The 72,089-nt window shown below is 37.3% G+C and overlaps 1 long non-coding RNA gene across 1 annotated transcript; it reads left to right on the forward strand.

The window, feature by feature from the left end:
* The first annotated feature begins 22,016 nt into the window (after positions 1-22,016).
* On the forward strand, positions 22,017-37,422 carry LOC123385536. The gene is made up of 3 exons (XR_006598246.1): positions 22,017-22,072; positions 35,857-35,903; positions 36,870-37,422. It is a non-coding gene; the product is annotated as an uncharacterized LOC123385536 (long non-coding RNA).
* Positions 37,423-72,089: the final 34,667 nt, after the last annotated feature.

The following is a 72,089-nucleotide window of genomic DNA, read 5'->3' on the forward strand; positions in this document are numbered from 1 at the left end:
GGATACAGGAGTACTGATGCATAGGGCCACTTGTACCCCAATGTTCATAGCAGCACTCTCAACAATAGCCAAATTATGGAAAGAGCCAAAATGTCCATCAACTGATGAATGGATAAAGAAATTGTGGTTTATATACACAATGGAGTACTACGTGGCAATGAGAAAAAATGAAATATGGCCCTTTGTAGCAACATGGATGGAACTGGAGAGTGTGATGCTAAGTGAAATAAGCCATACAGAGAAAGACAGATACCATGTTTTCACTCTTATGTGGATCCTGAGAAACTTAACAGAAACCCATGGGGGAGGGGAAGAAAAAAAAAAAAAGGAGGTTAGAGTGGGAGAGAGCCAAAGCATAAGAGAGTCTTAAAAACTGAGAACAAACTGAGGGTTGATGGGGGGTGGGAGGGCGGGGAGGGTGGGTGATGGGTATTGAGGAGGGCACCTTTTGGGATGAGCACTGGGTGTCGTATGGAAACCAATTTGACAATAAACTTCATAAAAAAAAAGATTAGTATAATACTATAAGATATTTTGAGAGTCAGAGAGATCACATTCATGTATCTTTTATTATAGTAGATTGTTATAATTGTTCTAACTTATTAGTTATTGTTGTTAATCTCTTACCATGTCTAATTTATAAATTAAGCTTTATCATAGATATACATATATACAAAAATAGTATATAGAGAGTTTGGTACTATTTGTAGCTTCAGATATCCACCGGGGGGATCTTGGAACACATCCCTCATAGATAAATACTACTGTGTTTAGAAGGTATATCAGTCAGTGTTTTCCAAAGGAAAAACAAGAAGAACACATATATATGTATATATAAAGAGATATTTCAAGGAATTGGTTCATGCTGTGGTGGGGGTTAGCAAGTTTAACCTCTGTAAGACAGGTCTATAATCTGGAAACATCAAGAGATGATGGTGCAGTCTTTAGGTAGAATTTCTTCTCAGAGAAGCCTCAGTGTTTGCTTTTAAAGCCTTTCAACTGATTGGGCTGGCCCACCTTCTTTATGGGGAATAATCTTACTTAAAGTTAGCTGACTGTAAATGCTAACCATGTGTACAAAATACCTTCACAGCAATACCTAAATTAGTGTTTCATTGAATAATTGGTTACTACAGCCTAGCCAAGGTGACACATAAAACCAGCCATCATAGAAATTAGACTTACATGGGGCACCTGGGTGGCTCAGTCAGTTAAGCTTCTGACTCGTGATCTCAGCTCAGGTCTTGATCTCAGGGTCATCAGTTCAAGCCTTGTGTTGGGTTTGGTGCTGGGCATGAATCCTATTTAAAATAAATGAAATGAAATGAAACAAAAAAAAATAAAATAAATAAAATAAAATAAGATAAGATAAGATAAGATAAAATAGAATTAGACATACAGTTCCCATAGAGTAGGAATTATAAATTTCCCAAATAGGATTATCATAGTAAATGCTCCTACAAATAATGAAAGAGGTCAACTAGACATTGATACTTTTTTGTTGTTGAAGAATTGAAATATTTTTAATTAGTAAATTAGTTTAAATATTAGCAGTGTATCTGAAAAAAATGTAATGTGTCTTCAAAAGTTTTCAACTTTTAACATGAAACTCCTATTTATCAAAATAAAATGATCAAGGGTATCCAGCATATAATCTGGAGTGAAAAGAAGAAAGTTGAAGCTTGCACAGTCCCAATAACACCCATGATTTTTGCTTTATATCTGCTGCAGATTCTCCACTGGCAAAAGCTTTGGTTTAATTTTAATCAGAAACAGCTGTTTCAGACAGATGCTCAGAGTTCAAAGACATTATGTACACAATTATAAAAACTTTCATTTTCAGACAACAGGAATAAACCAATCTAAGTGTAGCATGCCTAGGGATTCAAGTTATGCCCTTGTGTTTTATTTAAGAATGTACCTAACATAATGCTTACTAGCAGCTAAGGAAACAAGTCTGTCTCTTCTCAAGGCCTGGAAAAGCCAGTGTCATGCACTTGGGGAGGCTCCCTTTTGTCATCTCTCCAGATATGGAAGTTATCTCAGAGCAGAGATGTTTACCTTACCTCCAAACAAATGCTGCTTATGTTTACCATTAGCAACATTAGTAACAAAAATCATCCATAGTTACTGACTCAATTAGATTTTTCGAAGTAAAATTCTTGGTGACCTGTCCTTCCAAAAGATAATAGAGATTCTAACTGTTGCTAACATTTACAAACCACTTAAAATCCAGCTGAGAACTCTAAGCACTTGCCCCCCTGGGATGTGAATGTTTGTCACCTGCTGGGCTGTTACACTGTCACTTAGCTTCTACCATTTATTGGGACAGAAGTGCCCTATGGATTAAGGTATTTCCAAAAATGTGAATCAACACTAAAGCAAACACCAATGGAAAGGCAATATTTTTATATTAGACTCTGCAGAGATATAAATAAATTTAGATATGCATAATTAAGTTTGGATAAGCCAACACACACTGGAACTTCTTTCTAGTTTAGAAAAAAAAATCAAAATCTTGAATAAAATTGAGGCTATTTTTATTCTTCAAAAAATTATATTAACAGCCATTGATAAAAGACTAAAAATGACTGGGTTCCAGGCTTGATGCTGCCACCGAACTGGTTAGGATATCTTGCGAAGAGTGTCTTTACCTCTCTGGGCCCCCATGTCTTCTCCTGCAGTATGGAGAAACGGTACTACAGCAGCAGTTCCCATCCTTGTGGGATTCTTGGGTCAGTAAAATTAAAAACAAAAGAAGTTGACAAGGGGCTGCCAACATCTTTCTTTCTTTCTTTCTTTCTTTCTTTCTTTCTTTCTTTCTTTCTTTCTTTCTTTCTTTCTTTCTTTCAGACCTGCCTAAGGATGGGGGCTGGTTGTCAGGGGAACCAACTATGTGATTGGACGGTTGGAATTTTGAGTTCCACCTCCCTGACCTCTGGAGGGGAGAGAGGGGCTGGAGCTTGAATTGATCTTTGATGGCTAATGATTTTACTAATTATGTCTGTATAATGAAGCCTCCAAAAAACCCCATAAGGACTGGGTTCAGTGAGCTTCCAGGTTGGTGAACATATGTAGATGCAAGGAAAGCTGGGAAGAGCATGCTCTTTCCCCATACATTGCCTTAGGCATCTCTTCCATCCAGCTGTTACTGAGTTATAATAAACTTGTGGTCAACTAAGTAAAATGTTTCTCTAAATTCTATGAGCCCTCTATCTAGTTAATTGAATCCAAGGAGAGCTTGTTGGGACCTTCAGTCTACATCTGGTTCCTCAGAAGCACAGGTGATGGAGTGGACAGTCTTGTGGGACTGAGTCCTTAACCTGTGGAATCTGATGCCATCTCCAGGTAGACAGTTTCAGAATTGAGTTGAATTATAGGACACCCAGCTGATGTCAGAGAACTTTTTAGTGGTGTGGAGACAAAACTACATGTGGGAATTGGAGTCAAAATCATTAGTAACTCAAAGTTAAACTATATGTCCTAAGTTAACTTTAGTTTAATAATTGCACAGGCCAGGTTCTCTTAGAAACAGATTCTTGGATGCAAATTGTCCTGCAGGTGGTCTATTGGTGAGTCTTCATTGTAGCAGCACTTTGAAAGTAAGAGAGGTTGGATTGGGTTCAGAGAGAAGCTCTGGAGAACTGCAGTACAATTGCAAAAGAGGCCTCAGCCAACCCCACAGAGAGCTCTGAGAAGTGGGACTGCACTTTGGAAACGTTCCAAATTGAGGTGGAGGGTTAAGCCTTTCTACCTCTTCACCATTTGTCACTGGATGTAGGCTCTCCTTGGAAGAAGCATAACATTGAAGAGGTGGTTCCATTCAGCAGAGAGTGATCCCTGAGAGGACTCAGCTGAGAGCCATCAGCATGCAATGATCCTGGAAGCTAAGGGATTGAGTACTTTGGCCTGGAATGAGAGTCTATACTTACTGACTGAATCACATCTTTCAAAGAAAATTCTTGGCTACAGGCCTTTTGCATAGACTGCCAAAAGATATTAGAGTTTCTAACTTCTGTTACCACAATATCCATTACAAATAAATTTTGATTTGTAGCCTAGAAATTCTTACATCTATTACCTTCTTCCAGACTCATTCATTAATTTATCTCGCATTCAGCAAATACCTAAAAGATAACTAATGAGTACTCATCAAGCAGTAGGCTGCATGATGGGAACAGAGCAGTGTACATGACAGGCAAGTTCCTGCCCTCATGGAAGTTATGTTTTTTGTGAGGAAGACAGGAAATAAGCCACTTATTAATTAATTTAGCTAATATTTGAATTAAGCATCTACTATTTTGATAGATCCTACTGTAAGTACTGAGGAAACCACAATGGATAAGGCAAAAAATATGTCCCTGCTTTCATAGATCTAACATATTAATGGAAGAGATGGAAAATTTTTAAGTGAGAAAATAAAAGAATAAGATTATTTCACATAGTGTTTGGTGTTGTGGAGAAAAGAACACATAGTGAAATGACAGAAATTGACAAAGAATGAAGAAAGGTCAAGACAGATACCTGTCTAAGCAGGTGGCATTTGAGATAAGAGTTGAATGGTGAGAGGAAACCATCATGTGAAGGCCAGGATGACAAGTGTTCAAGCACAGATAATAAGTGAATGCCCTGAGGGAACAAGAAGAAGGCCAACTGAAGTATGGCTGATCAGAGTGAGGAGAGAAGGTAGATGGTGAGATTAGAGAAGTGGTTAGGCCTTACAGGTTATGGTAAAAAGTTTGAATCTCCTACATTTGGGAAACTGCTGGAGGATTTTAAGTAGGTGCATGAGGAATGTGACTTAAGTTTTTGAAAAAAGATCATTATGACTATCATGAAAAAATTGTATATGTGGGATAGATGCATAAGCAGGTTCTCCAATTAGAGAGATATTGCAGTAATCTAAAGTAGTGATGTTGGGAACTTGATAGCAAAATAACAGTAGAGATGGAGATCAATAGACATTTACTGAATACATTTTGGGGATAGAGGTGACTGGCTGATAGGCTGGGCATTGGAGTGAGGAAAAGAGAGAATTAAAGGATGATTCCATTTTCATCCAGTCAAATACTGGACAAAAAAATGAATGAGATAAATAAAAGTGGTAAGTGCTGTGAGAATGATGTGATAGGGAGTAACGGGAGAGACTTTGTTCTATGGGAATAGCACGGTCATGGAAGTTTCCTTCCATGTGAAGGAATGTGAAGGTAATGTTTAAGTAGAGATCTGAGGCATGAGAATGGGTTGGCCAGGTGAAGTTATGGGGCAAGGGTGAATAGTCCAAAGGGAAAAGTCCCGACACCATGACAAAGGCTTGGTATAAACAGGAGCCCATTATGGCTGGAACAGGGAGGGAGGGGAAATGTTGAGAGATACAGTTGGACGGAACCATGAAATAACTACTCATTATGTTGTCCTAGACCTATATTTAAATCACCAAGTTCATTGATTAGATTAAAAGTTGTAAGTTGGAACTGGAGGAAGACTAGTGTGGCTGGGGACAGAGTAAATTTTTATAATTCCCCGTATTTAGTAAAGCTGGGTTGTTTTATGACTTACTTCCTAGAGCCACTTAGAGATCTTTTAATTGTGTTTCAAGGTTCCACATGACTGAGTAAATGAAAAATTCATTTGTGACTTTTGGTTTTAAATTTAGAAATAATTTTTGGCAGATTTACTAACAATAATAATCTAGAACACATGGAATGTTCAAAATTCTCTTCATTTTCAACATTTTTGTAGGACAACACAGACATTATTATACTCATTTTATCAATGAGTTAAAATGAGTCATGGAGCAGTTTTGTGGACTTGGCCAAAATGAATTCCCAACTAATGGAGAAATTAAGATTAGAATTCAGGTCCTTTCTTTCTCAGTACAGAACTTTTTTCTAGTAAACCTTTCATTTTTGGTAAATGATGAATCATCACAGAGAACCATGTTTAGCAGAACAAAATTCTGAGCTTAGTATGAACAAGACCACAGAGAGAAGCTGCAGAGAACATCATCCTGTGCAGTAAGAAATGCCTAAAGGCAAGCCTTTCTTCTCCCATTTCTAGTCTTTTCCCTTTTCTGGAAAATTCTGACTTTTCTAAGATCAAGAAAAAAAATTTAACTCCTGGTGTCTCACTCACACCTGCTTTATAACTGAGGAGGTTGGTCCTAATATTACTTTTTTTTCTTTCTATACTTCTTTCCACTTAAAAAAAATTCATTTATTTTGAGAGAGCGAGAGCAGGGAAGGGGCAGAAAGAGAGGGAGAGAGAGAATCTCAAGCAGGCTGTCAGCACAGAGCCTGATGCAGAGCTCAACCTCATGAACTGTAAGATCATGACCTGAACTGAAATCAAGAGCAGGACGTTTAACTGAGTGAGCTGCCCAGGAGCCCCAGTATTTCTTTCAATTTTAACCATGTTGACTGATTTGGGATTTTTTTTAATGTTTCGATCTTAATCATCTGGAAAGCAGGCACAGCATCTGTACAGTGTACCGTATATTGTGTGAATATGTGACAAATGTTTTCACAAGGTGATTTAGTTTAGTTTTTTTTTTCTAATGCAAGCAATTAGAAAAGGACAGTGGCTACGTATTGTTGGTTTATTAGCTAATAAATGCCTGTCCAAAGCATATAGGCATCACATCTGAAGTTCAGTTTCAACATGTTCAAGCATGTGCATGTGGGTTTGGAAACTCACACTCATCATAAATTGTGCTTGTCTTGATAAAAAAATGTAGATGTAGGCCAAAGTATGTGTCAACAATGAAACTTCTACTTCTCTTGAAATAAATCTTTGAAAAATATTAACCTAAAATTCAAGTGAATAATTCTGCACATTTCTGGAGTAACAGCATTAGATCTTTTTGTGTATTAATTGGTCCTTATGGCAATGAAGGTGTTGACACTCTTACTTCAAAGTAATCTAATGCCTTGAAAAAGCATGATTTGTTCTTATATTAGAAAAGCAACTAAACTCTTCTCAATAGTCTATTTAGGTATATGTAGTTTCTTCTGCAGTCTAAACTTTGGGGACATGAGTGGATAATTGTGAGATTCCCTTCAAGTTCTTCAATCTTTTCACCTCGAACAAAAGGCTATATTCCTTCTTCATCATGATAATCAATTAACTGTTACTATTAGATGGAAGAATCTCAGATTAATAATAACAAAAAAGAGATTAATCAGATTTAGTTCTGAAACAGAATTTTAATAGCATAGGTAGACAAGCTAGGTGTGTGTTTAAAATATTTTGATTCTAATAATCTGAAATAATAATAATGACATAATTATTATTATTAAGGAGTATATGGTCATATATTTCCAATATCTATTTGATGTGGTTGAAACAAACTCTAAGATGAGAGCTGACAATGTTCCATTTCTTTGTTCTCCTCCCAAAACCTTCTTCATTGACCACAGTTACTCATCTGACACTCATCTACCCTGGGTGTCCTGAAGAGACATGTTTGAAAATGTCTTTTACTTGAGGGACACAAAATTTCACGAGCTATATGTCTTACACCCCTCTCCCTCTCTCTGCTTTATGAGTGGTAAAATTACACTGCATGCATTGTTATCCCAAGACTGTGAAAAATACTTGTCTGTTAAAATAAACATTTTTTCTACACAGGTTTTTACTAAAGAGAAATAACCTTTTATTTCCAAGCTGGCTTGTTTTTTTGGGGGGGAGGAGAGAATCTAAATATGATACAGATACAAATACAGATATGCTGAGTAACAATAAAGAAGCAATTCTCTTTTTGCTCACATTTTTCTGTTGCATCATATATGTATTATACATGCATTTGTACTTCTTTACCATTCACTGCTTTGAAGACTGAAATGCTTGGCATAATTCATTTTTTTTCAAATATCTATCCCAAAATATACTTTATAAAAAATACAAATGAGCTTTTAACACACTGCAGACATTCTAAGAAATAGTCTGGAACCTCACTAAGAATAGTGTCAGAATTTGAGAGGGATTTGTTCTAGGCGTGACATGAAATGTAAAAATTGAATTTCTTGCACAAACTTAAAACCAAAACATCGTATAACCTCTCTGTGTTTTGGACCCAACACGTCTCTGTCTATTTGGATAAAAGCTATTGGATGCACATTTTTTGGTGAACTGTCAACAGCAAAGCATGAAAACAGATGTGTTTCTGCTATTTTCATTATTAGGGAAATAAAAGCAGCTGTGCTGGACTTGTGTGCGAGGGAAGCGCTCAGTGAGGCCTCCACACTCTGGGGGTTGGAAAATCTGGCAGTGTAGACCAGGATTTACATCAAGACTATCTTCAAACAATGCCAATGGAGATGATTCCTGGGCATTGTTCAGGGCTTCACTCCTTTCTGGACACATTAGTTCAGTTTTTCTGGGATCAAAGTTCTGTGTGGGAACATTTGCTAAAGGTAGGTAAAATTATGATGGCCTTCATTTGCATAAAACCAGTAAGAAAGGTTATGTCAGAACTGGACTTTCTCAGCACTTGAGATTCTATCATTTAAAATAGTGAAGGTAGCACATCACATTCAGGGGTGGCAAGTTCAAACCAATGATAGTGCTTCAGTAGAGTTCTGCTAAGACTATCTGGTCAAGGAGCACCAAATAGGCCTTTTTTAGACACAACACACACAGTGGGAAAGAAACCTAGCATGTTTGGCGAAAGAAAAATAAAGTATAAAAACAGAGTCTTCTTTTATGCACTAGCAGACCTGACAGTAACCAGATGGTAGTTTTTTTTTGCACTGGTGGTTTAGTGCAGAAGGGCTATTTTTGGTCCACTTTGGAAAATTTGTCACAAAAGTTCATTTGTCTCAAACTTTCTCTTCTTTCTGTAGGAGTCTGGTGTTTGTGTTTGTATGTGTGTGTCTGTGCATGTGTGCATGTGCGTGTGTATGTGTGTGTGTGTGTGTGTGTGTGGTGAGGGGGACTTATTTATGCAGTTATGTACTATTTTGCCTTTATAGAGAGAAGTTATTCCTTGGCAAAGAGAAAGAGACAAAATGTGAGAAAGATAAAATTGGGTTTCTCTGCGTTGATCTGAAGTTTGAACTGATGCTATATTGGTGATCATGGGAAGAAAAGAATAGAAGACACTGATAAAAAAGAATAATGATATTTAACTCTATAAGTTTTCTAAGCACTGTGCTCACTGATAGTATCATGAGAAATTTTCTCAAGGACAGGAATCAAATCAAGAATGGAAATGACTTAAAGGGGCATAGATACTAAGACAAATCACTAAATTCAAGAAAGGATACCCTGTGCCTTAACATAAAATATTAGGGTTTTTTTTTAGGTAACCATATGGGAGCAGTTCAGTGCTGTAGCCTTAGACTCTCCAAATTATAGAAGTAGGTGCAGGCATTTCTAATAAGAAATGAAATTCCATAGCATCTTAGCATTCATTGTCACAGCCCGCCTGAATGCCACATTCCCCAGAACTTCTTGATTTCTCCCCTATCTCGTTATAGATCTCAAAAGACTCAAATTTTGCAATACTTAAAAAAAAAGAATGGGGAAGAAGAATATTTAGGTATGGGTTCTAAAAAGCTTTGGCGTAAACTCAGACTCCTGCCCACACAGCAATTGTGGAGGGTTACGCAGAGTCTTTCTTTCCCAGGTGAAATATTTTTGATTCTGCAAGTTCAGCTCACATGTTTATTTTTATTCTCATAACATTCTCTCTCTTTCTCTCTTTTGTTCCCTATCTTTTCCCTTTTATTTCTGGCTTTCAAATAGTATTACTACTGGCTTATAATTGACTAAGTTCAGATAAATTCAGTGAGAAAATGGGTTAAGCTAGGGCATCTGAATGGCTCAGTTGGTTAAGTGTCGGACTCTTGATTTTGGCTCAAGTCATGATCTCAGGTTTGTGAGTTCGAGCTGAGCAGGGAGCCTGCTTGAAATTCTCTCTCTGCCCCTGCCCCACTCATGCTTGCTCACTTTCGCGTTCTCTCTCTCTCTCTCTCTTTCCCTCAAAATAAATAAATGTTAAAAAAAAAAAAAAGAAAATGGGCTAAGCATTACAATCACGAAATGGTTATGAGGAATGCCAGTTTAAATGTGCTGGACGCTTGATCAATTATCAAAGAAGTGTTATTTGAAAATTAGCACAACTTTGGTCAAATTCTATTGATTTTTAAAGCCCAGTTTTCAAATATAACTATGTCCAGGTTGCCCTACTGAGTATTCTGGACTGATCATAGATTAAATGGAAACTCAGGGACCTCCACTCTATAAGAGCAGGAGGTAATGGCAGATGCCAAGGGAGGAAAAGTGGGTTCTGCTTCCTCCAAGTAGCACCTCCTAGAGATGTAAGTGACAGCACCCTGACACTCATAGTAGGGCCTGCTGGGATCAACTTGTAAGTTTTTGTCTTGCTCACTCTCTTACATTCCTGTGTGTTACAGGATGTTTAAACCCCATGTCTTTGGGCTTGATCCAAATGGTGTGTAAGTTCAGAGACTGTGAAGAGGGCAGCAGACCCCAAGCCATGTCCACTCACAACTCATACTCGGCAGCAAGACTGAGCCCATAAGTGTGAATTCCTTCACTTTCCTTTTCCCCCCAATTCTGGTATATTGACTTGATGCATGCCTGCCAGTCTCAGGGGATGAGACCTCCCTCACAGCCAAGGTCAGTTTATCCCCCATGCTCATGATTCCCGATTCCCTCTCTTCTTGGAATGAGATCTTACTCCATCAGTTATCCTTGCCTCTCCAACACCTTCAACCCCCTTCTCTTTACCTTGCCTTTGGCCTATGTTATAGACAAATCTCTTACCCTCAAAAAAAAGTCCCATCTTGACCCTGTTTCCTCTTCTCATTATTACACTGCTTTCCTTCTTTCCTCCCCATAGATGTCATAGTAGTGTTTATTTCCATGTTCACTCTTCATCCTACTGCCATTGGGCCTCCCCCTACCCCTCAGCAATTCTCTTCCACCTCTCCTGTGATTCTCATCTTACTCTTCCAACTCATTCTTTTTTTTTATATATGAAATTTATTGACAAATTGGTTTCCATACAACACCCAGTGCTCATCCCAAAAGGTGCCCTCCTCAATACCCATCACCCACCCTCTCCTCCCTCCCACCCCCATGAACCCTCAGTTTGTTCTCAGTTTTTAACAGTCTCTTATGCTTTGGCTCTCTCCCACTCTAACCTCTTTTTTTTTTTCCTTCCCCTCCCCCATGGGTTTCTGTTAAGTTTCTCAGGATCCACATAAGAGTGAAACCATATGGTATCTGTCGTTCTCTGTATGGCTTATTTCACTTACCATCACACTCTCCAGTTCCATCCACGTTGCTACAAAAGGCCATATTTCATTTTTTCTCATTGCCACATAGTACTCCATTGTGTATATAAACCACAATTTCTTTATCCATTCATCAGTTGATGGACATTTCGGCTCTTTCCATAATTTGGCTATTGTTGAGAGTGCTGCTATGAACATTGGGGTACAAGTGGCCCTATGCATCAGTACTCCTGTATCCCTTGGGTAAATTCCTAGCAGTGCTATTGCTGGGTCATAGGGTAGGTCTATTTTTAATTTTCTGAGGAACCTCCACACTGCTTTCCAGAGCGGCTGCACCAATTTGCATTCCCACCAACAGTGCAAGAGGGTTCCCGTTTCTCCACATCCTCTCCAGCATCTAGAGTCTCCTGATTTGTTCATTTTGGCCACTCTGACTGGCGTGAGGTGATACCTGAGTGTGGTTTTGATTTGTATTTCCCTGATAAGGAGCGACGCTGAACATCTTTTCATGTGCCTGTTGGCCATCCGGATGTCTTCTTTAGAGAAGTGTCTATTCATGTTTTCTGCCCATTTCTTCACTGGGTTATTTGTTTTTCGGGTGTGGAGTTTGGTGAGCTCTTTATAGATTTTGGATACTAGCCCTTTGTCCGATATGTCATTTGCGAATATCTTTTCCCATTCCGTTGGTTGCCTTTTAGTTTTGTTGGTTGTTTCCTTTGCTGTGCAGAAGCTTTTTATCTTCATAAGGTCCCAGTAATTCGCTTTTGCTTTTAATTCCCTTGTCTTTGGGGATGTGTCGAGTAAGAGATTACTACGGCTGAGGTCAGAGAGGTCTTTTCCTGCTTTCTCCTCTAGGGTTTTGATGGTTTCCTATCTCACATTTAGGTCCTTTATCCATTTTGAGTTTATTTTTGTGAATGGTGTGAGAAAGTGGTCTAGTTTCAACCTTCTGCATGTTGCTGTCCAGTTCTCCCAGCACCATTTGTGAAAGAGGCTGTCTTTTTTCCATTGGATGTTCTTTCCTGCTTTGTCAAAGATGAGTTAGCCATAGGTTTGTGGGTCTAGTTCTGGGGTTTCTATTCTATTCCATTGGTCTATGTGTCTGTTTTTGTGCCAATACCATGCTGTCTTGATGATGACAGCTTTGTAGTAGAGGCTAAAGTCTGGGATTGTGATGCCTCCTGCTTTGGTCTTCTTCTTCAAAATTCCTTTGGCTATTCGGGGTCTTTTGAGGTTCCATATGAATTTTAGGATTGCTTGTTCTAGTTTCGAGAAGAATGCTGGTGCAATTTTGATTGGGATTGCATTGAATGTGTAGATAGCTTTGGGTAGTATTGACATTTTGACAATATTTATTTTTCCAATCCATGAGCAGGAATGTCTTTCCATTTCTTTAAATCTTCTTCAATTTCCTTTATAAGCTTTCTATAGTTTTCAGCATACAGATCCTTTACATCTTTGGTTAGATTTATTCCTAGGTATTTTATGCTTCTTGGTGCAATTGTGAATGGGATCAGTTTCTTTATTTGTCTTTCTGTTGCTTCATTGTTAGTGTATAAGAATGCAACTGATTTCTGTACATTGATCTTGTATCCTGCAACTTTGCTGAACTCCTGTATCAGTTCTAGCAGACTTTTGGTGGAGTCTATCGGATTTTCCATGTATAATATCATGTCATCTGCAAAAAGCGAAAGCTTGACTTCATCTTTGCCAATTTTGATGCCTTTGATTTCCTTTTGTTGTCTGATTGCTGATGCTAGAACTTCCAGCACTATGTTAAACAGCAGCGGTGAGAGTGGGCATCCTTGTCGTGTTCCTGATCTCAGGGAAAAAGCTCTCAGTTTTTCCCCGTTGAGGATGATGTTAGCTGTGGGCTTTTCATAAATGGCTTTTATGATCTTTAAGTATGTTCCTTCTATCCCGACTTTCTCAAGGGTTTTTATTAAGAAACGGTGCTGGATTTTGTCAAAGGCCTTTTCTGCATCGATTGACAGGATCATATGGTTCTTCTCTTTTTTTTTGTTAATGTGATGTATCACGTTGATTGATTTGCGAATGTTGAACCAGCCCTGCATCCCAGGAATGAATCCCACTTGATCATGGTGAAGAATTCTTTTTATATGCCGTTGAATTCGATTTGCTAGTATCTTATTGAGAATTTTTGCATCCATATTCATCAGGGATATTGGCCTGTAGTTCTCTTTTTTTACTGGGTCTCTGTCTGGTTTAGGAATCAAAGTAATACTGGCTTCATAGAATGAGTCTGGAAGTTTTCCTTCCCTTTCTATTTCTTGGAATAGCTTGAGAAGAATAGGTATTATCTCTGCTTTAAACGTCTGGTAGAACTCCCCTGGGAAGCCATCTGGTCCTGGACTCTTATTTGTTGGGAGATTTTTGATAACCGATTCAATTTCTTCGCTGGTTATTGGTCTGTTCAAGCTTTCTATTTCCTCCTGATTGAGTTTTGGAAGGGTGTGGGTGTTTAGGAATTTGTCCATTTCTTCCAGGTTGTCCAGTTTGTTGGCATATAATTTTTCATAGTATTCCCTGATAATTGCTTGTATCTCTGAGGGATTGGTTGCAATAATTCCATTTTCATTCATGATTTTATCTATTTGGGTCATCTCCCTTTTCTTTTTGAGAAGCCTGGCTAGAGGTTTGTCAATTTTGTTTATTTTTTCAAAAAACCAACTCTTGGTTTCGTTGATCTGCTCTACAGTTTTTTTTACATTCTATATTGTTTATTTCTGCTCTGATCTTTATTATTTCTCTTCTTCTGCTGGGTTTAGGCTGCCTTTGCTGTTTTGCTTCTATTTCCTTTAGGTGTGCTGTTAGATTTTGTATTTGGGATTTTTCTTGTTTCTTGAGATAGGCCTGGATTGCAATGTGTTTTCCTTTCAGGACTGCCTTCGCTGCATCCCAAAGCGTTTGGATTGTTGTATTTTCATTTTCGTTTGTTTCCATATATTTTTTAATTTCTTCTCTAATTGCCTGGTTGACCCACTCATTCATTAGTAGGGTGTTCTTTAACCTCCATGCTTTTGGAGGTTTTCCAGACTTTTTTCTGTGGTTGATTTCAAGCTTCATAGCATTGTGGTCTGAAAGTATGCATGGTATAATTTCAATTCTTGTAAACTTATGAAGGGCTGTTTTGTGACCCAGTATATGATCTATCTTGGAGAATGTTCCATGTGCACTCGAGAAGAAAGTATATTCTGTTGCTTTGGGATGCAGAGTTCTAAATATATCTGTCAAGTCCATCTGATCCAATGTCTCATTCAGGGCCCTTGTTTCTTTATTGACCGTGTGTCTAGATGATCTATCCATTTCTGTAAGTGGGGTGTTAAAGTCCCCTGCAATTACCACATTCTTATCAATAAGGTTGCTTATGTTTATGAGTAATTGTTTTATATATTTGGGGCTCCGGTATTCGGCGCATAGACATTTATAATTGTTAGCTCTTCCTGATGGATAGACCCTGTAACTATTATATAATGTCCTTCTTCATCTCTTGTTACAGCCTTTAATTTAAAGTCTAGTTTGTCTGATATAAGTATGGCTACTCCAGCTTTCTTTTGGCTTCCAGTTGCATGATACATAGTTCTCCATCCCCTCACTCTCAATCTAAAGGTGTCCTCAGGTCTAAAATGAGTCTCTTGTAGACAGCAAATAGATGGGTCTTGTTTTTTTATCCATTCTGATACCCTATGTCTTTTGGTTGGTGCATTTAATCCATTTACATTCAGTGTTATTATAGAAAGATATGGGTTTAGAGTCATTGTGATGTCTGTATGTTTTATGCTTGTAGTGATGTCTCTGGGACTTTGTCTCACAGGGTCCCCCTTAGGATCTCTTGTAGGGCTGGTTGAGTGGTGACAAATTCCTTCAGTTTTTGTTTGTTTGTGAAGACCTTTATCTCTCCTTCTATTCTAAATGACAGACTTGCTGGATAAAGGATTCTCGGCTGCATATTTTTTCTGTCTAGCACCCTGAAAATCTCGTGCCAATTCTTTCTGGCCTGCCAAGTTTCAAAAGAGAGATCAGTCACGAGTCTTATAGGTCTCCCTTTATATGTGAGGGCACGTTTACCCCTTGCTGCTTTCAGAATTTTCTCTTTATCCTTGTATTTTGCCAGTTTCACTATGATATGTCGTGCAGAAGATCGATTCAAGTTACATCTGAAGGGAGTTTTCTGTGCCTCTTGGATTTCAATGCCTTTTTCCTTCCCCAGTTCAGGGAAGATCTCAGCTATTATTTCTTCAAGTACCCCTTCAGCACCTTCCCCTCTCTCTCTTCCTCCTCTGGGATACAAATTATGCGTATATTATTTCTTTTTAGTGTATCACTTAGTTCTCTAATTTTCCCCTCATACTCCTGGATTTTTTTATCTCTCTTTTTCTCAGCTTCTTCTTTTTCCATAACTTTATCTTCTAGTTCACCTATTCTCTCCTCTGCCTTTGAAGCCGAGCTGTGGTGGTTTCCATTTTGTTATGCATTTCGTTTAAAGCGTTTTTCAGCTCCTCGTGACTGTTCCTTAGTCCCTTGATCTCTGTAGCAAGAGATTCTCTGCTGTCCTCTATACTGTTTTCAAGCCCAGCGATTAATTTTATGACTATTATTCTAAATTCACTTTCTGTTATATTATTTAAATCCTTTTTGATCAGCTCATTAGCTGTTGTTATTTCCTGGAGATTCTTCTGAGGGGAATTCTTCTGTTTGGTCATTTTGGATAGTCCCTGGTGTGGTAAGGACCTGCAGGGCACTTCCCCTGTGCTGTGGTGTATAACTGGAGTTGGTGGGAGGGGCCGCAGTCAGACCTGATGTCTGCCCCCAGCCCACCGCTGGGGCCACAGTCAGACTGGTGTGTGCCTTCTCTTCCCCTCTCCTAGGGGCGGGATTCACTGTGGGGTGGTGTGGCCCATCTGGGCTACTTGCACACTGCCAGGCTTGTGATGCTGGGGATCTGGCATATTAGCTGGGATGGGTAGGCAAGGTGCACGGGGGCAGGAGGGGCAGGCTTAGCTCGCTTCTCCTTATGTGATCCACTTCAGGAGGGGCCCTGTGGCAGTGGGAGGGAGTCAGATCCGCTGCCGGAGGTTTGGCTCCGCAGAAGCACAGAGTTGGGTGTTTGCTGCGCGGAGCGAGCAAGTTCCCTGGGAGGAACTGGTTCTCTTTGGGATTTTGGCTGGGGGATGGGCGGGGGAGATGGCGCTGGCGAGCACCTTTGTTCCCCACCAAACTGAGCTCTGTTGTCAGGGGGCTCAGCAGCTCTCCCAACCTTTGTCCTCCAGCCTTCCCGCTTTCAGAGCAGAGCTGTTAACTTATGACCTCCCAGACGCTAAGTCGCGCTTGTTGTGGGAACACAGTCCATCAGGCCCCTCCGCTTTTGCAAGCCAGACTCGGGGGCTCTGCTTGGCCCGCGAGCCGCCCCTCCACCCCGGCTCCCTCCCGCCAGTCCCTGGAGCGCGCACCGCCTCGCCGCCCTTCCTACCCTCTTCCGTGCGCCTCTCGTCTGCGTTTGGCTCCGGCGACTCTGTTCTGCTAATCCTCTGGCGGTTTTCTGGGTTATTTAGGCAGGTGTAGGTGGAATCTAAGTGATCAGCAGGACGTGCGGTGAGCCCAGCGTCCTCCTAGGCCGCCATCTTCTCTTCCAGGTCCAACTCATTCTTGTTTTTTTTCAGGGACTCTGGTTTTTTTTCTGCCTTCCTCTAAAATTTTGATGATTTTCAAATTTTCTTCTTACTGTATATACTCTGAGAGCTATTCTTTTGTTTCAAGGTTTTAACTATTGCTTGTTCACTAACGGCTCCCCCGTAGATATTTCTAGGATAGTCTTCTCCTGAGGAAAAGTTTCTTGTATTTACCTCCACTGAACATTTACACCTGGAATTCATACAGGGTTTTTTTTTATTTGTTTGTTTGTTTTTAAAAATCTTAATAACCCTGAGATTGAATCAGTCTCCTTTCACTGTTCTTTATGTGAGCCCTTGACTTTGCCTTTTTTCTTTCTGTCCCTCACACTATTACAACTGAACGACCACTGAGCCCTACCAATTGTATTCATTAAATATTTCTTGACCCTATTATCACTGTCTCATTATCTCTTGCCTGGTTTACTATAATAACCTTCTAGATAATCCCTCTGTCTCAAAATTTTTGATCCATAAGTCTATCCTTCACACTGTTAGAACAGAGTACCAAAAATCTGTTTTGCTGCCACTCTATTCAAACCATAAAATGGCACTCTTTGGCTTAGTATATAAACTTTCCATTACCATCTGAACTCAGCTACATTTTCAGTCCTATCTCTAGTTTAACTGTTTGTCAATGTTTCTTTTCATATACCACATTTCTTACCTTCATGTTCTTATTCCTCTAACTTCATAACCTTCCCTCACACCTTCACCTAACTTCTTCCTTTCTCCTCTACCCCTCAAGATTGCCACCTCCTGGATGGGTGATGTTTATGCTGGTCATCTAGGGCCTCACAATATCTGCTAGATAGTGGAGGCCAGCCAGGTGGCAAAGGTCAGATCAAGGGCATTGTTTTCTCACCCAAAGCAAATGTGTCGAACAGCCTCTAGATAGTATCCATTATTTTGAGAAGGTGGGGTGGGGGAGTACAACTCAGAAACCAGTAAACAAAAAACCAGTGATTTCAGGTTTTAGAATTATGTCCAAAACATGGGCTGTGGTTACTTGAAAATGAAACTGAGAAGGAACAAAAACCTACTAAGTTTTGGAAGACATTGTATTGTCAAAGAATCTACAAGCTAAACTTATAAAGATTTATTATTGTTCAAGCTCTAAATTAGATCATTCTGTACCAGAAGAAATCAGACTGCAAAAGCTGGTCAGCTCTCAAGCATACTTCAGAGGTGGCCACAGAGGACAATAAACTAGAAAGGAACTTCCCAAAAGGCAAAGCCACGGGCTCCTCTTGGAATGAAGCATCAGGAGCAGTCAACGTGGCTATACAAGAACTCATTCTAAGGCAGAGGACCTTGGTGGTTCTTACCCAACAGCCCTTTATAATCTTTATAGACAGATGACTGTTCCATGTTTCCATCTTTCCCTGTTTAAAATTAGAGACTTTATGACAGTTATCCTAGTCATATTCCACCATTGTAGATTTGGCATGTGTGTTTGGGGGGGCAGTCACATAACTTGTCTTTTACTTTAAAGCTTGTCAGATGCTGAATGAGACTTGCAGAGGGTGTGAGTGTGCTCTATGTATCAGAAGAAATACCACAGATATTTGGGTAGACAAATGGGTATTGTGGAAGAGAGGCTTAATTGACCCCCAATATGTGTTCTCCTCATCCATGGTAATGGAATTTTAACTCTTACAAGGCCATCCAAAATGAAGAGTGCATTTTGTTTCCTTAACAGCTGGTTGTGGTTATGAGATTTGGTTTTGGCTTTTAGAGCAGAAATACTGTGTGCTTCCAGGATTTTCCCTTAACGGGATGTCCTTCTCTTACTCCCTTTGCCTTTTCTAGTTATGGGAAGGAGCGGATTGGGCCATCAATTGAACACGAGTTGGAAGCCACATATGATGAAGATTGGAGCAGTGAAATAGAGGGAGACTTTGTGATTGAAGCTCGTGGAGCTAGCATGCAAGCCAAGTGGCTCACTTAGGATCTCTTTCCGTTCCAGCACCAAACTGATGTGATAACTAATGTCAATTAAATGAAGAAAACATTTACAAAAAGTATCCAGATAATCCGACATGATGAACACAACTTCATTATTAAACTGTATGTTCACTTGAGGAGCTGCTTTGTTTTTTAGTTTTTCAAAAGTAGTTCCAAACTTTCCCTCAAATGGGCAACACTGAAGCCATACAGGCATAGTTATTCTCCCCTTCACCTATGTTTATTTTACTTGGAGGGATGTGGAGCACAATTGGAAGACTGATGAAAATGAATTATAAGTTTCCACTCTCCTTTCTATGGACATGTATTTACTATGCCTCATTTGCATTGAGATAGTAGGTACTTACATCATTGCATATTTTGGTAAATACTAATTTATAATGGTCAAAGTCACTAAGCAATTAATTTCAAGTAAGCATAAAGTAATGAAAAGTGAACTTGAGTAATGTAGGGAAAAGATAGTAGTAAGCACATTTCTGGGAGAGTTGGAACAATGAAGCCTAAGATTTCCTGGACATGGAACTCTAGCAAGTTCAAAAAGCCATCCCTTTAGACCCTGGTGGATATATTACTAGAAAAATCAGATATTTCTCTTCCCTTTAGCTGTGTCTTCTCTCTCCCTAGCATGAGAGATAATTTTAGATTATACGGATGGGCTCTAAATGCTATTACATGTATCCTTATAAGAAAGAGGAATGAGAAGATTTGGCACACAGAGAAGATGATGTGAAGACAGAAGCAGCAATTGGAGAAATGTAACCATAAACCAAAGAATTCCAAGGAACGCTGCTAGCCACCAGAAGCTAGAAAACTAAAGAAATGGATTCTCCCCACAACATCTGGGAGAACCTCCACAGAACCTGCCCACACCTTGATTTTGAACTTCTGGCCTCTAGAACTGTGAGAGAATAAATTTCTGTTGTTTTAAGTTACCAAGGTTGTGGTAATTTTTTGCAGCAGCCACAGGAAATTAACACAGTGGGCAAGTAATAACTATATAATATACATTAAATTGTTCTCTTTTACATTAAGTATATAACCAAGGTTACTCATTCATTCATTCCTTTATTCAGCTAGTAACTACAGTGATTGGCTCTGTGTGTGTGTGTGTGTGTGTGTGTGTGTGTGTGTGGTGTACATGTATGTATTTAATCATGCTGCATTTCCAGTGTTTAAACAGTGTGATGCTCTAGTGACCTTTTCTACATGCCTCATTCTTTTCTGCTCATAGTAACTTCAGTCTTTCAAGCCTCTGTCAAAAAAAAAAAAAGCCATGAGTAAGTTAATTACTTGAAGTGGGTTCATCTATTACACTGTTCTTTGCTGATACATGTAAGCACAATTATTACTCCACCTGGCCTGGCAGAATGACAGACATTTGATGGATGAAAGGTTTTACAATGTATTTTATTCTTCTAAGTATTGCACAGATCTTTATTAAGGTCATATCCATGACAAATAGACCATATGTTTTAAGGAAGTAAACAGCTGAGATTTAAGAGTCAGCAAGTCAGTCTACAAAGGGCAGCCAAAATCTCTGCTATCATTAGCCTGTGTTCCACCAGGGAAGACATACAAGAGAGATATGGATTCTATCTGACAAATATTAAAACAATGAGTTTTAATCCTTCTCCCACCATGTTACATCACCACAATTCTGTTGATGTAGGCCAGGGAAAAGGGGAAATGACAAATGCTACCTCTGGGAGAAGGAAGGCATATGGCAGTGATAGTCTATGTTACAAAGTCAGCAGCCAGCCCACACCCCCTTGGCCCAGCAGCTATGGGCAGAAAAAGAGAAATAAAAGATTAGACAGACTTAGGGGAATGAGATGGTCAGACATGGACTTTTAACAGAGGAGGGCATGAGGGCTCTGGCCCCACTCCCCATTAGATCCCTGGGAAGAGCCCACTGAACAGAGTTGTTCACATAAAAATGTGGAATGACCCACACTGGGTAAGTGGGTGGAATGGCATAGACAGGCCCAGACAGGGTTTTGTTTTCCCTCTGAATTTCCCCACGTCCTGTGTAATGTGAATGCTAAGTTGACAGCCAGTTTCTTGCCAAGCCAAGAAGGCTTCACCACAAGTTCATTAGGTATAGATGTCAGCAGCAGACACCAGCAGAAAGCATAAAGATGGGACTGAGCCAATCATAGCTCACTGGATCCAGCCAGTTCACTAAGAAAGCAGTATAGGATGGTGGCTAAAGGCCTCAGTTATGGAGCAGACTGCCTGAGTACAATTTCTGGCTCTGTCATTTACAATGTAGTAAAAGTTTGCACAAATAACATTGCTTCTCTGCCTCAGTTTTTCCAACTTAAAACCAGGGTAATAAAAGTATTTACCTTATAGTACTGTTGCAAGGATTAAATTAAGCAATGCATGTAGTCAATTAAGGTGATGTTGGGGTTATATAATCATTCATTAACTATGGTTGAGTTACCCAAAAACCAGCATGAGGCCAGAGATTCCCCTTTTCATATTGTTTTGAGGTGATATTAATTCTTCCCCCTACTCTTACTCAAGGAAATTAAGGAGTTAGGGGACATATGTAAAAGATGAAATACTTGTACCAAACTAAATAGTTGGATTGAATTAAATTTTAAAGTGGAATATAATTCATATATTTTCTTTTTCATTTTTCCTTGCTACTAGCTGGTGGAATTGGAGACAGCCTTATAAGTAAGACTAGACTAATTCATAAACTAATTCATAAACTTTTTAAGTTGCACTGTGGATAAATATCTGGCCCTGGGCCCCAAGTTAATAAATGAACATTTATTGCAGTAATGATTTGTGACAAAATGCCAAGTAGGTAAAGTCATGTATAATGACTATATAATAAAAAATCACAGGATTTTTCTAAGTTGATTTCATGCAGTGCTTAATTTAAGTATTTATATGTATTAAGACATGTATAGTATGAGGGAAATAGGGCCTGGGAAGAGCTCCCTGAGAAGATGGTAATGGGGTTTAAAGCTAGAAGTTGGAAAGGAGTCAGGCTTACTTATATTTGGATAAAGAGCTTTTCAGATAGATGTGTATTTCACAATACAAAGGTCCTGTGGCCAGAATGAATATTTTTGTTTTAGGAATGAAGGGAAAACCAATATGACCAGAATGATGGAGATCAAGCCACACACCAAGGTAGGATTTCCAGGTAATGATATGGAGTCTAGATTATATTCTGAAAGAAATGAGAAACCACTGGATGTTTTAATCAAGGAGTAAGGTGATCTGACATACATTTTTACAAATCACTTTTTTGCATGGAAAATGGGTTCTGAAGAGATATGAGTAGAAGAGAAGTAGACTATGAGGTAATTCAGACAAGTGACCATGATAGTTTGGACTAGGGTGATGATAGTAGAGATGGAAAAAAAAGTGGATGGGTACAGAATATATTTTAGAGGTGGAGACAATAGTTTCTGCTGATGCATTAGATATGAAGTTGGGAAATTGAGGACAATTTCTTGATTTTTTGGCTCTATCCTGGATAGACAAAAGCAAGTACTCTATACTGAGGTCAGGAAGAATAATTTGGAGTTGAGGCCACAGGAAAGAACAGGTATCAAGGCTTCTGTTTTGAACTTACTTAGTGCAAGTTATTTAGTACATAGCCAAGTATCAATATCAAATGGTCAAGTAGTGTGAGTAGGTCTGGATCTTTGGGTATGGGTCATGGCTTGGGCATATAAAATTAAGTGTCACCAGTCATATAGAGGCATTTAAAACCAATGGACAAGGAGCAATCATCTAAGTAGAGAATATAAGTAAAGAAGAGAAAAAGGCTCAGGATCTGACTATGATGAAGCAAAACCAAAACCAAAGTTCAAAAAACAATGTTTCTTTATCCATCTTTCTCTCAAATATTTGTAAATGCATTGGAAAAGTACATGAAAATTACAAGCTAAAGTTGTAACATTGATTCTGTGATGGGTTTGGTATTGGAGGTAGTTGAAGGAAAATATTCTTTTTTTTACTATATGCATTTCTGCCTTGTTTGAAGATGCCTGACTTGAGTATACTAGTCTTATTTCTTTTGTCATTAAAACAAAACACTTGGAAAGCATCATAAGAAATACATGCCAATTACAGACATAGCCCCATGTCTCAAAAGCAGTCACTTAACACTCAGCATATGGACTTCTCTTTGTGTAAATGTATTTGGATGTAGAACTTTAAATATTGTATTTTTATATTTAGATATAGAAACTTAAATATTTTATTTTTAGTTTTTTACAAAAAAATATTTCCCAGAGTTTGTGTTATTAATTTCCATTCTATTCTACAGTGATTTTTTTCAACCCCAAGTCCTGATACCACTTACATTTCTAATCCAGATTTTAGTACTGTGAATCATATGTCTTCATTCTTTGCAACCATATAACTTCACTTGGGTATCTTTTAGGAGGCTCAGCTTAGATGGATCAGACTTGAGTTTCATCAGTTTCTAGAATCAACTACTATTGGCTACTGTAATAGACAGTTCAGGCCTAACATCCACAGAGAAGAAGGAGGGAGAAATCAGTTATCATTAGGGTAAGGTAGCATGCATCCAGATGCTGAAGCCTGAAGAATTTAGGAATACTATATTTCACTACCTATGGATGGGCTTTATGATGAATTAGGGAAGTTGAAAATATTGGTTAAGAGTAAGTAAAAGTTAGGAAAAAAATTTATGGTGAGAATGATAACAGTAATAATCATAATGCAGAAATGGGAAGTTCCAAGTGGAAAGTGGTGTTACCATGGTACAAGGAAACAAAATACAGCTACTTCAGATAAGTTATCAAAATGTTTATGCATTTAGATTTTGCCAAAGACTGAGTGTGTTTTCTGTTTTTTTTCTGGCTTATTTTTCATGATCTCAGTGGAAAAAAATTACCATTTCAGAGGTTCTTATAATTTATTATACATTTAATAGCATTTTCATTTGTCATAACTCAAAATCCAAAGTAGTGGTTTCCATTTTTGTCACCCTGAATTATGAGTGAGTCAAAATCTCTAAAAGAGTACAGGGTGGCAGCGATCACTAAGCAGGACTTGATGACACTACTTCTCCCTCCCCTCCAAAAAATAGGCTGTGAGTTCAGATAAAGCACAGAGTGGAAAACTGGCACCTTTATTAGATAAGGGCACTAATTATAGTGAGGTGGGGCACTATTCATTTACATCCTCTGGTACTTCTGAAGAAGCAGGAGCAATGATGTGTCAGAACTGATAAAAGGCACTCAAAAACAGGCTGCCTGGTTTTTGTCCATAGGGAGTACATATCTGTAACCAAAGCCATATTAGACTTCCTGAGAAGAAACTCAAGACACACACAATCTTTATAAAAGAATTTCTTATAATTAGATTCTCTGTTTGTAAATAAGTAATACAGTAGAGTCTATTATTATTTGTTTTCTGGTGGAATGTTTTAACTCTTAGAAGGGTAGTTGATGAATTCTTACAAGTAATAAAGAAAAAAAAGAAATGCAAAAGATTACATTGAAAGCAGCAAATCCTTTCACATATTAAATCAATTTGTTAAATGAACAATGTCCTAATTTTCAGCATATCTTTAAGTACTTGGTGATTTAATATGTAACAGCCAACAGTGAAATTTCCTTTTCTATATAGTCTTTTCTTACTACTTCTTGATAATATAACATACTTACCCACAAAGATAAAACTTTTATGCTATTATTTGGCCTTCCTGGTTTTGATATTCAATATGTGTTTAATGAGTTTCTTTGATATACCTTTCAATAAAGAAACTAATTTTTTTTACTGATTTTGATTTAATGTTTTTGTTCTAAACTTCTATATGTCTTAAAATTTAAGACTAAAAACTAAAACAAAGAGCAAAATTTCATTTTTATCACAAACAGCAGAAGATTGATTCATATAGGCCATACCAATGTGGCTACAGAGCTAGGCTTTTAAAGCTAGTTATATAAAATCTCTCCAGTGATGTGCATGTCTCCACGACATATATTTGGTCCAAGTTTAACCCTCTGCCAGTTGAAGAAAGTGGGGTAGGGAATACGGGAGCAAGTTGAACTCTCCCACAAATGGGGGAGAGGGATGCTTGGTGTGTGGGTGAAGTAAGTTTATAGCTCTTGCACAAATGATGGCTATTGAATGTCAAGGCAAAACCATGATTATATTTGCAGGACAAGAAATTACTTACCATTTCTCTATTTGTTTCAGGTTAGATTATTTTTTTAAATAAACTTAAAAGAAAGACATACATAGTTATTTGTTGAAACTAGTAGTAATTCTAGTTGAAAAATCTCAAGATAATTTTCACTTTGTTTTCTTCTTGGACAAATCCATGCTTCCCACTTATTTCTAAATCGGGGCCTCTTCTTCACAAGTTTTAAACAGGTCTACTTATGACAGTTTACAACAAGATCTTAAAGGGGATAGTGGTGGATCTCTGTGCCAGTATCCACTCTTGAATGGCCTCACGCAGCTCATTGGGAATCCATACTCAGAAGGAAAAGCTCCCCACACTTCATCTGACTTCTCCAATCCCAGCCAGGCTTCAGGGAGAGAACTTTCTTATCAAGAAAACCTTTGGAAACCTCCCTTTTACAGTCTGCTTCCATCACTTTGAACCTAAAAATTTACTCTAACCCATCTGCTAATGATCTTATACAACTGTGTACATTTACTTTATTTAGAGAACTATTTCCCCTGCTTCTTTCAAGTTATTTTCTAGAAATATCTTCCATGCAACCAGGAACACATAATTTGGCAAGAGGAGACTGTCAAGGCCAGTCCAATGATAATGGGAGAATGGAGTTCATGATTCACATTTGCCCAGGTTTTACTTTTACCTAAAGAAAAAATATATATTGCTTGTAAAGGTTTTGTTGTGTTGGGTCTGCTTGTTACTTGGTGGGTTTTTTTTTTTTTGCTTTTGCTTTTTTAAAGACAAAAATAGAGAAAAATTTCTCCAAGGGATTAAGTAATACTCGGGTATATTTAAGATAGCTAGTTTCTACATTTGGTTAGTCATTCTGCAGATACCAAAAAAAAAAAAAAAAAAGTACAAATCCAATATGTAATAAGACTCTAAGAAGAAGGAATAATAAAGGGAAAACATTGACTGACTGATAGAATCTAAACCAGCTATAGTTGGGGTGTATTTCAATAAAGCTATCTTAAAAATAGAAGGTGAGTTATTACCAAGGCCCAAAGAAAAAAAATTATAGTGAGATTGATGATCAAAGTTAATAACACCTGTAACTTTAATAGGCTCTGAAGTAAGCTTCACTGCCAAGTTGTTAAAAAAAAAAAAAAAAGAAAAGAAAAAGAAGACTCAATCTCCATTTACAGGATAATCAGTGGCCTGCAGCAATCTGTAAAGATGAGAGAGGAAAAAAAGGAGGATTAACATGTCACTCTCCCATGCTACCAAACCATGGGACTTGCAAATCCCAAGAATGAGGGAGACTCATACAAGATCACTTGGGATTAAACATGCAAACTAATGGCCTTACTTTTTGTTCCAAGGGGTCCTGTGATTGGGCTTGAAGCCAATACACTTCAGCCAACAGTCTCTCAATTAGGTACAGTCCCAATGCCAAGTTTCTCAGCAAGAGCATGTGAAAGGGCTCCTTTTGACTTTTGATCAAATCCATTTAAAACCGTTGCCATGGGATCCTGAAAATTGCCATTTAGAAATATGTCTGGAATGCTCATACCTGGGAATTGATATATTAGGTACCTGTTCTTACTGTAGCAATTATGACCAATAAGTTCATAATACTCTCAAATAAATGGATTCAAAGCAAAATATTGATGTGGACTATGATGAAAACAGCAAATCCATTTACATTTGCCAACACTATTAGACCAACAGGTTTTAGGGCAGGGACTTTGTCTTATATCTCTGTGCAGGTGCAGAGCCCCATACATAGTAAACACTTAAGGAATATATTTTTTATTAGATGGATGAATCAAACAGCAGATTGGTTTACTGAACTTGCAAAACATGCTTCAAATAAATAGGTGGTTCACTGTTTGGAAGACCCTTTTAGACTCTATTTTTTCAGTCACCCATGGTGAGACCTGAAATGTTTGTCCTCTTAGGACAGAAGAAGAGCTTTTTACACTGGGAAATCCAGTCCATGGCAGTAAGTCTGTTTTGTGAATGTGTCCTGATCCTTGCTACTTTAGAATGTTCATTTGTGTTCATATGTGAAGTATCCCATCGTGGCTGTGACTGTAGAACTATAGAAAAGGACTTTTATTTCAGCACCGTTTATTTTCTTTTCAAGTGTATGGAAAACAGGGGTTGACTAACAGGTAGTACTGGATACTTTGTTTTCAGATCATGTTTGTCTTTTCTATTGACTTTTAATGGCAATAATAACACAGCTCACAAACTGTAAGAAGGATTCACACTTGTTCCCTTCAAGAGGGATGCTTCCAATGCTTTCAACTCAGCCAAGCTGGACACGATAAAGGGAGACACTGAATCCAAAGGAAAGAGAGGACAATCTGTAGCAAATTCCATGGCCTGTGCCCAGGATCATCTGTCTATTCTGCTAAGCTCTTCTACATGGAGCAAAACACATCTTCAGACAAAGGAACTTAAATTGCTTTTTTCCTAAGGAGAAATTCAGGAATTTATGCAGTATTGAACACTTAAATCTAAACCATGAAGGCTTTGAGAGGGTAAACTGTAAAACTGTACTTTTACAAACTTAAACAATATTTGCAAACTCAAATGCCTCTAATGATGAAAAGGGTAATAAAGACCTGAAAAGTGGGCCAGATGATAGATGAATGGAGTGGTAGAGACTGGGGGGGGGGGGGCATGGTGTGGGGAGAGGTAAGCTTATGCCTATTTCAGAGTTATTCAAATTCTTGAAAACACACAACACACACACACACACACACACACACACACACACACACACATAGGCTAGAGAGTCAAGCCTGGATCTGCTTCTTGTCATGTGAAATTTTTTAGAAGGTGCAGTTTCAAAAGAATGAAGGATTCAGCCCTGTGGAAGCTAATTCCTTCTAACCCTTTCCTAATTTACCAAAAGCTCAACCCACTACTTCCTTGACCTGATAAGGTCTCAGACTTGACCTTATCCAGTACTCTTCTCCTTGAGCTCCCCCTAGAGGTGAAGGTTCTCCGCTAACAGGCCCACTGCTGCCACCCACTATCTTCTGAAGTGAAGATGGGATAAATTCCCTGGAACCAGAGTAACACAAGGATTATTGCTAAGAAAATAACAATCAAAAGGAAAACAATATGTATTTGAATTTATTCCTCATGTCTTGTATGCTAAATAAGAATTTAAGGCTTACTATATGCAAAGAAATCTAACAGATCTGAAAAATACTGAAATAACCAATAATAATTTATCCTTCGTCCTTTGGAACATTTCAAAGCACACAAGAAAAAACAATGCTCTTTCTGCCTTCCTGACATTTTAAAATTGTCTTTCACTAATTTTACTACTATATATTTCTTAAGAATGGTGTTCTGGGGGCGCCTGGGTGGCGCAGTCGGTTAAGCGTCCGACTTCAGCCAGGTCACGATCTCGCAGTCCGTGAGTTCGAGCCCCGCATCAGGCTGATGGCTCAGAGCCTGGAGCCTGTTTCCGATTCTGTGTCTCCCTCTCTCTCTGCCCCTCCCCCGTTCATGCTCTGTCTCTCTCTGTCCCAAAAATAAATAAACGTTGAAAAAGAAAAAATTAAAAAAAAAAAAAAGAATGGTGTTCTCAAGAACATTCTCTTCAAACTCTTTAATCTATTTACATTCCTTTATGTACTTCTATTTATTCTTCTGGTTTCAATCACCACCTATTTTCTAAAGATTTCCATCCTCTTATCTCTAGACTGGACTTTTCTTAAGTGACAGATTCATGCTTCCACTTCCTTACCGGAATTCTTCACTAGAATGTTTCAAAGTCCCTTCAACTCCAACATACCCAAAGAATAATTTATGGCCATATTCATTTAGTACCAAGCAAGCATTATTAGTGATAAGTGCTATGAATCTAGATCACTTTAGGCTGCAACTGGGAAAGTCTCATGACAGAGATTGACCTGAGCGAGACTCTGAACAAAAGGCTGTTTGTGGACAACAGCATGAACAAAATCAAGAGAACAGGTGGTGAATAGGAGTACATCTATTGCCATTCTTCAAATGCAGAATTTTTCTACTGCCTCAATATTTTAAATGTCCAAGCTCAATTTTGACTTCTGTTATAATGAAAACAAAAAAGAGAATGAAAATTTGCCTCGTGACGATCTCTTTCTCTGTGTCTGATTTTTCCTTCCCAGTTGGAGAACTTAGAGATTGAGGACCAGATATTCAATGAAGGACCCAGCCACATTCCACTCACAATAAAAATATACATGTTTTCTCAAACATTTGTGGATTTCTCTACACTTGAAAACCAAAAAGGGCAATCCTGAAGGCCCATTGAGAGTTGGCTCTTGAATACCAGGCATTTTCTTTATTCCTTCTGCATCCACTTGAGCGTGTGGATCTGGCTCTGCTTTTGTCCCAGCCAAGGAGCTGAACGCAGCCTCTGAGGCTCCCAGCATTGCTCAGCAATTGTGTAAAAGGAGGGCCTTCTTTCCATTCCCTCCCTTGCGGTGGCACTTCCAGCTTAAGTAACTCTTAGCACAAATTGGACTTTGTATAATCCCATCAGGCAAGTTCTTTTGACACTTACTTCAAAATAAAAAGATGTTTTTCTTCTTTTTCTTTTATGCAATGTTACTGTTGGGAAGGGATGCAGAAAGGCTTTTCTATTCCCTGACTAATCATAGCAGTCACTTTTCTACGCAGAATTGCAGATAATTAAGAGCATGATTTTTTTCTTTTTAATGTACAACTAGATACACCATAAAAATCTTAGCTGCTTGGAACTTTTTCATGAGAAAGAAGTATCCTTTTTACTGTGATAGCCTCAGGGGTGAAAGAAGTTATACTGAGACAGTTTATTAAAAAAAGCAATACAGTTGAGAAAATTCAATAAAAAACAATAGGCTCCATTGAAGAGTTCCACTGTCCTGTTGTTTTTTTGCTCCCACATTGACAGTTATAAGAGTTTTGTAAATTTTATGTTTATTTATTTGTAGCCTTTGAATAGAAAATTGTCCATTTGGAAGGCAAGTAAATTCCTTTAAAGATTTATCAACCACTGTCATGAAAGAAATCTTTTATAATTACACCTATTGAAATTAATTGGACAGTATTGTGTATCATGACTTGTTTGCCATAATACTGGCATTGTTCTTAATTGAAATGCTATTTGGTGAGTCTCTTTAATGAAGGGCTATGTATTTTTGTTATTATTGTTGTTGTTAATTCCAAACGGCACAAAAAATTTAGCCCAGATGAATAAATGAATAAGCATTTGAAGAAAGAGGAATTTTCCCAATTTTCACTAGTTTATAAGCTAGTACTTGTATAGGGATGTAATAAGAAAGTTTTGTTTTTAAAGATAGAACAGGACAATAATACATGTTAATGCACTTGGCTTAAGTTTTTGTAGAGTACTCATTTGGCTTTTAGGAATATATTCTTTAGAAATACGTACAGTTCCTGCTCCATTGGAGAATGAGAAGCATGCCCAGACTAGAGACTTAGCATGACCTGTTTCAAAGTTCAGGATAGAGATATGGTTATAATATAGTTATCTCCACCCCTTCCTGAGTCAATCACTTATTTGTCTACACTTCTTTTTAGAAACAATAACTCCAACAGCAATATCCTTCTTTAAGCCCTCTACCCCCAAATAAAAATTATCCAAGAATGTAGAAACCTAGTGCAAAGGAAGTAAGAGTGAGAGTTTGTCCTGATTCCAACAGCAAGCAGAGAAAGAATTGTGCCTGATTACTGCTTCTGCTATTGTTTGCCCCCCACCCTCCCATACATAAGATTGACTTTAAGGATTCTGCGTGCACAGCCTGAGGAACAGTGTTTGTGAACTGTTGCTGGGTATTCTTGCTGGTATGTGTATAGATATGCCCTGATAGAGATGCCCTTTATTATGTGCCAAGGCACATATCACCATGTTCCTGAAAGCATGTAAATGAGGGAAAGAATATTCCAGGCATATAGAACTGCGTATGTAAAGACTTAAAACCCAGGAGAGATATGGCTGTTTAGACAGAGGAAAACACTGCAAAACTACATAAATTGTTTAATAGCAGGTTACTCGACTATAAGATTATGGGTGATTTTGTTTTCCCTAATACCTTTTTTTAACGTTTATAGTTTTCTGCAATGAGACCACATTACCTCTTTATTTAAAAATGTTTAGGCACAGGGGCACCTGGGTGGCTTAATTTGTTAAGCCTCTGACTTTGGCTCAGGTCATGATCTCATGGTTCATGGGTTTGAGCCCCACGTCAGGCTCTGTGCTGACAGCTCAGAGCCTGGAGCCTGCTTCGAATTCTGTGACTCCCTGTCCCTCCCATGCTTGAGTGCTCTCTTTCTCAAAAATAAATAAACATTTTAAAAAAATGTTTAGGTACACATGAGAATATAACATCAGTGACACTGGGAAAAAAAGTTGTACTTGAGAATAATATTATTAAAAAAAATTGTATGGGGCAGTCCTTAAGCTGAATAATAGAAGGGAAGGGGAGAAAATAAATTCTAGCAGTGGGGAGGTGGCAGTGTTACCTACAACTGTGGTCTAGAAATCCAAGTCTAGGGCTTGGTCTGGATGATCCCAGAATCTGTGGAGAGGTTATGGAGATATAAGAAATAATTTAGGGCTGAATTTAAGATGAGAATTTTTCCAGTCTGCTTTCCCTATTGTGTAAGGACCACCCATGCGAGGTACCTGAGAATTATTCTTAATCCTTCACTCTCCTTCCCCTTCCAAGATTTTTCTTTGTCTTTGGTTTCCTGCAATTTGAACATGATATGCCTAAGTATACATATATTTTTAATTCATCTTGCTTAGTGTTCTCTGAGAATTTTGGATTTATGGTTTGGTGTCTGTCATTAATTCTGGAAAATTCCCAGGCCTTATTATTTCTATTCCCTTACTTCTCCTCTTATGTTCTAGTTATATACATATGTCACATCATTTGAAATTGTCACACTGTTCTTTGAAATTTCTCTTGGTTTTTTTTTTTTTAATTCAGTTTGTCTTTGCATTTCAGTTTGGAAATCTTTAAGTTCACCAATTCTTTCCTCAACTATATCCAGGTATATTAATGGGTCCATAAAATATATTCTTCATTCCTGTTACAATGTTTTTGATTTTTAGAACTTCCTTTTGATTTTTTTCTTGGAGTTTCCATCTCTCCACTTACATTATCAAGCTGTTCTTACATGTTCTTTACTTTTTGCATTAGAGCTTTTTCACATATTAAATATAGTTATTTTAAATTCCCTGTCTGATAATTCCAAAGATCATCCCACACCAGGGTCTGCTGCTGATGCTTACTTTGCTTCTCCAGACTATTTTTTCTTTCCTTTAAGCGAGCCTTATAATTTTTTTTGAAATCTATACTGTATTGCGTAAAAAGAGTTGAAGTAAATAGCTTTTTAGTTTGAGGTTTTATCTGCTAGAAGTTGGGTTGGCTGTATTTAATATTTGTGGTAGCTGTAGAAGTCAGAGGCTTTAAATTCTTCTAGTGTTCTTGATTTTTGTCTCTCTTGTTGACTTTGGGCCTTCCTAAGCACTCCTCCATAGATAGAATCTGCATCCTGCAGCTTGTAACCCATAATCCACTGCTATTGTCAGAAGCCTTGTCAGTGTGATGGTAAGATGCAGAGAGGGTAAGAATTCTTCAATCTTATGAAGTAATCTCAGTCTTTGAGTGGGCATGAGTTTCTGGGTTGTGACCTCCAGATGTTTTTTTTTTAATTTTTTTTAACATTTATTTATTTTTGAGACAGAGAGAGACAGAGCATGAACGGGGGAGGGTCAGAGAGAGAGGGAGACACAGAATCCGTAACAGGCTCCAGGCTCTGAACGGTCAGCACAGAGCCCAATGTGGGGCTCAAACTCACGAACTGTGCAATCATGACCTGAGCCAAAGTTGGACACTTAACTGACTGAGCCACCCAGGCACCCCTCCAGATATGTTTTTTTAACCTTCTTCATCTCCTTATATTATACATGAAGGCTACAGAAGGCTGGAGTTGGGAGAAATATCCTTTCCATAGGTTGGATAAGGCTCTGGTAAGGTCTTTTCCTCTGGAAGTAGGACTTTTTTTATAGAGCTCTGCACCTGTTTCAAATGGCCCCTGCCAGAGTCACAAGGGGATTTTATTAGCTTTTAACAAAAAGAAACTCTTGGGATTTCTGGATGTAGAACCCCTGAAAGTGTGATTGGTCCCCCAGTACTGCACTCCTAAGGAGTTTCTCTCATGCTAATCACACTCAGCTTTCAGTAATTCATTAAAATTACCATTTAAGTTTTCCTAGCAGTTTATGGTTACAGAGGCTTCTACCTCAGGTAAATATATCTTAGCTGTGACTCTGGATTTTTCTGTCTTGCCAGATTTGGTGGTGAAGGTTTGCCTTTCAACTACAGTTCTGTGATGGGTCCAAGAAAATTCACTGATTTTCAATTTGTTCAGGTTTTTTTTTTCTGTTGTTGTTATAAGGACAGATGGAACATCTTCCAAATTTTATACGTGTCTGAAATGAGAGCAGAAGTCCTGTCCTCTTTCTTATCTTTACAACCAATAAATAAAAGATTCCTGGTTTTATCTTCTATCTCTTAGATTTGTCCTTCCTTTTGATCCCCCCCACTATTGCTTTCCTTCAGGCTTCTTTGTCTCTGACATATATCATTTCAGAAACTTAGTAAGTGGTCCCTGTGCCCTTAAATCCCCTCAAATTATGGTGAACATACATTCTATTTTTCCAGGGATAGTTCTAGATTATGCCTATTTTCTGAGTGGGATGATCACAGTGCTCCCATTTTGGTATTCCAATTGGGCAACAATTATGTGGTCATCCTACCTTGAATCAATCCTGCCTCTGTCCACCTCTGTCCTCAAATGATCTTTCTAAGATTTAAATATGATCATGTCCCTCTCGTATATAACACTCTTTAATTGTTTCCCTCAATCTATAGGGTAAAATCTCAATGCCTTATAATACAAGGACACCCGAGGTCCTCCATGACCTGCCTCCTGGCATTTTGGGCTATTTTTTAATCATGTCTTTCTTAACCCCCTAAGTTTGAAGATCTGGCAATATAGAGCTACTTGGTATTTCTTGAACACAGAATGTTATTTTAAACACTGCCACCTTTTCTCTGAAATCATCTAAGACCCATTCCTCTCCCTGCCAGCCCTTCTCACCTACCTCTCCCAAATTCAGTTATTATAAATCATTATTAATTAATTATCAATTATTCATAGTTACATTATAATTTAACCATTGTTTTTCAGGCTCCATCACACACATACAAACACTACACTACAAACACTAGAATATCAACCTTTCAAAAGCAGAAAATGGATCCATATCGTTTGAATTCTCAGTGTCTAACATAATAGGTACTCAGTAATGTAGGTGGTACTCAACAATTATTTTGCTGAGTTGGTTTAGCGATAGACAGGAGAGCTATAATAATTCTAGTTAGTAACAAGGGTACAATCAAGTTAACATCATGAATTTATACAGACTAATGGCCTCTTAGACCTATGATTTCTCTCAGAAGAAGCTACAATGCTGACTTTCTATAAATCTGACACTTCAAGTTATTAAAGATGGAAATAATAGGGCAATTCAATGATTTAGAAGAAGAAACAAAGACAAATGAAAATAATAGTGATAAAAATCTTGCCTTTACCTTTTGGCTCAGTTCCAATTTAAAATTCTGGAACTCTTTAGAGTTCCATGCTGGATTCTGGTGCACAGCACACCCCTTTTCTCTTCCTAATCTTAGCCCACTATTGTAATCTCTGTCCTCACTCTCCAAAACAGCCACATCCTTGCCATCCCCTTGGGCCTAGAGTTGTACACGCTAGCAGTATGGTAGGCACTTTTGGAGTATGGCCACAGGAAGTGGTCTATGCAGGGAATATGAAGTTTTGTTGTCCCTGGAACCTAGAGTGTGCTCTGAAAGGGAAAGCACAAACATATAGCTTGACCCTACATATAGCTCACCTCACTGAAAGAAGGATAGCTGAAAGCAGGTCCAATGAGGTCCTCTAATGTTTAGTGCTCAGAGTAGGGGCTCCTTTGCTAAGGTCTAAGTGTGGTATGGATGTGAACATTATATAGAAAATGGGATAGAGGATAGCATTGTGTTATCATACATAAGCAGGTTTTTAATAGAACAAGGAGTGAGAAAATGTTTTGGGGAACTATAAAGTCTGCATTTAATAGAATGGGGCCTCATAGGACAGAATTGAAAGTCATAAACAAAAGCTATGAATGGAAGGAAATATAAATTAGGGATGAATGTTAGCTCATAATCTCATTTCTCCCATCTCTGCTTCTGGCTCCCTGCAGCTGGGCATATTGGTTTTCTTACCTTAGGAACAAACTTACTCTTCCTTCTTAAAGAGGTCTTTTCCTTGTTGCCCACAATAGGCTTTGAAATAAGAAATTTCTAGACTCAAGTCCTTCTCCTTCATTAGTGATTTATATTTTCTTCAATAACTTGGGTGGCAAGATTTCATTTCTCAGAAACCTGAGAAGATTAAGATGGATTACCAGATTAGTTTGAAGAGAGTGGAGAGTTCGTGGTTAGAAATGCGAAAACAGGAGATATCCAAGTAAAAACAGATATATTCAGAATTTCCATGACACCTTTGGGCTACGGTATATAGAGCCTGTTTTTTGTCAAGAATATCTCAGTTTCTAGAGACTTTATTGACTCAATATATTGGAAGTCTTGAAAGAGAATCCATTTCAGCCACAGCAGTTTTCTCAAATGATATATCAGTCATCTGTTTCTTCTACCCATCACAGGCAGAGTTCTCCAGAAACAGATCCTCAGATGGAGCTCAGAGTGTAAGGTATTTATTAGGGATTAACACCTGTGAAGGGACAGGTGGGGCGGGGGTGGGCCCTGCAAAACTGCAGCCAACACAATGGGGAGCTCTGTGTTAAATATTGACTAGGGCATCTTTCCCAAGGTCAGCCAAAATGGCCAGGCTTTGTATCTGACCTTGTTCATTCACTAATGTGGGCTGAGCCAGGAAGGGCATGACCTCAGGTGGGGAATCCTTCTGTAGCTGAGGCAGACTCTGAAGAAGCTGACAGCTGGAGGCCATCTGCTGACCATGCTCCTTGCAGGTGGGCAATCAGTCCTTCCTTGAAGAAAGACCTAAATGGCACATGCCCATGTCTACTTTACCATCTTTGACTCTGAGTTTTTTTCTATGTGCTGGATCCATTCTGAAATTTCCAGTTAGGGCAAAAATATTCACCCAAAGCTTCAGACTTATGTTTCACCAGTTTGGCAACTTTAAAGAAAGAATCTCTTACAAAAGTTTCAGTTAATGACCTGAAATTGAATATTATCAGTTTGTCTGGGGGTCATGAGCTCATTTCTAGAGCAAAGTTATGGTGCAAAGTTAGCCCCACCTAAAATGCATGGACTGAGAGCAAGAGTGGAGAGGTACCTTAAAGACATACCATTGTACTGTTACCAAATAAAGGGTGTTACAGAGTGGGGAAGAGAAGTCTCCTGCCCTCCTGTAGGCCCTGATTACCATGCATCCTGGAGCCTTTTCTAGAATGGTCTGGTGGTCCCCAAGGAATTGTGTAACTGCACCTAGTTATAGGTAGAGGATCTCAAAGTGTGCTGTTAACATTCAGAGACCCTCATAATTTTGGAAGACATGACCTTGACTTCACTATAAAGATGAGAATCCATAATGTTGCAGTGCACAGATTATTAAAAATCCACCCCCCCTTTCTAGCAATTCTACTCATGTTCTGAAACACCATTTTCTTTTCTTTTCTTTTCTTTGTAACAGAGTGGAGAATAACTGTGGTATTCTGCAACATACTGAATGGAAAAGTAGCACAGGAACACAGTAACAAAGAGCCTTTCATGCTGCAAGGGAGAGTATTCCTGTTGGCAGAGAGAACCTTCACCGCTGGGACTGCTAAACTGCAAATCTGTGAAAAGAAAGATTTCTATGTTTAGAAATACTGGATATACTTAAAATAGTGTCACTTTAGTGTGTGTGTGTGTGTGTGTGTGTACACAGCTTGCTTGTGTGTCTATGTATGTGTATGAATATTTTATTTAAAATCTCTTTGGCGGGGCTTATGAAGGTTTACTCTTCTTTGGAGTGTTGAATCTATTTGTCTGAAATATAATAAACCAGGGATTATACTCAGAGGGCACACATCAAGCAGCCATAGTACTTATTAAATATTGAGATATTTTTCTACCAGTTGGGAAATGGTATAATAGTAAATGTGATAAGCACTAAAATTCATTAATGAATTCCAGCACATGCAGTATGTGGATTTTTCTTAGAAACCATATACCGCTATGATTCATATAGACACACACACACAGACATACACACTATATATACATATATATTTATATATATATTTATATATATATGAATATATATATGAATATATATATGAATATATATATATGAATATATATATGAATATATATATGAATATATATATGAATATATATATATATATGAATATATATATATATGAATATATATATAAAGAGAGAGACACACACACAATATACATACACATATATACATTTGGTTTGGTTGGGGCACTGGAGCATAGAATGGGGAGACCTGCTAAAGGGATTCTGTTATTTGATTCAAGGGTTGAGGAATTTCTTTTGGGTTCAAAGGTCATTAGCTGGGAGAAGGAGACCCACACAGACGAATGGAGGAGAAACACGATAATGACTGGAGATTTTGGGAGAAGGCTGAGGCACAGGCAGCACAAGTGGGTCTTAATTTTTCAATTGTGATAGTGACCATTCAGGTATAATTGGGAAACTTTGCTTTAGTGGAAGACTTTACACTGGGTAGGACTGACAATCCCTGCACAACATAAGAAAGTTTATGAGGAGGGAATATTTCCCGGGATCCCTTCTAAAGATCCAAAGAATAGGGGCACATGGGTGGCTCGGTTAAGCGTCTGACTTCAGCTCAGGTCATGATCTCAGAGTTCGTGGGTTCAAGCCCTGCGTCGGGCTCTGTGCTGACAGCTCACAGCCTGGAGCCTGCTTCAGATTCTGTGTCTCCCTCTCTGCCCCTCCCTGGTTCACACTCTGTCTTTCTCAAAAAATAAATAAATAGGGGCACCTATGTGGCTCAGTTAAGCATCCTACTTTGGCTCAGGTCATTACCTCATGAGTTCAAGCCTTGTGTTGGACTCTGTGCTGACAATTCAGAGCCTGGAGCCTGCTTCAGATTCTGTCTCCCTCCCTCTCTGCCCCTTCCCCATTCACGTTCCATCTCTCCCTCTCTCAAAAATGAATTAATGTTAAATATATATATATATATATATATATATATAAGTAAATAAATAAAGTACCGTTTCCTTTTTACAAACTTGCTCAGGATGGTGACTTGTATCTCTCTGTCATTGCCTTTCCTCTTTGGTTGCCTTCCCAAGTTTTTATGGCGGTAAGATTATGAATCATTTTCTTCCCCTCAGTTCCTAAAATAATTGTACTTTTCTAGGGATGGGTGCACATCAGAATTACCATAAAGAGTCTCCTCTGAAGAGTCCCTCACACAACTTCACACACAAAACTCTATCTATCTGGGAAGTATTTGAACATAAAGCCGTGTTTTTAAAAGTATATCAAAATCATTGGAGGCAACAGTGACTTAAAGAAGAAAAAACTAGGGACTCTCCAACCCTATGTCCTCTTCCAAACTGGGGACTTGGTATTAAGCAATGCTTCCTGACAGACTGAACTTGGTCATAGTGCTCCAACACTGAACACACTTGCTAATATCATCTGGATCATGTCTAGTACTGGCCACTGAGCTTCCACAATGTTCTCCAGGTCAACATTGTTCCTGAATATTCCTTATAGAAAAAGGTCTTATGGCTTTGTTTTTATCTTAGGTCTTATCATCTTTCTCTCCTTCCATGCCCCATTCATCCCCATTGTGCATGCCCAGTCACTGGACCTCTGTCTTGACCTATGTTTCAAAGTTTTTGCAATGGTATCCCGCTTTGTTATTTAGACCCACTGAAGGGTCTTTGGCAGTATGGGAGTCCAGTCTTAGTACATAATGGATTTCCTAGATGATAACAACAAGCCTGTCTGTATTGCCAAGTGTTTCCTTCTGCTGTTATTAGCTGGGTATTCCCTCCACCAAACTGTACTTCAGCACTAATGGATGAGTTTACTCTTAACTCTTGACAATTCTGTGAAATTAAATTTTGCTTTGAGTAGTTAGCCATGTCTAAATAATGAATGATTATTATGTCTAGATCATGTAGCTGCGATATGTTAGGAATCCCATCTACATTTGCTCTCCTCGCACACACTTTATGTCAAACACGTTGGCTTGTTTTGTACCTATTTAGATTCAGGGCATTACTCTTCCTGTTACATTTGGAAGAGCCATACCTCCTTTTATTTACAAGCTTTGAATTCTCCTTGCTTCCTCCTTCTCAGAACTCTCACATATGATTATTTGATAAATGTCCACCACCTACACAGAACTGTAATTTCTAGAGGTCAGTGATCTTATTCTATTTATACTTCCCATTGCATCCCTAATGCCTGGCAGTGTGCCTGGGACATAGTAAGTGCTCAATAAATATCTGTTGAGTCAATGAATAAAAATATTAAGGCCCTTGAAGTGTGGGGCTGTGTAATGTCAACTCCATCTTAGAATCTACTATTATGTTACTCAGACTATACAATATATTTAAATAATGAATGAGATGAATGGATATCTTGAATGAAGATATTCTTGGAGAAATATATAACTTAATGTTATGCTACAGTCCATTGGGTTTTAGAAGATTTTTGTTTAATTTCAGAGAAGAGCAAGGTTTAGGCCTACATATAAAAGGACATATCCCTGAATAAAATTAGCACCATCTCTCATTATATAGAGCATTCTTAAGCTCATTTTAATAGCACCCATTTTTTAAAATAAAAAATCTGTTTAATAATTGCCTCCGTTTAATGTTGCCAACAGAACAAAATCAGATTGACCAAAGGACTTAACACAGTTTCTAACCATTGCACAAGCCAACAGAAAGCTCATTCTCAGTGCATTTTTGGGTTAGTCCACATCTCCCTCATTTATTATGGAATGCGACTGGTATTTCCTGCTTCTACAAAGAAACTCAAACCCCAATTGATACATTAAAGACTCAACAGGACAGTGTTGTTTTCTCTTGCTTCATCCATAAAACAAAGAATCCTCTCCTCTCCCCACAAAAGAATCTCAAGTAAGACCAGTGAGACTAACAACTTCAGACCCAATTCTGTTTGTTCTATAACAGTACTATCCAGTGGAAATTGAATGCCAGCCATAAATGTGAGTCACATAAGTAATTTTAAATTTTCTAATAGTCACATTAAAAAAGGTGAGAGTAACACATCAAAATAATTTTAGTTAATATATTTTAACTTAAAATACCCCAAATACATCATCTCAACATATAATTGATATGAAAATTATTGATGAGGTATATTACATTCTTTTTCATTTTTTAAAGTTTATTTATTTATTTTGAGAGAGAGAGAGAGAGAGAGAAAGCAAGTGAGAGAACATGAACAGGGGAAGGGCAGAGAGAGAGAGAGGGAGAGAAAGAATCCCAAGCAGGCTCCTCACTGTCAGCACAGAGCCCAATGTGGGATTTGAACTCACGAACCCAAACTGTGAGATCATGACCCCTGAGGCCTAAATCAAGAGTCCTATCCTTAACCAACTGAGTCACCGAGGTGACTCTACATTCTTTTCCTGTACTAAGTCTTTGAAATTCAGTGTGCACTTAGCACTTACTGTACATCTCAGTTCAGACCAGCCACATTGTAAGAGCTTAAAGCCTCATATGGCTGATGGTTACACATTAGGCAGTATAGTTTTAGAATGTGTTTTTGTGCTACATTTTCTCATACAGTCAGGAAAAATGTCCCCATTCATCTTCATTCCAGCCGCTGGCACTCTTGTGAGAAATGGCGACCTGTTACAACCTCTGAGAAGTTCTAAGTAGATTCAGTAAGATCTGTCCAAACATCTCAGTTGTCTCCAGGCCCTGCTTACCACCCAGCAGTTGCTAGTTTGAGCTCAGCTGGGCTAATGCTGTCCTTGTTGCAGCTATCATTACATGTCCCCATCCAGGCTGCAGTGTGGCTCAGGCATATGGAAGGATTCTTTTCCTTTTGGTGTTAAGCATGGCTGAGGGTGATCAAGCCAAAGCTGACCCCGCATCTCAGTGTTGCGTCCCATTTTAAATGCACTCACATTTGTTTTTTCTGTTTTTCTTATTCCGGACAACTGTGAAGTGCAGGTAGACTATTTCCAGGACAAGTTGTATTGATATATTAACATCTATAGATGTTGATACCTAGAATGATGGTTTTTTTAATGTTTATTTACTTTGGAGATTGAGAGAGAGAGAGAGAGAGAGAGAGAGAGAGAGCGCACAAGCATGGGAGGAGCAGAGAGAAAGAGAGAGGGAAACACAGAATCTGAAGTAGGCTCCCGGCTCTGACCTGCCAGCACAGAGCCCAATGCGGGGCTTGAACCCATGAACTGTGAGATCATGACCTGAACCGAATTTGGAGGCTTAGCCATCTGAGCTACTCAGGCACTCCCCCCTAGAATGATGCTTTTAATGAAAATTTTAAAACAGAAGGCCAATGAAATGGTGGAGAATTAGTGAACCAGCCTATACTGTCATGAGAATTACATGTTTTCTTAAATTGTAATATATAATCAATCATGAAGATTACATGATGAATTCTAATAATTTCTGGCTCATCTTTATCAGGAGTGGCTGAAGATAAACCTTAACATAAGATGATTTTCTTGATTTTCAAACTGTGCTTCTTAGACCTTATTCCTCTGCAGAGCCTGCTGCAGGGACCCTGGGCGGAAGGCAGGGAGGGGAGTGTGGATCAAGGGTAGTAGGCAGCAGAGCTCCAGGCTCCATCTCTGTCTTCAGCCACAGCAGCTCTGTTTGTTTTTCTTTTAATGCTTCTGGGCAAGATCTAGTACGGATAAGTGGTTTCTGTGCCAAATTTTTAGAAAACCACCCACCTAAGGGAATTGTCTCTGTTTTGATTCAGTCTGAATCTTTTTCTGCGCTCCCCATATTGCATTTTCATCCTGCTGTCTGTGCTGGGATTGTCCACTTTTTCCTCAGGGCCTTTATTACTAAGCACTTAGTCTTCTCTTGTGCAATTGCTCAAAGAAACGCTTTAAGTACCACATCTTTTAAGCTCATTTTTATTGTTTTTATTGTTTTCTGTTTATTAAAATAATTCATGCTTATTGTGGGAAAATGAAAAAGAAAACTAGGTAGAATAAAGGAGAAAATAAGAATCCTCCATAATTGCATCACACAGAGATAGTGTTAACATTTTGATATATTTCCTTCTGAATTTTAATATGTGTATCTTGAAACTAAATTGGAATCATATTTTATACTGTTTTATTGCTTTCCTCAATTACCATCATATTGTAATCATATTTCTATTTTATTAAAGCATAATTATTATTAGTTTTTTAATTCTTAATTCTTTGTATGTCTCATAATTTACTTGCCCATTTCTCTATTGTTGGAAATGTTGACCAATTCTGATTTTCCTTTATTAAAAATAATGTTTCAGCTATCATTCTTGTACAAAAATGGTGCTTCAGTGAACATTGCCACACATAAATATTTAACCACTTCCCTAAATTTATTTTCTAGCAATGGAATTGCTAAGTAAATAAACTTTCTAATGCTTATCCTAGATTTTGCCCAAACATTCTCCTCCAGTATCAAAATACAGCCCCAGTATATGTGAGTGATGACCTAACCTCACCCTTCCTGAGTTCAATGCTTCAAGAGTCCTTCAGTTTGGTTGATTTTTTTAAGCAGTTTTTGTTTCTATTTGTTTTTATCTTATTTTTATTGATAGCTTGTTCAGGGTATTTGTATATCATTGTTTTAAGATGCACACACACACACACACACACACGTTTATTCCTTTGACCATTTTTCTTCTTAGATATTAATAATTTTAATTTCATTTATAAGACCATTATATATATATTTTTAATTTTTAATTAAATTAAATTTTATAATTAATTTTTAATTTCTTTTTATTTCAGAGACAGAGAAAGAGAGCAGGGGAAAGGAGAAGAGGGAGAGAGATAGGGAATCCCAAACAGGCTCCACACTCAGCACAGAGTCCGACACAGGGTTCAATCCTACAACCCTGGGATCATGACTTGAGCTGAAGTCAAGAGTCAGACACTTGACTGACTGAGCCACCAAGGCTCCCCAAGAGCATTTTATATATTAAGGCTATCAAATCTTGCTTCATCATATTCACTGTGAATACAAATGCCTATTTTTTCTTTACCTTTTAATTTGTTAACTTTTTTTTTTTTGACAGCACAGGTTTTGTCATAAGCACTCTTTGATCTCTATTTACTCTGCCACTCCAAGCAGGTTCATCCACACACATGGCTGCAATTACTACCTATTACATTGATGACTCACAGACTTACCTCTCCAGCCCAGGGAGCTCAAGAAAGAGAGGGACTATATGTTTGAAGATATATATGTTTTTATGCTTTTTATGTAACAGAATGGAAAGTAAATTGATGAGAAGGAGGACCATGGTTTTAAAAGACACTGTGTCAGTTTGGACTAAAAGAGAGAAAAACAGAACAAAGTTGACAGAGGCCTTTGGAACTCCTGAACATATATATATATTCATCCTATTAGTTCTGTTTCTCTGAAGAAACCTGACTAATATAGGGAGTATATAGCTTATGTCTTTATTTCATAGATCTTTAACTGAGATCTTTATTTGAGATCTCTAACTACATTCTTGGAGTTATAACCAAGGAAGTATACTTGAGGAGACTCCTCTGCATTTGAATCTGATTTAGAGGATTTAGGTTTTGAGACTAAACCTGATGCTGTCATACAAAAAGACTTGTCAAGAGGCTTGGAAGGTGCTGAATGTATTTTGCATGTGGGAAGAATATAAATAATATAGGGCCATACATTATTTGGCACTCTTCACATGATGAGGTAGATCTATGTTTCTTCCCTTGAATTTGGATGGACTTCTAATTTGCTTATAACCAATGGAAGGTGGCAGAAAGGTGATGAAGCTTCCACCTTGTTTACAAGAAGATTCTCTTTGGAGCTCTGTGTCATCTTGTAAGAAGTCTGACTGAACTGAAGCTACCATGTTGTGAGGAAACTTAGCCAATTGATAAGACCAATACACAAGTAGTCTGGTCAATGGCTCCAGCTGAGCTCCCAGCTGACCGCATAACCATCAGACATACTGAGTGAAGAAATCTCTACGAGATTCTAGCCTTCAAATATAGAGTCAAAATCTTCCTACTAGAGGCCCCAGGTGTTGTAGAGTGATAACAAGCCATCCTTGTTGTGCCTTGTGTGAATTACTGATCCACAAAATCTATGTGCAAAATAAAATATTTTTCATGTCTCTTAAATTTTCAAGCTATTTGTTATACAGTAATAGTAAATGGACCCTTCACACTCAACATGTCTAAAAGCAAACATGTGATCTCAGTTTCTCAGTCTATCAAAAGGCTTTGCCAATTTCACTGTCTATAGTTCTCTTACTTTCTTCAATTTTTTTCCATCATCACTGCAACAACCTACATTCTAACTATAATACTTTCTTGTCTATATTATTGCACTGTCTTCCTAATGCTCTTCCATTTTCCACACTGAAGTCAGATTATTCTTTTCAATATAAAAACCTAATTATATTTCCCGCTTCCTATTGCTCACCCCACTTCCCACATAATTCTGCTTTCCTATCATTTATAATGTAAAATAAATATTTTTAACTTGTCTTATGCTGCCTTGCATGACTACTGCCTACTTCTCCAGCCTCATTGGCTTGCATACACTGACTTTTGATCTCTGCATTCCAAATACCTTCATCTTTTCTGACTCTCATGATTAGATTTTTAAAAATATCTTTGATTAATATATTAGTTTTTCTCTTTTTTTCTACTAGATTACTGCTTTAATATTCTTAGTGCCTCAAATGTAGCATGTTCACCTGCTCTTCCTTTTCCTTCACCAAAAAACTGTTTATTTTTCATAGAAAGGCCAGGACAGGGAAGCTGCCCTAGTATAGGGTACTAATGGTGTTTAGACTCCAGCCTCCAAGGGAGGCTGGTTATGGTCCAGCAGTTAAGGACCTTGGTCTAGGGTATAAATGTCCTTCAAACCAGGCTCTGCCCAGTGTGAGACAATTGGAGGAAAAGAGAAGGACCATGGGAGGGAAAATGGATTGGGTCAGCTTGAGCTTACTGGGAGTGACTTCTGCCTTCCCTGTCCACCCCAATCATAGTGTTTGTGCCTTGAACTGAAAAGACAACCCCTGAGCCCAAAATCTCTGGAGTGAAGGTGGTCCAAAACCACAAGAGAAGAAGTGAGAAAAATAATCTCTGCAGCTCAGGTCTCTCCCAGGGGGACGTAAGTCCCAGACATGTCCTGGTCCTCAAACTCAGGAGCAGAAATGATGTCTGAGGCTCAGCCCCTGCTGCCTCCTCACTAACACAATAGATATAAGTATGGCCAATAAATCTTTTGAAAGAGCCAAAACAAACAAATAAAAAGCAGTTGGCCATACTAAGAAAAAAGGAAAGGCTGAGGATACTCATGAATTACTCCCAGTTCATCAACCTATTTCCTACTTATCTTTCAGAATCAGCTCAATCATTGATTCTCCAGGAAGGCCTTTCCCAAGCCCACAATTTAGAACAAATCTCCACATTTTATGTTATCATGGCACCATGCACCTCCCTTGAACTCTCCTATCATAATTATAATTTTACATTTAATTTTATAATTCTTTAACATATTTGATATAAAATAAATATACATTTATAAAATATAATTTATATTTGATATATACTTCTCCTTCCCCTGACCTTCCTACACACACAAGATTATAAACTCTATGAAGACAAGGCTGTATCTGGTTTTGCTTATCTTTGTATTTCTAGTGCCTGGCAATTAGTAAGGACTTAAATATTTGCTGAATATATGAATGCAGATATAAAAAATGCATATAATAAGCATATAGATCTTTTGTTTTGTTAATTTATGAAATCACTTCAGGGCTTATAGAATCATGTCTGTTAGATAGTCACTTAAATACACTTAAATGTTGTATATGCATACACATGTATTTATTTATATATACACACATTTAATCCATTTGGATGTATTGTGGTGTTTGTGAGCTAAAGATATAACTTATTTTTTTTTCTGTTATTCCTTGAAACACCATTTGTGGAAAAATCTATTTCTTGCCATTGAGAATCTTCCTTGAATTAAAATAATATATAATAATTATCTTCTCACTGATAAAGACCTCCAAATGCAAATTGGCTTGAGCTGTTAATAGCTTGCACCTTAACCATGGCTTGATCTCTCCTTGACTGTCTTTCTAGGCTCACCCAAGCAAACCCTCACCTCCATTTTGTCTTTTATATGTAATATACCCTTTTATTTGAATCCAGCTTTTGTTCTCATGGACTTGGTACTTCAGAGCCCACCTGTGCCAGCCATTTAGGGTCCAGATCTTCTTTAGTCCATGGCCATAAAGACTAGGCCCACTCATCTTCATGTCAGATACTTGGTCCTAGACCCTCAGACTTAGTTACAACACAGAAGAAAAGGTGGAATCACTATAGGAAATCTACTGATATTCTATCAAGCACATTTATAGATTTTTCAGATTATAACATGGCTATTTAGGTGAATACAAGTAACTTATGTTGTGTAGAATATCTTTCATATTATTGAGCTGTTTGCATCCGTAAAGATATTCATAGTAATTGTTCATATTCATTGTTTGTCCTTCTCCCCATTTCTAATTTTGTGTTTTCATCTTACTTTTTTTAATGTTTATATATTTTTGAGAGAGAGAAAGAGAGAGAGATCCGGCAAGGGGCAGAGAGAGAAGAGGTCACAGAATCTGAAACAGGTTCCAGGCTCTGAGCTGTCATGTCAGCACAGAGCCTGATGCGGGGCTTGAACCCATGAATCGTGAGATCATGACCTGAGCTGAAGTCGGACGCTTAACCGACTGAGCCACCCAGGCATCCCTCATCTTACTTTTTAAATAAAATTATATTTACGAAAGTTTACAGTTTTTCATTAAAGATTTACATCCTGAGTTTGTTTCTTAATTCTACTACCTTCTGATTTTCAAATGCTGGATTTCTGCTATAATATATACCGTTTTCTCTCCTAGGATTTATTTTGTATTTTTCCCTTGACTTTTTGAGTTCAATGAACGCTGCTGCACTTACATTCTTTCAGTCTCTTTTCGATATTAAAAACATTGTATAATTAAAATAGAATTCTTGTTTAAGTGCTGGTCTGGCCACATCCCTTAAGCTTCTATTGTTTTTATTTTCAAAATAACCAGTGTTATTTATCTTAATACCTTATCCTATTTTTTTTTAATCAGAGAGTATTTTAAAACATGAAAAATGTTTTTTGTGCTTTCGGTAGTTGGTCATTTGTTTTCGAGTATGTGGTTTAATTTTATTATAGCCAGCTACTTTGATCTGTTCATTCTCACTTTTTGGGAATTTATAGTTTTCTTTATATCCTTATACACGATTAACTATTGTGCAAACTTTAATATGGATATGGCACCCTAATTCAACTGCATTAAATAGTTTATTACAATTATCTTCATTTTTAACTTATCCTATTTGAGATCAAACCTGTGATAGGAGTGGGAAAGTCTTCCACTACTTGTATTTCCAAGTTTTGGCTTCTTTTAAGTTGATACCACTATATGCTTATGTTTGCTGTGACTGTTATAAATGATTATAGGATGCAAATTTTCAACATACGAAAAAGCTTTTGATTGATAAGTACTTTTCTCTCTTTTACAATAATCTTTTTCAGAAATTTTAGAATAGTTTTAGATTTATATAAAAGCTGTAAAGCTAATATCTCGTCTGCCATTTTTCCTTTTAACATCTTACATTACCAGGATAAACTGGTCACACTAAGAAACCAGCACTGGTACATTTCTACTAAATAAACCTCAGGCTCTATCTGGATTTAACAAGTTTTCTTTTCACTAATGTCCTTTTTCTCTTCCAGGATCTCATCCCACATAAGCTGTGCTGCTTAATTGTTTTGTTCCCCTAATCTCCTCTAGTCTGTGACAGTTTCTCATTCTCTCCTTGTTTTTCATGATCTTGACAGTTCTAAGAAACACTAATAAAGTGTTTTGTAGAATTCCACTCAAGTTGGGTATGTCTGGTGGTTTGGTTACACTGGACTTGACTTTTAGGGAAGAATATACAGAGGTAAATGGTCCCTCTTTAATACATTATATCAGGCGTATGTGCTATTGACACGAGTTACCATTGGTGTAGTTAACACTTATCACCTGGCCAGAGTAGTTTTTGCTAGGTTTGTCCACTGTAAAATTACTCCCCCATCTCCCACTTTTCCATACTTTCTTATTTGGAAGTAAATCATTAAGAGCCGTCCACATTTACGATGAGGTAGAGGAGGAAATTAAGTTCTACCTCCTGAAAGGGTGATGCCTTTAACATTTAATTATACTTTTAGATTTCCTTCAGTTTAGTATTCAACCTCTGTTGCCTCTCTCTTTCTTTTTTTTCCTTCCATTTTTGTTGATCTTGTATCATTTTATTTTTAGTATGCTGCTTTTATGGTTGGATTTTATTTTACAAGTCAACATGTGACTCTTTGTCTTGTCAGAGAGATTTCCAAGGAGTTGTATCTTACGAATTGATTCTAAAGAACACTGCGTGCTTCTGACATGTTTGTCAGAAATGCAGCCTCTGACATAGACCACCAGCCTATCATGCAGGGAGGGGCAGGGGGTTTCTCCATGTGATGCTGGAGCACTCAGCTGTCTTCTCACTGGCAAGTGAGTTCTCTGGATGGGCGTCAGCCTTCTGCACGTATTGTTGAAGGAAGAGGGAGTGTTTTAAAACTTTTTTAACAGGACAGGGCGCTTAGGTGGCTCATTCGGTTGAGCTTCTGACTCTTGATATGGGCTTAGGTTATGATTTCACAGTCATGGGATCCAGCCCTACAACAGGTGCATACAGCCTGCTTGGGATTCTCTTCCTTCTCTCTCTGCTCCTCCACCATCTCCCAAAATAAGTAAGTAAACATTAAAAACAAACCCACTTTTTGACAGGTTGAGTCACTTCTAGCTAAGAATGTGACCTAAAAAGAAATCTCTTATTTTGTCACACCATAATCTTAATGGTTCAAAATTTAACAGCTACCATGTGTGTTTGGTGTTATCTTGAGTGCTTTACATGTAACATCTTATTTTATCTTCCTGACATACCAAAGACTAAACCTTGTTCTTCCCATTTCACAGATGCTAAAACAAATCTCAGTGAAAAGTTGTCACTTCTCCTGGGAAATGGCAAGGGTTCGAAAATGAGCCTATTTTATTTAAAACAATTTTTTTTTGAATGTTCATTTATTTTTGAGAGAGACAGAACATGAATGGGAGAGGGACAGAGAGACAGAGGGAGACACAGAATCCAAAGCAGGCTCCAGCCTCTGAGCTGTCAGCACAGAGCCTGATGTGGGGTTCGAGCTCACAGACCATGAAATCAGGACCTGAGCTGAAGTCAGACGCTTAACTGACTGAGCCATCCAGGTGCCCCAAGCGTATTTTATTTTTAAACCTGTGTTTTCTTCCTCTGCACCAAATCCCCCAGTGGACAGAAAGATCCCTGACAGCACATTCCTTCGGCCTCCTACCCCTTCCTGGAGTTTTCCAAAATTTTACTGTTTATTTACTTCAGGCTGAAAATCAAAGATGCAATTTTGTATTACTAGTCTGCTCCTATTAAGTAGGGAAAAAAATCAGTAAGCAGTGGTCTAATCCAGAGGCACACCATAAAGAAAACAGCATAGAAGTCACAACGTGAAATTATTAGAAGAGGAAAAAAGCCCCCCTTAGTTTAATTCAACTCAGTAAACACTCGATTAGGCCCTGTTGCTATAGAAATGCTCGTGGAGATGCAAAGGGGAATTAGATGCAGTATGTACACATTAAGGAGCTCCCAGATTGTGACAAGTAAACATGATATGAATTTCACGAGAATAAGGATACTGTATTATAAAAATAAGGATCACATTATCATGAAAGTAAGGGGTATGTCCTCACTGGCATTTAAACGCCATGTTCCGCTTCTGAGTTAGTGACTCAGTTGGAAGGAATGGCTTCGGGTGGCATCTGTTTTTTAGCCAAGAAACTGCTGGTTTTGTAAGACCTACCAAGTTTCCTAGACCATTCAACTTCTCTTCAGTAGAAAATTAAGATTTTTTTTAATTTAAAAATTAGTTTATTTACAGAAATGTTTGTGAAGTGGATGCCTCATAAATCTTTCAGAAAATTACTAAAAATTACGCCAACATGTTAAGAGATTTCTAATATTATTGTTTTTTTTTAAAAAAAAATGTTTATTTTTGAGAGACAGAGGGAGAGAGCAAGTGGGGGAGGGGAAGAGAGAGAGAAAGGCAGACAGAGAATATGAAGCAGGCTCCAGGCTCCAAGCTGTCAGCAGAAAGCCCAACAACTTGGGGTTCAAACTCACAAACTTTGAGATCATGACCTGAGCCCAAGTTGGACACTTAACCAACTGAGTCACTCAGGCACCTCTCTAATATTATTGTCTTAATATTGCGCACATAAGAGTGACTATAAATTTTCCCCCTAATGTGAGGAACAGAGTATTTTTTTTAAGTCTTGGTTTTAAAAATATAATACATTTGAAGGAAACAGAATGTGTTCTAGTTACTTTAGTGTTTGCAGAGTACACGTTTACTTGGAAAAATTAAAACTCAACGTACTGTTTTCCATTATCTGATATTAAGTACCCAAGTATGTGTAAATCTTAGTGTATAAAACATATTTGAAGTTAAATCAAAATTTTAAATCAAAATTTTATGTATATCTTCTACCTGATACAGACTATTGTACTTCATATTTCAGTGGATTATCTTCAAATCTAGTATCTGTTGAGGCGTTATTTGTTGAAAAATTCAACATTCTGTCACACATTATCTAATTTGGTAACATTAGAAGTTATGCCAAGTTTCCTCTGTGCGGTCTCTGTCCCTCTAAAAAACTTGTAAGGAGAATCCTAGCAGATGTTGGCAGCACTAAAAATCTTAGTGTACTAAAAATTAAAAGTTTGTAAGTTCCATTGATGAATGTAGTTAGGAAAGTACTATATTTAAACTAAGGGACATGATGTTAAAACTTGCCTTACTTTTTATTACATCTCAGATTGCAACAAATCAAAAAAGATAAAACTTTATAAGACTACAGTTATTCCTTGTAAGACACTTGCTTGTAAAAATTGTTCTCTGCCTTCGTTTATTTTTATTTTTAGTTTAAAAGCTAAGGCCAAGCCAGGAAAAGGAAAAGATGAAAAACCCCAAATCAAGGTAAGTAGTGTTTTAGCAAAGCACAGCATTGTGAAATAAACCAGAATGAACATTATTATGCATGTCAGATTAGGTGTCCCATAGTCCCTCTCCTGCCAACAAAACTGACTTTACCTTTCTTAGGGATATCTAAAATAGAAAATATTGAGAAACTATTTCTGCATAAGTTGAATTTCAAAAATGTGTTTCATATGGAATGCATTTCTTTTTCTATATTTCCAGCTGATAGAAATATGAAAGAAATCCAGGCCCTGCCTGGAGGTTGAACTGTTTTCCGTAACTGATACTATAAAAACTAAACAAGGGCTTGAATTTGACAAGCACTCACATGTTTGGGGTATATCTGAGTTATCCAAACCCCTTAATTTTTCAACTCATTTGAAAATATTGTGAAGTTTTAGGAAAAATCTCTGTCTTCTTACTTTCAGCTGAGTAAAAGATAATTCAAGAGGTCGCAAAAAGGACAGCCACTCATCAGTTTTTGTGTGGTCAAATGGTCAACAAATTAGTTGTGTGTCAAAACAAAAAAGAAAAAGGCTTTTATAATGCCAACAGAAATTTCATAGAAGCTTACTTAACAAATTATAAAATATAATAATAATAATGGCATAATAATTTAAAAACACAGCCTAATATACTGTAAAAGGGAGAAGAGTGGTTGAAGTTGAATTGATTTGGTTGGTTTCTGGCTTACGTTCCTTGTCTCTTTTCTCCAAACCTCCTGCCACTCTGTCCCCTAGAGGCCACATGCAGACCAACAGAGATCATCTTGGTAGCTCAAAAAGTTTTTTTTTTTTTTTAATTTTTTAAGGGTTTATTCATTTTTCAGAGACATGAGTAGTGGAAGGACAGAGAGAAGACAAAGCATGAGTAGTGGAAGGACAGAAAGAGAGGGAGACACAGAATCCGAAGCAGGCTCCAGGCTTTGAGCTGTCAGCACAGAGCCCAACACGCAGCTCAAATGCACGGACCACAAGATCATGACCTGAGCCAAAGCCGGACGCCTAACCCACTGAGCTATCCAGGAGCCCTGGTAGCTCAAAAAGTTTTTTAGGAAGCTTAGCCCACTAGCAGGTAGCATTAAAAATGAAGTCATGTCACCAGCAAGACATAATGCTTTTTGTGCCAGAGATAAATCAAGTTTACTAACTAGTTTGTGAGTTTCAACATTCTCTTCTGTCTTAATTTTCCTAAATATCTTCCTGATCTTCAAATGAAAGCCCTGATACTGAGCCTGATTCAAACTTTTCCAGAACTTCCCTTTTCCCCTTTTCCAGAACTGCCTGCTGATCGCTAGGCCCACCCACCAACTGGCACATTGTTTTGTTTGGACACATCTCTGAGAAATTAGGATGCAGCATCTCGCCTGAAAGAAGTTAAAACCTGGGGCTCCTGTGTGGCTCAGTTAGCATTTGACTCTTGATTACAGTTCAGGTCATGATCTCATGGGGTGTGAGATGGAGCCCTGCATCAGGCTCTGTACTAATAATCCAGAGCCTGCTTGGAATCCTCTCTTTCCCTCTCTCTCTGTCCCTCCCCTACTCTCCGTCTCTCTCTGTCTCAAAACTAAATAAATAAACTTAAAAAAAAGAGAGAGAAGTCAAAACCTTTCACTGCTGTGCCTCATTCATTCATTCATTCATTTGTTCATTCTTTCATCCATGTATTAGTTAATACAGTTTTATATTTGTTCAGTGTGTCCTAGAGTAATTTTTAAGGTAGGACCACCAGGAGTTAGTAACTGATTACATATAGCGAGAGATAAAAGAGAAGCCTTTACCAATTCCAGTTTTGATGAAAGCTTTGCTAAGCACATTTCTGCTACCATGGATCCAGAACACTAGCTCTGTCCCCTTCTTTTCCTTGACTCCACTGAGCAAACTGTACCTTAAGAAAGGGGTTCCTCTGTCCTGGGCCTCCTATCCTGTCTCCTCCCCACTCATTTCTTCTATAGCCTTGTGTCTCATGCTACCTGGGGAAGGCTGCTCCCACTATGGCAAATTTGACCTAGAAGTCCTTTAAGAAGGATGATTTCAAAATTGGAAGCTAAACCTACTTTAGGTTTATAACCTTCACTTTAGTATTTAACATGAATGACTATTTAAGCTCCATATTCCAAAAGTTACCCTCACAAGAAATAATAATTGAATAAGTTAAATGTCTGTAGGTGTTTTATGAAGTAGAGCAAATTATTTAATAAGCAAAATGGTATTTGGTATGTATTTCTCATCCTCAGGAAAGGCTTCTGTGACAACTGTGTGATTTTATTATTGTACCTTGTAACAAAAAGGAAAGACTTAACTGTAGGATAATGATATAAAATGTGATAAAGAATTAAACTTTTTAAAAAGGTGAGCTACTTTTTTAAAGCTTATTTGCTTCTTTTGAGAGGGTAGGGAGAGTAGGGGAGGGGCAGAAAGAGAGAGAAAGAATCCCAAGCAGGCTCCACGCTGCCAGTGCAGAGCCCAATGCTGCTTGAACTCAAAAACCTTAAGAGCATGACCTGAGCCGAGATCAAAGGTCACACACTTAACCAACTGAGCCACCCAGGTACCCCAAAGGTGAGCTACTTTTTAAAAGTTATGAAACCAAGCAAATAAAAACAGACAGACTGTTTTCAATGCACATTAAGGCAAATAAAACAAACAGCTTTCCATGGAAGGCCCGCAACTGATTGCCAAACAAGTGATAGACTAGCTTTGACTTGATCTCGTTTTTTTCTTTTTTTCATACATGAGCAAACTCCCCGTTTGAACTCATTAGTTCAAAGCCCACCTTTGTCAGAGAATAACTAGTGATTAGAGCAGACTTAATCCTAATGTACCTCCCAGAGGTATGCTAACAAAGAGAAAACAGTGGTGATTCTCTCCTTCCTTCACATGAGAATCTATTCTAAAGAGATTATTATAAAAGTTTTCCTTTATCCTCCATAACTTTGAAGAACTTAAGAATGATAAATATCATCTTTTTTATTATGAACTTGCAAAGAAGTACTAAGCAGAAAGTGATTATTTTCCTGGCCTGGTTATGTTCAGACGAGACATAATCTTTTCACACTGGTCTGATAAAGTCTTAAGTCTTTTCTAAGATGTGGGGAAATGAAGTGAAAAACTATTTTAATAGTCTCTGTTCTGATTTTATCCAGATCTTTTTTATTTCTTTCTGAAAATACTGGAAGCTAATAAGGAAACTTGAAGCAAGGAACTTAGTTCCAGAAAAAGTAAATTTGTGATTTTATACATGCTGGTTATTAGGCACCTACAGTGTGTTTTAATGATACTCACATTGGTCAATATCATCTCTTAACATTGAAATTATCCAAAATCTAAGGGCTCCCTATGTCAACAGAGTAAACAAACACAAACATCTGTTTAGAGCAAACATAAAGTTTTCCTATAAATATATAACTCTATGGAAACAAACAAAGTCATTGAAAGGAAAAATGATAGTTTCCCAATATCCTGGGACATGACAATATGATTTACCTTGGCTCTAGATCAACTGATTTCTTTCCGAAACTGATGCTTTCTCAGGCTCATAGTTACATACATATGACTGTATTAGCATGTGAGGCATTTAGCACATCATGAAATCAAATCTAAGAGGAATTCATAACTTTCAAGGATGTGAACAAACTGAGATCATGTAAAAGGAAGAGATTTTTAAAATATAAAACAATTTTTACCAATGTATACCCAAGTAAATTTCCATTCTATAAAAAAAACTTTTTTTCTAGACTGTCTTACATATCCTTTAAAATTTTTTTTTAATGTTTATTTTTGAGAGAGAGAGAGAGACAGAGCATGATTGGGGGAGAGGTAGAGAAGGAGAGGGAGACAGAATCCAAAGCAGGCTCCAGGCTCTGAGCTGTCAGCACAGAGCCCTACGCGGGGACTTGAACCCATGAGCTGTGAGAACATGACCTGAGCCAAAGTCTGACCCTTATCAACTGAGCGACCCAGGCGCCACCCATACTTTTTTTTTTTTTTCTGGATAAAGCAATCTCATGTTTCTTATGGCAACAATAGTGCCTTCTGTTTTTGCTGATGTGGGTATATTTAGTTACCTAAGAACATTATTTCCTAGTCTTTAAGTGGGCATTACTTTAATATTTTAAAAATCTTGGTGTTCTTGAAGAAACAAAATGAAAGAGCATGTTTGCAGAGAAAACAGGATATCTAGCCTCGTGAGCCTCCTTTTTTTCAACTATAATCTTTTTTTCTTGTAAGTAACCTGAAAGTAAATGGTAAACATTTGTCCTCTCTCAGGATGATTTCAGAACATTAATGAATAAGAAAATATCTTTAAAATGAAGTAATGTTTAAAAGTATGAAATTTTAAATAAAATATAATCACTGTTGAAACATCAGGGGAAAAAGACAAGAGACAAGTAAAATATCAAAATACCTACTGTTGAAAAATCAGGGGGAAAAAGATTAGATAAGAGAAAAAAAGTAGCATAACCTATAATCCCTGACTCAGAACCTATATTAACATGTTGGTGGGCACCCTTCGGAATTTTTTCTATGTATGCATAATCAGTGTCTGGTGTTAGCAGTTTTGGAAAATAACATAATGTTACCTTTCTTTATTTGTGCAAGTTTAAAAATCTTGTGGACCTTTCCTGAGGGTCATGTGGTCAAAGGTTGTCAAAAGTCCCTGACTAATTCTGACTGTAGGAGAATCCATTCTTATGCCAGCCTGTGCTCTCTTTTGGGAGAAGAAAATCTCAGCTATGACTGAAGCGATCTCTCTCCTTACAGTCCTCAAGATAGTGACCATCTCAACTTCAGTGTTCTGTGGCTTCCAGTACCTTCTTCCTGTCATCATTCCCCCTTGCGTTCTGCTAGTGGAAACAGAATTTAAATTTACTTCATTTAGAACAGAGGTCAACAAACTTTTCCTGTAAGGGTCGAGATAATAAATATTTTAAAATTTGTGGGCCAAGAGAAAATATTAGGGATATAATGTAGGCACTTTCACAATAAGAGAAAAAATTTCTACACTTCTATATTGATGAAATGAGATAATAATAATAATAATAATTGCATACTAGAGTAGACAAATCATTTTGAGAACTACAAAATGATATTTTATAATACAGGAGTATAAATGAAAAGAATGGAATACTGTTTTGGGGGAAGGGGCGTAACATTTTGGCTAAATGGAATTCAAAGTTAGTGTTCCCTATCGTCAAAATCAACTGCAAATATTCATCTGTTAATGGTATCTGTAATGAGATTTTATGTATTTCATCTTTCAGAATGTCTTTTCACAGCGTTAGTACTGCCAAATACTGTTATCAATCCACCAGCATATGATTTTAATCATATTTAAAACTTGAAATACATTAACAAAATTCTATTAGATTCTTCTTTTGATGTTTGCCTTTTAGCATGTCATTACATTTCAGATTAATCACTTCCAACTGAAGGGTAGGTGAAAGCTTTTCAATTGCACAGTTAAATGTATTTTGAAATAATGAAATTTTCTGTCCACTTGCACCAGGGTCTGAAAAATGCTCCTGGAGCTATAGTATGAGCTCAGAAAATACACGTGCTGCAAAGTTGTAGGTGGAGAGAAATCTTGAGCCTTGTTTTAACTTATGCCAGCAAATGATGTGTATAAGCAGCTTAAAATTATTTGTGATTCGAGAAAACGTTGGTTGTCAAAATGACTTCATTACTGTCTGTGTCACATATAAACTCTGTATTGCCTTGAAATTTTAGATTTAATTGATTAAGAGACATTATCAAGGCCACAGCAAAAGCTAACATCCAAAACTACTTAATATTAAACATAATGATTGAGGGAAGTTCTTATTTTAGAAATTTTATAAGCTTAGTAAATGTGTTCAACAAAGACATTTTCTACTCTACACATATTTATTTCCACCATTAGGTGTAACATATTTTAGCAGATTCCGTTGCACATTGTACTGCCTTCTCAGTTTGGAAAGAAAATATTCTCTTCTGTAATGATCCCACACAGGCTGTTCACAGATTCTAATTCTTCTGTCATACCAAACTCTGCATTGATTCAATTCAAATAAATAACAACTGAGTATCGGTGATATCTGTTAACTCTTCAAGAACCAAGGAAAACCACTAAAAATCATTTTTTAAATTTTTTAAATTTTAACTTGTTTTATTTTTTATTTTTTAAATTTATATCCAAATTAGTTAGCATAGAGTGCAACAATGATTTCAGCAGTAGATTCCTTAGTGCCCCTTACCCATTTAGCCCATCCCCCCACAACCCCTTCCGTAACCCTCAGTTTGTTCTCCATATTTATGAGAGCCTCCCACATCCCCCTCCCTGTTTTTATATTATTTTTGTTTCCTTTCCCTTATGTTCATCTGTTTTATCTCTTAAAGTCCTCATATGAGTGACGTCATATGATTTTTGTCTTTCTCTGACTGACTAATTAGCATAATACCTTCCAGTTCCATCCATGTAGTTGCAAATGGCAAGATTTCATTCTTTTTGATTGCCGAGTAATACTCCAGTGTGTGTGTGTGTGTGTGTGTGTGTGTGTGTGTGTGTATACCACATCTTCTTTATCCATTCATCCATCGATGGACATTTGGGCTCTTTCCATACTTTGGCTATTGTTGATAGTGCTGCTATAAACATGGGGGTGCATGTGTCCCTTCGAAACAGCATACCTGTATCCCTTGGATAAATGCCTAGTAGTGCAATTGCTGGGTCTTGGGGTAGTTCTGTTTTTAGTTTTTTGAGGAACCTCCATACTGTTTTCCAAAGTGGCTTCACCAGCTTGCATTCCTATTTCTTTCATTTTTAATTGACTATCGAAGTTGCTTCCTATATCCTCAACTCTTTAAAGAATATTCTCACTAAAAGTTAGCTTAAACAGGTTCATTTCTCTAGATACATTTCCTCAACTGCCGCAATCAATCAAACATGATCTAATTAATTCACCATTTGTAAGTGTCTTTCCTGCTTGACTAACAAGTGAGCAAACTGAATACTTACTTTGGTTGCAGTCTCATTTTCTTTTCTTATTTTTAAAGATATTCCACATTAAATTTTCTAGTTTGTCTGATCATGCTTTTCTTTGAGTTGGAAATATTGTCTAGAATGCTTACTTTGGTAATGTTGATGTACATTGTACTCTCTAGCATAGCTATAGTGTCACTACATAGGAAACACCATCATTCACTATCTAATTCAATAATAAATAACCCACACTCCACTGTACCTTAAAAGCATAACTTTCAAAATCTAATTTTCTCTTTTTCTCTTGTGTTGACATGATAGGTACACACTGGTAATTTATAAAAATCATGTTGTGGTACAGCAATATGTATGGCACTTGAAATCCTGTTGAGTCATAATTACATCATTGTGATTCACAGTGTGCTGAGCAGGAATCTGAAGTGATGAGGGTGTCATGTAAGGTCTCTGTTGTGACAATTTAACGTTGCCAATATAGCATGAAAGCAACAATATATAGTACATAAACAAATGAATGTGGTGTTCCAGTATTACATTTTTTATGAATACTGGAACTTGAATTTCATGTGTCAATAAATATTATTCTTTTGAGTTAATCTCAACCATTTAAAAATATTAAAACTATTCTTAGCTCATGGGCTGTACAAAAACAGAGAGTCAGATTTGATTCATAGGTCAGAATTTGCCAATTCTTATTTAGACTAAAGCTTCATATTTGTGCCATTTCTGCCACTATTCATGAAACAGAAGGAGAAGAAGAGAGAAGAAGAGAAGAAGGAGGTAGAGGAGGAGAAGCTGGAGGAGGAGGAAGAAGGGTGGAGGAGAAAGAGGAAAAGGAAGAACAGAAAGAGGAAGAAGAGAAGAGATTTTATGGTAAAACACACTAAAGTCTGCTCCTTGTGGTCAAAGTTAGCTCATTCCCTGCCTCTAAAATCACACTTGGACATCCTCATGACTCTAGTTTTATACTGAGATTATGAAGGAAGAATGAGCTCCTATAATCCCAAAGTCATATTTAGGATTAATAGCATCCTCTTCTTAGGATTGGAGTGCCTGGGTGGCTCAGTCAGTTAAGCATCAGCTCTTGGTTTTGGCTCAGATCATGACCTCACAGTTCGTGAGTTCAAGCCCCGTGTTGTACTCCGTGTTGCTTGGGATTCTTGCTCTCTCCCTCTCTCTGCCCCTCCCCAGCCCCTCTCTCAAAATAAATAAATAAATATAAAAAGAAATAATTTCCTAGGATTACTGGCAGTGAGAATAGGCCATGACTTATCCTGCCTACCATAATAAAAGCCAAAAGAAAAAGTCATATAATGTTATTAAATTTTCAAATGTCTGGACTGTTCAATCTTACTCATGTCCGTATTGTTGGTGTAAGTTTTGTGCATGTATCATATATAAACTGGAGTGTTCTCCACTATGTTTTCTCCCTTTTCAAGCACATACTGTTAGAGGGTAAATCATGAATTTTATTGGAGCTGCTACTTCTTAAAGGAAACTAAGGCTAAGCCACTTATGTTTAGAATGATGTCTTTGGAATGATACCACACTTAGTTGGGGCATGAAAGGGTCAAATGCCTCTTAATATTTATAGTGGATCCTAAAGTTATAAAAAAAAAAAAGCAGCCCAAAGTAAAAATAAAATATTTAAAAATAGCCCTTCATTTTTCACACACACATACACACACATATGTATGAATGCGTGTATTTCAGATTTGGTTTTGTAATCTTAGTGCCCATCTTGATAAGCATTACCTACTAGATGATCTAGTATGAAAAGAAGCCATATCTTCTACTGGAGAATGTACTGAACCAGAACTGAAACAATCATATATACTTTTAATCATGTAATGAGAATGAATCTCTATTTCCTGAACAAGAGATTCTAATAAATGTTTGACCAAAGTCAGAGATGCTGAATATAAAAATACCAAAAAGAGAAATTTCTGTTTGCTGAGGAAAGTGGTAAGATTTCCCAAACAAGGGGTAAAGGACTAAAATAGGAAGATGAAGAAAAGGATTGAGAAGGAAGGAATTTTGTGAACACCTAAGTGTGGGAGTATAAAGGAGTAGCTGCATTGACTACATTGGAAGCAATTCTATTTTCCTTACTTTTTATTTTATTACCATCCAGAAATTTCCCTAACTCATGAATTTTGCATATAAGCATGTTTAATGAAGCAAAGGCTAGTGATGCAGGGTGTTCAGGGGGAGGATAGATTGAGAAATGAGCAGAAGAGAAGTAGGATCATAGGTGTCCTTTTAGACCTGTTAGGGGATTATCCAGTTTTTTAAGAGCATGTACATCTTTGATTGCCTAGGCTGTTTTGCAACTACATAGGGGTAGGAAACTGATAATTTACAGGAGACCATAGGGAATGCAGAATCTTTTCCATAGTAGTGCAAATGAAATTATCCCTTAGAGATATAATCAATTTAAAAATTAACATCACCCTATAACAGTGGTTCCCAAAGTATGATTCAGAGTCCCTTCAGTGTCACAGAGACCCTTTCCAGAGGCCTAAAAGGTCAAAACTATTTTCATAATAATACTAAGATATATCTGCCTTTTCACTTTTATTCCTTCACAAGTTTACAGTGGAGTTTTCCAGAAGCTACATGACATATGATATCACCAGAGATGAATGCAGAGGCAGATATGAGAATCCAGATGTTTTCTATTAAGCAAGACATTAAAGAGATTTGCAAAAATGTAAAACAATGCTACTCTTCTCACTAAATTTGTGTTTGTTTTGGAAAGTATGGCTAATTTTTCATAAATATATTACTTATGATTTAAAATACTACATCTCACCTAAAAATCACATAGACATTATATTTCTTGTAGTATTTTACCATTTCAATTTTTTGTATGGAGATTTTGGTATATTTGTAATTTTTTTTTGCTACATGATATAAAGTAAGGATCTTTTTTTTCTCAAGTGGTTGGCTAGCTCACTTGCCAAATAAAATTTCCTTTCGTAATCATTTGAAATTGCACCTCTGTCATACATGAGGTTTTCACATATACTTGGTCACTACCGGTTTTCTTGTATATTACACTAATTTACTTTTATTGTGGTACCAGTTATGGAATTTTTAAATTATTAAAATTATATAGTTTAAGGTAGAGTACAGCAAGGAGATACTCACTATTCTTTTTCACACTTCTTTTCCAAAATAAAATTCTTCTTAAATAAGTAAATATGTACAAAAAAAGCAGGTAAATATGTAAATTATGTGTAAACTGTTGGCAAAGCATTGACTAGCCTTTTCTTTTTTCACCATTCCACAAGGATTTCCAGTTTTATTGAGGTATCATTGACATATAACATGAGTTTTAGGTATACAACATCATATAAAGGCAAAGTAGTATTTGTGGTATTGCAACTGAAACTATGATCAGGAAAGAGAAATGTGTAATTGAATTTACTTTGTTGACTTGGGAAACTGGAGGGTTTTCTTTGACTCTTAACAGATGTGTAAGCAAACATTACCATCTCTTATTCATACTATGGTCTCCTGTCACACTTGAGATAGGCTTAACGTCTGTAATGGCTGAAGGCTCATAATTCATTAAAAGTTTTCATACAAAGGAAAAATATATATGTATGCATTGTGAAATGATTACCCCATTACGTTAATATCCATCATCTCACGTATAGTTATTTTTCATTATGATGAGAACTTTTAAGATCCACTCTCCTAGCAACTTTTAAATATATGATACAGTATTGAATAGTCTTTGGACAGAGTTCAAACTCCATCTCAGAGTCCAGACTCCAAACTCTATTGAACAACTATAATGTACCACATACCCTACACAGTGCTTTACACTGACATATGTAATAGTATTGGTTAACTCTTGTTTCTTAGACAATGTCTCAATTTATGTTTTTTAAAAATATTTTTAATGTTTATTTATTTTTGAATGAAAGAGAGACAGAGTGTGAGTAGGCAAGGGCAGAGAGAGAGGGAGACACAGAATCTGAAGCAGGCTCCAGGCTCTGAGCTGTCAACACAGAGCCCAATATGGGGCTAGAACTCACGGATCACGAGATCATAGCATGAGCCAAGGTTGGAAGCTTAACCAACTGAGCCCCGAATGCCCCTCAATTTATGTTTTTATCTTAGGAGGGATACAAGATATCCAGAAAGTATTAATGTATCCACTCATAATTTACCTATAAATACTATTTTTTCTTTCCAAATCACTAACCACTCTTTCTTATAGTTATTATTATTATTTTGAAATAATTTGAAACCTAGTATTAGTTTGAAAAGAACAAGAGTTCTAATATATTTTGATTTTCAGCAAGATTGCTATTAAGTGTGCTAAAACATCCATTGTTGGCCAAAAACAAGGTGATACAATTTCTTCTGCTTCATTTTGGATCGTGAGGTTGTCATGAAATGTCATAAAAGTTTTTCTTCTCAAAAATCATCTACTATCTTTTCCTTTGGCAAATATTAACAACCATTAACTACTTTGATGGTTAATTTTATATGTTAACTTGACTGGCCACAGGGTATACAGATTAAACATTATTTCTGGGTGTATTTGGGAGGGTGTCTCTGGATGAGATTTGTATTTGAACCAGTGAACTCAGTAAAATAGATGGCCCTCCCCAGTGTGAATAGAGCAAAAAGTGAAGAAAGCAGAATTCACACTCTCTTTTTTCCTGCCTCGTGTTAAGCTGGTATATCTCATGTCTTCTCCTACCTTCTAACTGGGATTTACACCATTGTCTCCTCTAGGTCTCAGGACTTTAGACTCAGACTGAATCACATTCCTGGCTTTCTTGAGTCTCCAGTTTGCAGGTGGCAGATCCTGGGACTTTTCAGCCTTCACAATGTGAGCCCATTCTTCATAATAAACCTCCTGTTTTGAACCTTTATAGACCCTATTGGTTCTGTTTCTCTGGAGAACCCTAATACAACTAACTTTGGTATAAAAATATTAGGAAAAGCTGCAACAGTAACAGCTGTAGCATTTTAGGAACATATTTGTGTGGCTACTCGATAGTTCCATTTTCCTTCTAATTATTCATCCATTTATATGTACTAAATATTTCCTAAATGTCTCTTATAAGTGGTTTTAATTGATTTCTCTTCTCTTTTTTTGGTTTAATTTATATAATATGAAGCTGTATGCATAATGACTATACGGTTCTTCATATGAATATTCTTTTTCTTTACTCAGTTCTTTAGGCTTTCTATATAAAAATTTCTTGGCATAGCTAACTTATTCCACATTTCACTGCCTTTGAAATTTCAAGAGGGGTTTCCTGTGCTCTGTTAGCTTTTCCCAATTTCTTTCTTTTCTTTTTCTCCCAGATTCTTCTGGGCAGTAATATCAAATAACTATGAGGACATCTGATATTTCCAGAGAGAGGATTTTCTGTTGAAAAAAACTTTTTGGAAACAGGAAATCATTTTTAGTTGACCACATTCAGAGTTCCAAAGCTAAAAGCTTTGGAAAGTTTTATTTTATTGCTTCTTGATGTTAGCATAATGTAGGCTCCCATACTTAGTCAGGATGTCTTTCTTGGAATTATTACTTTAGAAAATGATATACATAAATATGCTCTGCAGAATGTAGCCTTATGTGTGTACCAATAATTCTATCATCTATCTATCTACCTATCATCTATCTATCATCAACTATCTTTCTATCTATCCGTCTGTCTATCACCTTCTGTAAAATGAACAGTGTATGTTAAATGATAGAACTATATATTGCAAACAAACAAAACTAGAATGATAATCAGTGATATACAATATAATATGAAGGAAATTATTTTGGTAATCCATGAAGAATTGTTTTAATATATATTTTGATTTATGTGTTTGCTTCTGAATATGCAAATTACTTTTATAAATGATAAAAGGTTTAGAAGAAGCCAGAATATGACAACAATAATAATGTATTAATTTTGTTTATATGGAGACTATTGATAATAGCACACTTAGACCCAATAATCTGAGTTTAAATTATAGAATCTACAGTAAACCCACTGAAATAGAATTGAATCACAGAGAGTTGTATAACATTCATTCTCCATATTATTTGCCTATCTGTGCTCAAAAATGTAAATTGCCAACCAACAGACAGAAAAATTAGTGAATTACTTCTTTTAAGATTCTCTATTTTATTTTTTTAATTTTTAAAAATGTTTATTTTTGAGAGATGGAGAGAGAGCATATGAGCAGGGGAGGGGCAGAAAGGGAGGGAGACACAGAATCTGAAGCAGGCTCCAGGCTCTGAGCTGTCAGCACAGAGCCCGATGTGGGGCTTGAACCCATGAACCGTGTGATCATGGCCTGATCCAAAGTTTGACACTCAACCGACTGAGCCACCCAGGAGCCCCAAGATTCTTTATTTTTCAATGACACTGGGTAGGACTCATGGAGAAGACTGAAACACAGGTTAAGTGCTCATCGGTTTTGAAAAGCCATGAAGTTCATTTTGTACAAGCATCTCGGAAAACTAAAGGAAAACCAAAGACCCATCAGCACTTTTTTTCTACATGTGCTATGTGTCCTGAGGTACATGAAGAGGAATCACCACCTCCCCTCGTGGTGCTTGGTGGAGTTTGGACCTGCCTAGCAGAGAGTGAATGACTTTACACTGGAACACTCTGAGGCTTGAACATCCTGGCAACATTAGCTGTCACAGCAGCCCCTCTAAGGGAACATGGAATCCAGGGTAGTATAATGAGCTTCCAGATTGCAAAAGCCTCCAAAGAGAACATGATGTACAGGTCAACTTCAGATGCTACTAGGGGGAATGCTGAACATGGTTATTTAGAGAACGTCACAGGGCAAGTGCCTCTCCTTATACCACTATCACTGTATGCTCCCTGTCACAGAGATCGCATCTGGTGTATTCACTGCTGTATCTGAAGTACTTATAATATTATAGGTTTTCAATGAATGATTAGAGAATGTAATGAATGTTATAAACTGCCCTATAGGGATAGCCATACTGAGCATTCCAGCTTCAAAGGGACCGAGGGCCAAATTGAGGATTTTAAAGGGCACTAGATGTATAGAAAGTTCTACTGGGAAATGACTGTCACAGCTGCTACTGCCTGCAGAGAAAGCACTGGTAACCATAACAATCACTGAGACATAGGGAAGTATGAGAAGCAGTGCAAGGAGAGCTGCCTTGACTTTTGCTAACCGGAATTACCGCTGAAAGCATTAGTCCAAAAAGTTCAGCTTCCAGCTCTGCTGGGTTACAAAGTTAATAAATGGCAGATTTAAAATGGAAAGGACAAGGAGAAAAGGATGAAAACAATAGGGGACTTTGGTTTATCATTTAATTTAGTGCAATTTAACACGCACTTTTTTGTGTGGATTCACTGCTAGCTCAGCACATTTGCTAAACCTCTTATCTCCTTAAACCTTAGTTTTAAACATCTATAACTACAACTGTCAGCTCTTTAGGGTTTTGTGGGAAGAGCTGACTCACATGGACTTGACCTACATGAGCCTGGGTTATGCCAGAATCAATGATTCCACCAATGAAGAATTTTTAAGCACTTACTAATATTCAATATATTGCACTGGACTAATTACAAAAGAGGATGCCTTAGGGGCACCTGGGTGGCTCAATCGGTTAAGTGTCTGACTTCGGCTCAGGTCATGATCTCGCCATTCATAAGTTCGAGCCCTTGTCAGGCTCTGTGTGGACAGCTCAGAGCCTGGAGCTTATTTTGGATTCTGTGTCTCCCTCTCTGCCCATCCCCTGCTCATACTCTGTCTCTCTCTGTCTCTCAAAAGTAAATAAACATTGAAAAAAAAAAAGGATGCCTTAATATGGTTCAGAGTGTCCCATTTCATAAAATTCTTTTCCTCAGGGGGCTCACCTGGCTTGGAACTGTACTTTATTCATATTTTCCAGCTCATTACCTTATTCTAGGTACATCCTTAAAAAGCCCATCTATGTAAGAGTCATTTTAATCATATTACAGTAAAATTCATGCCAAGAATAGCTGGTATTCACAGGGTGCTACAGCAGGCGCTATGAGTGGATTTCCTGCTGAAAGGCCAGATTCTTCTGAAAGAAGGTTACCAATTATAGGAAAAGAAAGTGTTGCCAGCTAGACTGACAAACCCCGCACATGGGTGCTGCCAGGTAAAATAGTCTTCTTCATCCTAGACCACTACTTACCAAAAGGTTTGGACTCCCTGTTCAAAATTACAACCTCAGAGTTTCCTTGGTCTATGGTAGAAGCATCTTTCCAAGTTCAGTGTTGTCACTGTCCAACTTAACTTCTCATGTCCTTTATACTTAACTAATTTTTTTCCTCAACATCATTACCCCTGAAAATTTAGTCTAGGTGACTATAAGTGGCTGGGCCTTTGGAAGCATGTTCACAAAACTAACTGGAGTAAATAAAATTGATTGCTAAAATGAATTCAATATAAAACTTCAAGAGACTATGTCTGATTTCTGAATGAACTGAGATGAATATTGATGTCAGCCTCTGTGTGCTGAGATTTCTTGCTACTGCCAGTAATATGATGTCTTTCCTTAGCCTTTGATCATGGCAAAATCTTATTTTATTTTTAAATAAAATTTCTGGAAGACAAAAAAAATAAGAATGAAAAAGGAAAAACAAAATGTCTATGATTTTATAATCTCCAACAACTATATTGATATATTTGTATTTGCCTAAAAAATCCATTTTCTATATTTGTGCCTTGTATTTTCTTGGTTGAGTAATTATTGGTATTATTAGCAATTACTGGTTGAGTAAATATTTATGGAGCATGTGTTAACCATGATCCCTAGATTTTCTACCTATTACTTTATTTTATCCTCCTCCACATCCTATGAATTAGGCACAATATTTTACAGGTGAGGGAAGTGAAGTTCAGAGAAGTTCAGTCAAAACCGTATACCACACAGTAAAGGAAGGATTGAAGTTCACACCTACGTCTGTGTGACAATGACAATTTGCTAGTTCTTACTGTTTATTGCCAGTACTGCAAGGGAGGTCACAAACACAAACACGTGTAAAGATGGATAATCTGCAAGGGTGACAACCACTTTTTTAAGGGGAAAAACTGGGGGCCGCCTGGGTGGCTCAGTTGGTTGAACGTCCGACTTCAGCTCAGGTCATGATCTCACGGTTCGCGAGTTGGAGCCCCGCGTCCGGCTCTGTGCTGACGGCTCGGCGCCTGGAGCCTGCTTCGGATTCTTTGTCTCCCTCTGTCTCTGCTCCTCCCCCGCTCACACTTTGTCTCTCTCTCAAAAATAAGTAAAGATTAAAAAAAAAAATTAAAAAAAAAACTGGGTTACATTTCCTGAAAAATGTTAATGCATTTATGGTTACGTTCAACAAGGCTGGGGACCACTGAGACCTAGATGTCCTTCTAAAGCAAATGTCGCCTTTCACAATCAGAGACATTTGGCAATCCTAACTGAGCCACATGTGTTCATTTCTTACATATGTGGCAGCCAACAGATGTGCAGACACTGCAAAGCACAGAGGAACTTGAGCTGCAGACTATTTTGTCCCAAACTTGACATTTAACTTCTCTAGGGAAATGTTACGTCATTGAAGTTGCATGCAGTTCTAGCAAAAGCACAAGAGGTTTTATTTTTTTTAAACAAACGAACAATTAAGAAGCATGATGCAGCTCAAATATATTTGCTTTAACCTAAAATGGATTACAATAATTGGGTTCAGATTTTCCTGATTACTACAGTGATTATACAAAATTTAGGTTGGGCTTAGGGATTAGCAGCATATGTTGAATATCTCACCTGTATCATCACCTGCACTTTACCTCAGTTTCCCTGAAGTATCAGGATAATACCTCCGAGTGCTGTTATGAGGAACAGTGGATAATCCATGAAAAGTACTCAAGACAACGCCTGACTCATGGTTTGCATTTAAGAAATGTTAGCAACACTAGAACAAGTTAATCAATAGAATCCATAACTTGTGAATATATACTCTTTTAATTTTTAATGGGCTTGTATATTTCTTTTCACCTTGCAGTACATGATTTAAATTCAGGAAAAAAACTCCAGACATACTTAAGTCAAAACGATTGCTCCTAGACTTTCATCTCATTGTTCTATACGTCATAATTGTTTAGTATTCATGATTGAGTTCAACAGTAAGCATTCTCTCATTCCCTTTCCTGTTTTACATCAATTGCCAAGTCTCTTAAAATGCTAATCATATACTTTTATTACGTTTGTTACCTTTGCATCTCTGTGATCTCTTAGTATTTTTTCTATCATTTTAATGATTTATCCAAATTCCAAATCATAATGTTTAAAACCAAAAAAGTAAAATTGTCAGGTACGGGAACAAAAGCTATTCAGCAAAATGAACATTAGCAAATGAGAAAAAAACATTCAAAATTCTTTGCTGCCCTTCAGTCGGTGTGACCTTGGGCAAATCTCATGATTCCCTGGTTCAGCTTCTTCATCTGTAAAATAAAGACCATAATACCAGCCAGGCCTTTCTCCAAGGATATTGTGAAATAAGATATTATATGTGGAAACTCTCTGTAAATATTATAGTCTGAGAATATGAAAGCTTGTTTATTTAAAACTTCATGGTGAGAGATAAGATAAAATAAGTGAAAACCCCTAGAAGCCATATACAAAGTGCTTATGTTACAGATGACGCTTTATGAGAAATTATTTACTTAATCCCTTATGATGGAGGCACTGTGGTATGATCTGGGGTTTTGCAACATGATAGAGCTTTTCCAGGAGAGACAGCCCAGAACACTAAGTAGAATCTGATAAAGGCTAAATAAGTGGTCTTGAGAATGTGTACTGTAGGTGTCCAGAAATGGAAGTGAGAGCTAGGGGTCAGTTGGTCTCTTCAGGGAACATGTACACATAGATGGGTTTTTGACCCCAGTATTGCATATTGTGTAGGAATGAAATGAAGAAAGGACAAAGAAGTGGGGTTCCAGTGGGAGGAATGAACATGCAGAGAGGTGGTAGAGAACAAATGCTAAGCCGTGGACTAATTCGGATGTAGCAGAGCTTTCCTGTAGGGAAGTAGTGGGGGATGAAACTGGCAAGACCGAGCAAGTCTAAATGGAATGCCAAGAGAATGATGTACTTTGTTAACACAGCATATTTAAAAGGAAGGCCACTGAAGGATTTTTGAGCTGGAGAATAATGTGGTAAAAACTGTGAACTCTAGCTTCAGACAAACCAATTTCTAATCCAAATTGGCCTTTCAGCCAATGTTTTCTTAGGCAACGCTTACTGGACACGCATGGTGCAGTGGAAAAAGTATGAGTCTGGGAGTCAAGAGAGGACCTTTGGAATGCGAGGCCTCTTTTCTGGACCTACCTTTGGGCCAGCATGGCAGGCGAAGCCATTGTCTTACATCCTGGCTCTTTTTCATCGCTTCTGGAACCATTTCTGCCACATTTTTATTTCATTGGATTTCTATCAGTGTTCCTCCAGGTTAAGAGTACAAAACAGGTTAAAAGATGTTTTCTCCTAAGAATCCTCAAAAAGGTTCCAAAATTTCCTGTCTGCTATTAATTCTTTTTCCATTTCTTTATTGCTCAATCTCCTTTAGTTGGTCACATTGCCTTTCAGCATACAGTAGGTTACTACATCACAATTAAAAGCATATGATTACATTTTAAATGACCATTTCCTGTCCAGATCCATCATTAAAATGCTCTGTCACTAATAAATTCCAACTCATATTTAGTGTTATTTTAACATCAGATATGTTCTTATTACTTAAAATTATCGGAAGCCAAGCTTTACGTTGAGAGTTTGAAAAATCATCTTTGTATCTATAGAGGCTTGTGACAATCTTGTTTTTATCCAGACAGAAAAATATTTGGTTCTAAAGCTATCTGTGGGTCCCATATTGATAATTTAGGTACCAACATGTTAAAAGTAAGATTTTTCTTTCTTTTTTTAATTAGGAAAAATAAAGTCAATCTACCCATCTGCCATCATCTCTCAAAACTGGAAAGAGGAGATAACTTAAATTTTTATATATTCCTTAATATTTATTTCAGCTTGTATAGAATAGCAGAAACCCATCTACCTACATACATATGTAGATTTGAAACCAGCATTGTTTAAATCATGCTTCACAAAACCTAAGTAGTATACAGAGGGCAAGTCTCCTTTAACTGCTGAGCCAACAAAAAGGACTGATTAGAACTGTGAAGTTATCCCACTAAAGTATAAAATGGAAATATGGGAGTCTAAATGGCCACAGTAGAGAATCCAGAACCACAATTTCTAAGTTTCTATTTACTTCTTTCTCATAGACATGGGATATGACTTGAAGTAAGTTATCTCATTGTCAAGAATGTGCTCTTCTTATTCTGTTTTTCACATGGTAAAGTTAAATAGATACTACTATTATTGGTCTATCTATGGATTAAATTTAGGTCCTTGGAAAACAAATTTTAAACAAGGATGGAAGTAAATGATGCTGATTTATGGGTCTGGAAACCATGATAAAATCATTGCTATCTGTCTTAAGTTGTTATAAATAAAAATGGACTTAGAACACCATTACTATGAATTTTTTCCTAATGCCTACATATCAGTAACATTTTACAAATATAAAATAATCTTTTCAAAATGCTATTTTAAGGTATTTACCATATATTTTATTATTGTTACACTTAAAATATTCAGAGGTAAAATTATCTGGAACTAGACATCAAGATGGCCAACATATATCCTTCGTTTTTAAATAATTTAGTTGTGGTCTGTTATGATCTTTCTTTGAGGGAATTATTTAGATAAGCCCACTTTCTTTCAAATAAAAATTTGAGGTAATGAAATGGGACTTTTAAAAAAAATCTCTAATTCTTATTAAGAAAATCAGAATTCATTACTGAAACAAGATGAAAAAAAACCCATCATGAACTCCTTAAGATTAAACATATCTCTTGCCACTTTTTGAAAGCTATGCTTTCATAAATTTCATTTTCAAAGCCAGCATTTCTTCTAGATGATGAAATAAGTTGAAAAAATGTTTTAAATCAAAGAAAGAATGCTTGTGTGATGTGGGGAGAGGGAAGGAAAAGATATAATCTTTAGAACTATATGCAATTCCAAGTACAGTTATTAATTCTCACCTTTTAAACTCAAGAATTCATTAATATATGTACAGCATCAACTGTGCACCCATCTATCGCATGATCCAAGTGTCATACTATACATGATCACTGGTTGCATCCAAATGGGAGAAATAAATGAATGTGTATATTCATATGTACATATGTAAGGGTATGAGAAAGGATATGTAAATATAAGAGCACATTTTAGGAAACACAAAAATTAGGGTGGATTTTAATATATTGTCATAGAAATATGCACAGAAATGGGAAATTGGAAACAATAGATTAATTAAACCATATAGTTCAAGGAAAAGATGAGATCACATCATTTAGAAGGAGGATAGGAAAGTGATTTTGCAGAGAGAAAGCAAAGAAACACCATGTGTCACATATCTACATGTGACCACCCAGAGCCATTCCCTTTTTTTTCATCTTCCCTC

This window comes from Felis catus, chromosome B2 (genome assembly GCF_018350175.1).
Source record: "Felis catus isolate Fca126 chromosome B2, F.catus_Fca126_mat1.0, whole genome shotgun sequence".
Lineage (NCBI taxonomy): Eukaryota > Metazoa > Chordata > Mammalia > Carnivora > Felidae > Felis > Felis catus.